Genomic DNA, 72,089 nt, shown 5'->3' on the forward strand with positions numbered 1-72,089 from the left:
CCCCTCTTCTGTCTACCCCTTCCACTGACCACCCTAAAACTACCTTCCCCTAAATAAACAGCCAGCACCGGGACAAGGGGCAGCACCGGGACAAGGGGTAGCACCGGGACAAGGGGCAGCACCGGAACAAGGGGCAGCACCAGGATAAGGACCAGCACCGGAATAAGGGGCAGCACCGGGACAAGGGGCAGCACCGGGACAAGGGGCAGCACCGGGACAAGGGGCAGCACCGGGACAAGGGGCAGCACCGGGACAAGGGGCAGCACCGGGACAAGGGGCAGCACCGGGACAAGGGGCAGCACCGGGACAAGGGGCAGCACCGGGACAAGGGGCAGATCCCGGCTGAAGGACTCTGGCAGGTCCTGGCTGAGGAACCCTGGCAGGTCCTGTTTGGACGGCTCTGGCAGGTCCTGGCTGGACGGCTCTGGCAGGTCCTGGCTGGACGGCTCTGGCAGGTCCTGGCTGGACGGCTCTGGCAGGTCCTGGCTGGACGGCTCTGGCAGGTCCTGGCTGGACGGCTCTGGCAGGTCCTGGCTGGACGGCTCTGGCAGGTCCTGGCTGGACGGCTCTGGCAGGTCCTGGCTGGACGGCTCTGGCAGGTCCTGGCTGGACGGCTCTGGCTCAGGCAGATCCTGTCTGGTTGGCGGCTCTGGCAGATCCTGTCTAGTTGGCGGCTCTGGCAGATCCTGTCTAGTTGGCGGCTCTGGCAGATCCTGTCTGGTTGGCGGCTCTGGCAGATCCTGTCTGGCGGGCGGCTCTAGCGGCTCCTGTCTGGCGGGCGGCTCTAGCGGCTCCTGTCTGGCGGACGGCTCTGTAGGCTCATGGCAGACGGGCGGCTTTGCAGGCTCATGACAGACGGGCGGCTTTGCAGGCTCATGGCAGACGGATGGCTCAGACGGCGCTGGGGAGACGGATGGCTCAGACGGCGCTGGGGAGACGGATGGCTCAGATGGCGCTGGGGAGACGGATGGCTCAGATGGCGCTGGGGAGACGGATGGCTCTGTAGGAAGGAGAAGGAGAGACAGCCTGGTGCGTGGTCTAGGCACTGGCTGCGCTGGAGAGGAGGAAACAGCAGGAGAGAGAACCCGGAGAGACAGCCTGGTACGGGGGGCTGCCACCGGAGGACTGGTACATGGAGGTGGCACCGGGTCTACCGGACCGTGAAGGAGGACACGTGCTCTTGAGCACCGAGCCTCCCCAACCCTACCAGGTTGAATGATCCCCGTAGCCCTGCCAGTGCAGCGAGGTGGAATAGCCCGCACTGGCCTATGCAGGCGAACCGGGGACACCACCTGTAAGGCTGGTGCCATGTACGCCGGCCCGAGGAGACGTACTGGAGGCCAGATACGTTGGGCCGGCTTCATGACATCCGGCTCGATGCCCAACCTAGCCCTCCCAGTGCGGCAAGGTGGAATAGCCCGCACTGGGCTAAGCACGCGTACTGGGGACACCGTGCGCTTTACCGCATAACACGGTGTCTTACCAGTACGACGCCTTCTACCTCCACGGTAAGCACGGGGAGTTGGCTCGGGTATCCTACCCGGCTTTGCCACACTCCTCGTGTGCCCCCCCCCCAAGAAATTTTTTGGTCTGACTCACGGGCTCCCAACCGCGTCGTCGCGCTGCCTCCTCATACCAGCGCCTCTCAGCCTTCGCTGCTTCCAACTCCTCCTTTGGACGGCGATATTCCCCTGGTTGAGCCCAAGGTCCTCTACCGTCCAGGATCTCCTCCCAAGTCCAGAAGTCCTTGTTGCTCCGTAGAGCATTCCCATACCGCTTGGTCTTAGCGTGGTGGGTGATTCTGTAAAGGCTGTCGCTCTCCTCATCCTCGGACGAGGTGAGGAGAGAAGGATCTTCAGACCAAAACGCAGCTTGTGGGAAATAAGCCATCTTTTTATTTATAAACGAAAAACTGAAGATGATGGCAACACGAAAACAAACACTTTACCAAACTTTCTAAAAACAAGAAAACGACGTAGAACGAAACCTGAACATAAACTTACATAACTGAAACGTAAACTCACGAACAGGAAACAGACGACATCGAAACGAAACGAACAGCCAAACAGTCCCGTATGTGAATATACATCGACAACACGAAAACATCACAGGAGACAATCACCCACCAACAAACAGTGAGAACGCCCTACCTAAATATGACTCTTAATTAGAGGAAAACGCAAACCACCTGCCTCTAATCAAGAGCCATACCAGGTAACCCAAAACCAACATAGAAACAGATAACATAGACTGCCCACCCAAAACACATGCCCTGACCATAAACACATAAAAAACAACATAAAACAGGTCAGGACTGTTACAAGTGGTCTGTGGTCACCACCTGCAGAATCACTCCTTTTTTGGGGGTGTCTTGCTAATTGCCTATAATTTCCACCTTTTGTCTATTCCATTTGCACAACAGCATGTGAAATTTATTGTCAATCAGTGTTGCTTCCTAAGTGGACAGTTTGGTTTCACAGAAGTGTGATTGACTTGGAGTTACATTGTGTTGTTTAAGTGTTCCCTTTATTTTTTTGAGCAGTCTATATTGTAGGAGAAAATGTGCCTATTGGTTTGAGCTTGTATAGTCAGTTGATTATGCTTGGGTACAGTGGTTAGGTTAATGTAGGGTGCAGGGCCCAGGGTGATTTGATGTAGAAGCGAGAGAGAGAGAGAGAGAGAGCGAGAGAGTGTGAAGTGTGAGTTGTTTCTGTGCCACACGCCATCTCACGACAGCTGGCACCGGTTGTCCTGGTTATGAGACACAACAATGAAAACAACAACTCTAAACAAGAAGAACCTCTTCAGTTGTTGACACCATTGTTTTATACATCTGTATTCTTCTTACTATGGATGTCACAATGTGTGTGACATGAAGAGAAAAATACCCTTTCAAACTAAATGTACTAGGCTCGTATTGAACCCTTCAGTGATAAGAACTATGATGAGCACTATTTAGGGGCCATAGAAAGAGCATTTAGGCTCTGGACATGTCCATACGATCCAAACACTCTCTGTAGGTTTTGTTTTCTTCAAAAGGTCAGAAGTGACTGAGTTGACTCTCCTCCAAAAGCAGTAGAACTGGCCCATTTTACTATGTGTTCCAGTGACTAACATGTTAGTCATGTAAAAGTGTTTAAATTGGTGCATCTTAGTTTTGAAAATGGTGTGCAGAAAAGTGTTGTTTTTTTTGTGCATATTTTTTTCTTCACGCTATCCCTAACCAAGCTGTTTAGTGATGTGTCAATGTACTGTTGGTTCTCTCTCTCACACACCGTCGTGAATCACTGAGGTTGATGATGTGCGTGTGCAGCCATCAGTGAAGAGGATGTGGTTGTACTGGCATGTGGTGCAGATGCAGCCTGTAGGTCTATGTTTGAATCACAGGTTTCAGAGGTATCCCTAAAAGAATACTTCACTCTTATTTTACTACTCTAAACCCAGTGACTTACAATATATTATTTTATGAGGGAAACATTCTGGTTAACTTGTTTTTTTTTGTAGGAGAGAGAGAGAGATTAGTTGGGACACAAGTATTTTGCTACACTCGCATTAACATCTGCTAACCATGTGTATGTGACAAATAAAATTTGATTTGATTTGAGAGAGAGAGAACTCTTTCTATGACTTAGACAAACCAGGTAAATCGAGGTGAAAGCTATGATCCCTCATTGATGTCACTTAAATCCACTTCAATCAGTGTAGATGAAGGGTAGGAGATAGATTAAAGAAGGTTTTTTAAGCCTTGAGACAATTAAGACATGGATTGTGTATGTGTGCCATTCAGAGGGTGAATGGGTAAGACAAAAGATTGAAGTGCCTTTGAACGGGGTATGGTAATAGGTGTCAGGCGCACCGGTTTGAAGTGTGTCAAGAACTGCAAAGCTGCTGAGTTTTTCAAGCTCAACAGTTTCCCGTGTGTATCAAGAATGGTCCACCACCCAAAGGACATCCAGCCAACTTGACACAAGTGTGAGAAGAATTGGAGTCAACATGGGCCAGCATCCATGTCGAACGCTTTTGACACTTTGTAGATCCCATGCCCGACGAATTGAGATATACACAGTGTATATCTGACAGCTAAGAGTACGACCAAGCGCCTGCCTGTCTGAAAATGTTATCAAAGCCTTGACACAATGGAGGCTCTTACAATGTCCCCACAACGCCCTTACAAAACTCTCCCACTGTCTGGGACAGGGACTCAATGGAAACGTAGGATGGTAGAGGTCCTTATCTCTCCCCCAGTTCACCAGTCTCCTAGCTACAGCCCTCTGGTCTTTAAACAACACTCCTGGTCAAACTGACCATCATAAGGAAAAGGTCCTCTGTGAGCACCGTGGCAACAGATGCTGTGACGTCATAAAGGGTTCCTGTTTGCTATGCCTGAGAGTGTGTTATTGGTCTTGGTAGAGATGTCACAAATACATTGGGTGTCTGTCTGCTAGAGGAGTGAACTGAAGTGTGTGTGTGTGTGCTCCTGGGTCGGCCATGTTTTGAGATATTATGTCGTCACATGTTGACCTACTGCGGAGTCTTCCCGGCTTTTGTGTCGTTTGTGTTGACTACAACACACTTAGTGCCTTCTTTCATTGTCTACTTGTTCATGTCTTATTCCACTTGTTTCATACCAACATCTTGCATGGTTGGTAATAATAGATTGCTATCAATATCTATGTGTATAGCAGATGCATATTTTATGATGTAGTTGAACCTTGTTGTCATTCAGTCATGGAAATGGACTGTTTTGTTTTTCTTCATTGAAACAATCACATTTGCATACTTACCCAGTTATCATTCTATCAAACATCCATAAAAACATATTACTATTTTGCAGCATTTCTTAAGTCACATCGTCTGGTCCATGTTTTACTTCAGAGGGGGTTTCTATCAGACTAACTGTAAATTGCTGCTGATCAGATCTTTAAGAAAGGAACAGTTGGTTTTCAGAAATAACATCTAAATTGAACAGTAAGGCCTTCAGCTCCTTGGGTCGTTGGGATCTTCAGAGGCCTTTTTGAGAGGAAAGTCTTCAAGTTGACCTCCGCGGGGCGAAAATGGGTTGAATAAGCATTGTTTCCATTTCATTTCAATCAAAAAAGTAAATGTGATGAGGTTGAATCAACTGTGGAAAACTGATTAGTTGAAAAAAGTAATCAGCGTAAGGGAATTTCATATTTTTTTCCCCACTCAACTTTTAACCTAAATCCAATGACACGGTGACATTTTTTTGGTTGATTTCATGTTGAATTCACGTTAGTTGACAACTCAACCAAATGTACAATAAATCCAAACTAGACGTTGAACTGACGTCTGTGCCCAGTGGGAGGGCACTGAAACCAAACACTTGTACTGGCATTGACCAACTGCTTTCCCATAGCATGTGTTTCAGTTTAACATTGTTTTGTATGAGTTTGCTTCTCCTGTGAGTTGTATACCTTCATTCACAAGTATATAACACTTCAATGTAGTTCTAACCAGCACAAGGCACATATATTCCACATTACTCACTTCTAGTGTGGACATATGGAATCTTAGAGTGTGTAAACATCTCTTTACGGTGAGAGAGGGAGTGTCAGTGGGTGTGAACTGGTAACATACCTTTGGGCTTTAGTAATGGTTGCTGAGTTTTGTTTAATGAACTGAACTGGTTATTGTGTGGAGAATTTTCCAAATGTCCCAGCTAATGTGTTAGGCTACTTCTAGTCTGCAGGCCTTTAGACAGTCAAACACAGCCTAAACACTACACCAGTGTGGTAGGCCTGCCTAATTACAAACAACGACAAGACAGCCTGCAGGGAGGAGGGGAGGGGCCATGGCAGAGTGGTGCATCGAAAGGCCCGAAAGTGGAGAGGGTGAAAAGCCTTGGCGTGCACATCACTGACAAGCTGAAATGGTCCATCCACACAGACAGTGTGGCGAAGAAGGCGCAGCAGCATCTCTTTAACCTCAGGAGGCTGAAGAAATGTGTCTTGGCCCCTAAGACCCCCACAAACGTCTACAGATACCAAGAAGATTATCAAGGACCTCAGCCACCGAGCGCGGCCTGTTCACCCCGCTACCATCTAGAAGACGGAGACAATGCTGAACTTTAGTCACTGTTACTAGCCGGCTACCACCTGGTACTCTACCCTGCACCTTAGAGACCAACCTGGTATAATAGACTAGACGTAACATAGTAAATGTAAATCCGGGACACTTAAATTAGTATGATATATTACGTTTGGTATGTTTACATAAGACATTGTTACTTACGGCAAAAATGAAAGTAGGGTGGATGGTGTGCATAAAACATGAACGTCTAGCAACCCAATGGTTGCGAGTTTGAATCTCATCACGGACAACTTTAACATTTTAGCTAAATAGCAACTTTTCATCTACTTAATACTTTTTAGCTACTTTGCAAGTACTTAGCATGTTAGCTAACCCTAACCCTTTTATCTATCCCTTCCCCTAACCCTTTAACCTAACTCGTAAACTTAACCCTAACCCCTAACTCCTAGCCTAGCTAATGTTAGACACCTAGCTATAATTTGTAACATCATATGTTTTGCAAATTCACAACATATAGTACATTTTGTAATTCCTAACATATCATACGAAATGGGGGATGGACATCTACAAATGAATGCATACCATACGAAATGTAACATATCATACTAAATTGTGTATCTCAGATTTATGTACAGAATAATACAAAATGCTCTGATACCAGGTTGCAGCAACTGCTGCCCTATGTACATAGTCATTGAACACTGGTCACTTTAATATTTACATACTGTTCTACCCACTAAACATGTATATACTGTATTCTAGTCCAGGCTCATCGTATATACTGTAGCTACTGCTGTACACTGTATAAAGTCAGAAAATCTGCTATCTCAGCCACTGCCTGTCACCAGGAGAGTACCCCAAGGCTTGATCCTAGGCCCCACACTCTTCTCAATTTACATCAACAACATAGCTCAGGCAGTAGAAAACTCTCATCTATTTATATGCAGATGATACAGTCTTATACTCAGCTGGCCCTTCCGCGGATTTTTTGATAAATGCTATACAACAAAGATTTCTTAGTGTCCAACAACCTTTCTCTACCCTTAACCTTGTTCTGAACACCTCCAAAACAAAGGTCATGTGGTTTGGTAAGAAGAATGCCCCTCTCCCCACAGGTGTTATTACTACCTCTGATGGTTTAGGACTTGAGCTAGTCACCTCATACAAGTACTGGATAGTATGGCTAGACGGTACACTGTCCTTCTCACAGCACATATCAAAGTTGCAGGCTAAAGTTAAATCTAGACTTGGTTTTCTATATCATAATCACTCCTCTTTCACCCCAGGTGCCAAACTAACCCTGATTCAGATGACCATCCTACCCATGCTAGATTATGGAGACATAATTTATAGATCGGCAGGTAAGGGTGCTCTCAAGCGGCTAGATGTTCTTTACCATTCGGCCATCAGATTTACCACCAATGCTCCTTATAGGACACATCACTGCACTCTATACTCCTCTGTAAACTGGTCTTTCTGTATACCCGTTGCAAGACCCACTGCTTATTTATAAAACTCTCTTAGGCCTCACTCCCCCCTATCTGAGATATCTACTGCAGCCCTCATCCTCCACATACAACACCTGTTTTGCCACATTCTGTTAAAGGTCCCCAAAGCACACACATCCCTGGGTCGCTCCTCTTTTCAGGTCGCTGCAGCTAGCGACTGGAACGAGCTGCAATTAACACTCAAACTGGACAGCTTGATCTCAATCTCTTCATTCAAAGACTCAATCATGGACACTCTTACTGACGGTTGTGGCTGCTTTGTGTGATGTAGTGTTGTCTCTACCTTCTTGCCCTTTGTGCAGTTGTCTCTGCCCAATAATGTTTGTAAAAATGACGCTACACCGGCGATAACATTCGCAAAATATGTGTAAGCAACCAATACAATTGTATTATATTTGACCAGGAGCAGGAGGTAGCGCATGACATCATGAATACTTCTATTCTCTCAAAATAAGAATGTTTAGCTTGTAGTGATGTTTCAGCTGGCCGTAACCACAGAGCAGCAAGTCACTCAAGTCAAAATGTTACAGAATGAGACTTGCTTATTCATTTCTGACCTTACTTGACCATTTATCGATGGAAATGATTGGCTGCAGCCTCTGTGTGTGTGTGTGTGTGCCTGCCTGCGTGCGTGCGTGGGTGTGCAAGAAAGTAAGTAGACTATGAATCCTACAGGACATGAACACAGCCTACTGTAGGCTACTGTATGCACTGCCTTATTATGTTACATTACGGTCGAACCTAAGAGACCAATTTGTCTATAGTCATTGATGTACAGTTTTCTACAACCTCTCCGTCAGCAAAACAAAGGAGCTGGTCGTGGACTACAGGAAACGGCCCTCATTCACATCGACGGGGCTGTAGTGGAACGGGTCGAGAGCGTCAAGTTCCTTGGTGTCCACATCATTAAGGATCTATCATGGTCCAAACACCATAGCACAGTCGTGAAGAGGACAAGTCAACGCCCCTTCCCCGTCAGGAGGCTGAAAAAAATTGTCATGGGCTCTCAGATCCTCAAAAAGTTATGCGGCTGCACCATTGAGAGCATCTTGACTGGCTGCATCACCGCTTGGTATGGCAACTAACTGCTTGTCATCCGACCACACGGCGCTACAGAGGGTAGTGCGAATGGCCCAGTACATCACTGGGGCTGAAATCCCTGCCATCCACAACCTCTACACTGTACGTGTCAGAGGAAGGCCCTAAAAATGATCAAAGACTTCAGTCACCCAAATCATAGACTGTTCTCTCTGCTACCACACGACAAGTGGTACCGATGCACCAAGTCTGGAACCAACAGCACCCTGAACAGCTTCTCCCCCCCCCACAAGCCTTAATAAGACCGCTAAACAGTTAGTTCAGGTAGCGATTTGGTTAAATATTTAAGTATCTGCTTTGACACCTTTTTTCTCCAACTTTTTTGACTCATCAAATATGCTGCTACTACACTACTATCTCAAATCAAATCAAATGTATTTATATAGCCCTTCTTACATCAGCTGATATCTCAAAGTGCTGTACAGAAACCCAGCCTAAAACCCCAAACAGCAAGCAATGCAGGTGTTGAAGTATCTGTCCCTTTATTCTTACTTATATGCACGTCTACCTCATACTCCTGCACATCGAATCGGTACTGGTACCGCGTGTATATAGCCAAGTTATGGTCACTCATTGTGTATCTATTATTACTTTGTTTATTATGTTTTTCTTTTCTATTATTTACTTTCTCTCTGCGATGTTGGGAACGGCCCTTAAGTAAGCGTTTCACTGTTAGTCCACGCCTGTTGTTTACGAAGCATGTGACGAATTACCTTTCATTCGATTTTCTATACAGCTCTTTTTTTCATGGCTTTGATTGTCGACCAATCAATGCGTTGCTTCAATGCCAACCCCATAAGGGCTGAACACTCCACAAGCAATGAACAGGCGTTTTAAGAAGTTGTATTCGCGTCCACATCTGTTTCTGCGCACTTAGCACCCATTCTCTCATTTTCCATTACACATCTGTCAAACCGTGAGTTTCTTTTTGATATTAATTAATTTTGTATTATAATTTGGTACACTTTGATTCTTTGTTGCAATGTATTTTATTACAAAGTTGCGAGACTTGTTTGAACCTCCAATGGTCTCTATGGAAACTTTATTACGCCTAAACTTTTATCGAGCTTTGTCTAAATTATCGTGCGCAATCGTAGACACTGTTGAAGTTTGGATTTAATTATTCCAAAATTTGCGCAAAGTTCCAAATGATTTCATATCCAGATGTGTATGACCGACTGTAAATTCGGTCTATTCCTGTTTAAAATTTGAACAGAGCTCGACTGAAATATTATCTCTTCAACTCTTTACGCAGTTGACTAATAGCCAAACAAATGCCTTTATTTTACCAGCTTTATCAATGAATTGTAAATAGGCCTATCATATTGAGAGTTGTGCATGGGATAATTTATACTACTCGGCTTGATAACATTTCCCAGCACAGCCAGCCCATTTGGGGGCACAGGCTAGCCTATTCTGTTATGTTCCCTGCGAAAATGGAAAAATGTCACCATTGAGTTCCAAGTGCATCAGACTCGTTATTATATGCATCAGATTATGCCAATGATTTATTTTATAGACCTATACTAGTACACTAGATGAGTTATAGAGTATATATATATATATGGGGCACTGTTTTGAAGCCTCCCGCCTTCATTTTGGCACTCCCCCACCGTTGTAAAAATGTACTGACACCTTATTACAGACACCTTATTAATGCATACTTTTAAGTTATATTATGTGAGGTAAACATCAATATAAAACATGAAAAGAAATATAAAAAACATTTTCCTTATAGTATAATTTTTTTTCACTAGAACAACAAAAATACTTAAAGATGCACTATGCAGAAATCACTTTGACATTTCCTGGTTGCTAAAAATTATAACAGTTTGCTTAATTTCAGTTTATGTGACAAAACAAGCAAGTGTAGTGTAGAGAATCATTGTACCATCTAAACCGTTGTGAATTATATTTTCCATAACATAAAATATTGTCTTTGCAGGTTTTGAAGCTGGTGTACAAAACCTGAAAGTAAAAAATGCAAAAAACGAAATTTAAGAATAGGAAGCATAGAAATAGCACAAATAGAACAGAGCTACTGCTTCTTAGACTTGCTTTCAATGAGAATGGCAGATCTATAAAACACATTTCTATGTGAGTCTGGTTGGGGTTGCCCAAAAAGTTACATCTTGCAGCTTCAAATACAGAATTTCATTAATTCCTATGCTCCTTCTGGGGAGTGTCAATATGGCCAACTGGTGTCTGAAACATATCTCATTGGCCAATACATATAGCATCAACAATCCAGCTTTTATACAGTGCAAAAATGTCTAAAAACCTGTTTTTGCTTTGTCATTATGGGGTATTGTATGTAGATTGAATAGGGTGAAAAAACAATTTAATCCAAGGCTGTAACGTAACAAAAGGTGGAAAAAGTCAAGGGAGTCTGAATACTTTCCGAATGCACTGTACATTATTGGATTATCCCCATGTGGAAATGAAAAGACAAGCGTGTGTGTTTGTCTGTGTGAGAGAGAAAGGTATTTTAATATTTGGTCATGAATTTGTTTATCTTTTATTGAGGAGGATAGGAGTTGTGGTCGGATTTACCAAATGGAGGGCGGGGTAGAGCTTTGTGTACGCGTCTCTGTGTGTGGAGTACAGGTGAACTAGAATTTTTTTTCCCTCTGGTTGCACATTTAACATGTTGATAGAAATTTGGTAGAACTGATTTCAGTTTCCCTGCATTAAAGTCTCCGGTCACTAGGAGTGCCGCCTCTGGGTGAGTGGTTTCCTGTTTGCTTATTTCCTTATACAGCTGACTGATTGCGGTCTTAGTGCCAGCATCTGTCTGTGGTGGTAAATAAACAGCCATGAAAAGTATAGCTGAAACCTCTCTCGGCAATATACTCTACTTCAGGCGAGCAAAATCTAGAGACTTCCTTAGATTTCGTGCACCAGCTGTTGTTTACAAATATGCACAGACTGCCCCCCCCCCCCCCCACCCCCCCCCCCCCCCCCCCCCCCCCCCCCCGTCTTCCCGGAGTGTGCTGTTCTATCTTGCCGGTGCAGCGTATATCCCACTAGCTGAATATCCATGTCGTCATTCAGCCATGATTCCGTGAAACATCGTTTTTTTTAACCCCCCTTTTTCTCCCCAATTTCATGGTATCCAATTGTTAGTAGTTACTGTCTTGTCTCATCGCTACAACCCCCGTACGGGCTCGGGAGAGACGAAGGTCGAGAGCCATGCGTCCTCCGAAACACAACCCAACCGCACTGCTTCTTAACACAGCGTGCATCCAACCCGGAAGCCAGCCGCACCAGGAAAAACCGTACACCTAGCGACCTGGTCAGCGTGCACTGTGCCCGGCCCGCCACAGGAGTCGCTAGTGCGCAATGAGACAAGGATATCCCTACCGGCCAAACCCTCCCTAACCCGGACGACGCTAGGCCAATTGTGCGTTGCCCCATGGACCTCCCGGTCGCGGCCGGCTGCGACAGAGCCTGGGCTTGAACCAAGAGTCTCTGGTGGCACAGCTAGCGCCTTAGACCACTGCCCCACCCGGGAGGCCAGGATATTACAGTTTTTGATGTCCCGTTGGTAGGATATTCGTGATCGTACCTCGTCTAATTTATTGTCCAATGATTGCACGTTGGCGAGTAGTATTGACGGTAACGGCAGCTTGCCCACTCGCCTTCTCCTCGTCCTGACATGGCATCCGGCTCTTTGTCCTCTGTACCTGCATCGCTTCCATTGTATCATCTTGCACACAGTGTCTGAGTCAAGAGAATGGACAGAAATGAGACAATGCTATCAATTGGTTCTGCGTTTGTTTATTTAAAGCTGCAATATGGCACTTTTTGGAGTGACCAAATTCACTTAGAAATTTGGGTTCTAGATCTGTCAGTCTCATTGAAAGCAAGTCTAAGAAGCGTTAGATCTGTTCTATGTGCGCTATTTCTATGCTTCTCGTTCTTAAATTTATTTTTTTGCGTCTTTTACTTTAGTTTTTTTAAACAAGCTTCAAACAGCTGAAAATACAATATTTTGGGTTAGGGAAAATATATTTCACAGCGGTTAGTACAATGATTTGCTACACTATACTTGCTTGTTTTGTTACATAAACTGAAAGTAGGTGAATTATTAGAATTTTAGCAACCAGGAAATGGAGAGATTTCTGCATATTGAACCATTAAGAAGAGAAGTTGTAAAAGAATAGATGTTTATGACTTTTATGGTATGTCTGCCTCTTGAAGCTCCAGCTCTCTCTCTCTCAGAGCTGTCATGGTGTCACACAAGGAGTTTGTGACTGCAGGGAAGGAGAAAGGGCTTCAGGTGTGGCGTATTGAGAACATGGACCTGAAGCCTGTCCCCAAGGCCCTGCACGGCAACTTCTACACAGGAGATGCCTATCTGCTCCTCTACACAACTGCAGCTCCCTCCTACTACATACACATGTGGATGGGTAAGATTTGCGTGCACACACACACACACACACACACACACACACAGTACACACCTACAGACAAACAGACTACACTAGAGTCCTATAAGTAACCACTGATTGGACATGGACTGGATCTGAGAGATCTATGTAGTAGATTTCTTGCTTTCGTCCAGTCATCTTAGATCAATGTTTACTTTGAGAAAGAGAGGGAGAGAAGAGCTACTTTTAAAGTGTTGGAACAGGTTCAGGGAACAGAACAGAAAACCGGAAAATAATAAACATTTTCAAGGGAAAGAATCAGAACCAGGAACTAAAGTGGACTATACTGTTCCAGAACAGAACCATTATTTTAAAAGCATGGAAACCGGTTAATAACGTTATTTTACATCAAGGCAACAAAGCGCCTATGCAAAGCCCTCCCTTTGTCAATCAGAAACTTCTACCAGCTTCTGCCTGTCAGCTGAGAATCTGCCTGCCAGCTTAACATCTGCCTGCCGCCCCCTCCCGAAGCTTAGCTGTAGCCTACTGACGTTATAAACGTGATTCAGAAGATAGGGAGAGAGATTTTTAATTAGAGAAGAATGTATAAACTTTTTCAATGCTAGTTAGGGATACTATAGTTATCACATTTCACACTGGATTTATTAACTACTGAAAGGTAAGATGTGTGTTTTAATTCTGGTGCCGCTCTGCACACACAAGCTTGTTAGCTAGCTTTTCTGGTCCAACGTTAAGCCAACTCTGAAGTTCAAAGACATTCAAAGTTCCTCCCTAGAAACCGCTCCTCCGTAGTTATAATAATGTAGGCCTAATTCAGATACTACATGTCATTACAAGATGCTGAGCGTTTCAAGTCAAGCCTCGTCCTCTATCCTCTCTCGCTCTCTCCCAACCCGCAAAATTTCAGTTGCATCTCACGCCTGACACTTAACTTTTCATCTCGCCTGTAAACAACTCATTGAGCTGTAGCTTGCCTGCTCCATAGCAAGATGCTCTATTCGTACTGCATGATTGGTTACGTTTTTTAACATCGAACTAAATGTAAAACAATTACGATTTCAGAGATTTTAAAAGAACAGAAAGGAACGATATAAACCGGTACTTTTTGGGGGCTTTGATCCGGCTCAGAAATGTATTTTGCTGGTTGGAACAGTGGAATAGGACAAACCAAATAATACTTGCTATTTTGTTACACGGTTTCTACCACGAAAGGTCGTGTGAATTTGCATGGTATAAATAATGTAGAAATACCTGTGGTAGCTGTGGTTAATCTACACATAGAAAACATTACTTTTGTCAGTGCGGATCTGTATAAATACCAGTGGCGTGCTGTGGGCCTGGGACTTCAGTGAGGTACTACACAGTCCCACCCGAATTAATCCACCTCTTATTACTATCATTATGATGCCATGGCTCTAGACCCTATACATTTAGACAGAAACGCAGTATAACCAGGCGTTGCGTCACCTTGAAATTGACAAATTGACATTTTTGGGTAAACAGTGTTTACCCAAAAACATGACACAATCAATGAGTCTTTTCAATATTTCCCTTCTCCTTTTCATTGTGCAGCTCCGTTGCCCTGCGCGCTTATTCTTTGAGCTGTAGATCCACTCCGGTGTCCCCAAAAGTTTTCAAAAGCACCATTGTTTGTTAGTGCCCAGCCGTACTTTGGTGTCTCGTTGCTGCCTTGGTTAGACAACTCAAGTTTGCAAAGCCAGTGTGGCTCCAAACACCAAATCGATCACTTGCAAATAATAGGCATTCCCAGCAGTACAGTTTGCAGTGCTTCTCGGAGCCAAGGAGCCTGTGAGCCATTGACAGCGCTCGTAGTTGAAACTTTGAAAGTGGCGAGCGAACAAAGCCCTTTCCCGCCTGTGACAGGCTTTGTGGCGTCGGGCGACCTCTACATTCAATGTCTAAATTTTCATGAAAAGTTCGTCTTGAGAATGGCGTTATAATTATATTTTCGACCAAATCGATATCTTCTCCTCCTTCCGCTATTGTGGGTTGAAAAAACAGCTTAGTAGTACGCGAATTAATTTGTTTATCAAATTCAGTTTCCTAGATCTCCATAGGACCTGCCTCTCAATATTGGTAATCCAATCAAAAGACGTGCACGCGCTACGCCTGCTAGCTGGCTCCTGTGTAACACTGGAGCCAGCCAGCAGGCGTACAATAGCCAACTCTAAAGCTGATTGGATGACACTAAATTTTCATTTCCATTCACTATAAGCTACAAGCGCCCGCACTGTTGATTCTGAAGGCCTGAGAGCAGATTTTAGACCCCTGGCAACACATGATGGCTGAATATGATTGGATAAAAGATCTAACATAAAGACCAGCCCTCCAAATCTCAACCTGGGGCTGGAAGCAGTGCAACCAAGAGGAAAGCTATGAAATGAAGAGTATAACTGTCACGATCGTGTGGCGGATTGACGGACCAAAACGCAGCAGTTGGAAAATAAGCCATCTTCTTTTATTAACACCACGAAGATGAACACGACACAAAACTCTATACAAAATAACAAAACGACCGTGAAGCTACAAACGTTGTGCACATACATACAGGCTACAAACGTTCTACATAGACAATTACCCACAACCAATGAGAGCCTATGGCTACCCTAAATAAGGCTCCCAATCAGAGACAACCGAAATCAGCTGTCTCTAATTGGGAACTCATTCAGGTAACCATAGACTCTCCTAGACCACTAAACATACATAGACAACACTAGACACATTTACTCCACACAAACCCATATACTATACAACAACCCCTATACCATAAAAAACACCCAAAACCAACAAAACACAAAACATTCCCCATGTCACACCCTGACCTAACTAAAATAATAAAGAAAACAAAGAATACTAAGGCCAGGGCGTGACATAACCCCCCCCTTGAGGCGCGAACTCCGGGCGCACCATACACAGTCTAGGGGAGGGTCTGGGTGGGCTTCCTTCCACGGTGGCGGCTCCGGCTCTGGTTGTGGTCCCCACGTCACCACAGTACCTAACCACCTCCTAGGCTTCCTCCAAACGACCCCCCTCCACATTAACCCCATTGCATGAAGGGGCAGTTCCGGACTAAGGGGCAGTACCAGGGTAAGGGGCAGTACCAGGGTCAGGGGCAGTACCAGGGTCAGAGGCAGTACCAGGGTAAGGGGCAGCACCAGGGTAAGGGGCAGCACCAGGGTAAGGGGCAGCACCAGGGTAAGGGGCAGCACCAGGATAAGGGGCAGCACCAGGATAAGGGGCAGCTCCGGACTGAGGAATGGCAGCTCCGGACTGAGGAATGGCAGCTCCGGACTGAGGAATGGCAGCTCTGGACTGAGGAATGGCAGCTCCGGACTGAGGGACTGCAGCTCCGGACTGAGGGACTGCAGCTCCGGACTGAGGGACTGCAGCTCCGGACTGAGGGACGGCCCATGGCTGGCTGACAGATCTGGCTGCTCATGGCTGGCTAACGGATCTGGCTGCTCATGGCTGGCTGACGGATCTGGCTGCTCATGGCTGGCTGACGGATCTGGCTGCTCATGGCTGGCTGACGGATCTGGCTGCTCATGGCTGGCTGACGGATCTGGCTGCTCATGGCTAGCTGACGGATCTGGCTGCTCATGGCTAGCTGACGGATCTGGCTGCTCATGGCTAGCTGACGGATCTGGCTGCTCATGGCTAGCTGACGGATCTGGCTGCTCATGGCTAGCTGACGGATCTGGCTGCTCATGGCTAGCTGACGGATCTGGCTGCTCATGGCTAGCTGACGGATCTGGCTGCTCATGGCTAGCTGACGGATCTGGCTGCTCATGGCTAGCTGACGGATCTGGCTGCTCATGGCTAGCTGACGGATCTGGCTGCTCATGGCTAGCTGACGGATCTGGCTGCTCATGGCTGGCTGACGGATCTGGCTGCTCATGGCTGGCTGACGGATCTGGCTGCTCATGGCTGGCTGACTGATCTGGCTGCTCCTGTCTGGTTGGCGGCTCTGGCAGATCCTGTCTGGTTGGCGGCTCTGGCAGCTCCTGTCTGGTTGGCGGCTCTGGCAGATCCTGTCTGACGGACGGCTCTAGCGGCTCCTGTCTGGCTGGCGGCTCTAGCGGCTCCTGTCTGGCGGACGGCTCAGTGGGCTCATGGCAGACGGGCGGCTTTGCAGGCTCATGGCAGACGGGCGGCTTTGCAGGCTCATTGCAGACGGAAGGCTCAGATGGCGCTGGGGAGACGGATGGCTCAGATGGCGCTGGGGAGACGGATGGCTCAGATGGCGCTGGGGAGACGGATGGCTCAGATGGCGCTTGGCAGACGGGCAGTTCAGTCATCGCTGTGCAGACGGCAGACTCCTGCCGGCTGAGGCGCACTGTAGGCCTGGTGCGTGGTGCCGGGACTGGTGGCACCGGGCTGGGGACACGCATCTCAGGGCTAGTGCGTGGAGCAGCAACAGGACGCACAGGACTCTGGGGACACACAGGAGGCTTGGTGCGTGGTTTAGACACTGGTGGTAAAGGGCTGGAGACACGCACCATATAGCTAGTGCGTGGAGGAGGCACTGGTGGTACTGGATTGGGGCGGGGAGGTGGCGCCGGAAATACCGGACCGTGCAGGCGTACTGGCTCCCTTGAACGCCGAGCCTGCCCAACCTTACCTGGTTGTATGCTCCCCGTCGCCTGACCAGTGCGGGGAGGTGGAATGACCCGCACCGGCCTATGTAGGCGAACCGGGGACACCATGCGTAAGGCTGGTGCCATGTACGCCGGCCCGAGGAGACGCACTGGTGACCAGATGCGTTGGGCCGGCTTCATGACATACGGCTCAACGCTCAGTCTAGCCCGGCCGATACGTGGAGCTGAAATGTACCGAACCGGGCTATGCACGCGTACAGGAGACACCGTGCGCTCTACTGCGTAACACGGTGTCTGCCCGTACTCTCGCTCTCCACGGTAAGTACAAGGAGTAGGCGCAGGTTTCCTACCTGACTTCGCCACACTCCCTTTAAGGCCCCCCCCAAGAAATTTTTGGGTTGTACTCACGGGTTTCCAGCCTTGTCTCCGTGCTGCCTCCTCATAACGCCTCCTCTCGGCTTTCGCTGCCTCCAGCTCTTCACGAGGGAGGCGATATTCTCCAGGTTGAGCCCAAGGTCCCTTTCCTTCCAATTCGTCCTCCCATCTCCAGAAATCCTGTGTAGGTTGGTCCTGTTGCCGCCTTCCATGCCGCTTGGTCCTAGGGTGAGTAATTCTGTCACGATCGTGTACTGGAGAGAATGAGGACCAAGGCGCAGCTGGATATGAATACATCTTCTCTTTTTTTTATTTAAAAGACGAAGATGAACATGACACGAAACACTTTAACAAAACTATACAAAACAACAAACGACCGTGAAGCTAAATAACGTTGTGCACTTACACACACAGGCTACAAACGTTCTGACATAGACAATTACCCACCACCAATGAGAGCCTATGGCTACCCTAAATAAGGCTCCCAATCAGAGACAACCGAAATCAGCTGTCTCTAATTGGGAACTCATTCAGGTAACCATAGACTCTCCTAGACCACTAAACATACATAGACAACACTAGACACATTTACTCCACACAAACCCATATACTATACAACAACCCCTATACCATAAAAAACACCCAAAACCAACAAAACACAAAACATTCCCCATGTCACACCCTGACCTAACTAAAATAATAAAGAAAACAAAGAATACTAAGGCCAGGGCGTGACAATAACTCTTACTCTGGGGAATAATTGAATACATATTTGTGGGAAAATATATTTAAAAAAATATATATATTCTGATGATGTTTAGGCCAGCAGAGAAGGCCTTGCAGGCCCTGACGGCCCACCACTGATAAATACCCTATAGCTATGGTCAAATATACACGTATTGTAGACACTGAATCTGCATATAACAAATATTACTTAGCAGGAAATGTTCCTCTTTCTCAACACACATGTGAGAAAGCATTTCCACCCTGACACTGTATCTAAGTGTTGAGATAACAAGAGTGTTGAAACTTGTGTGAAATGAATTTGTGTAATTCTATTTCCCCTCTTGTTTTCCTGTCTTGTCTATTAGCTTGATTCAATTGGCAAAAAGCTCTGGGCATGGCACATGCAAGTGCACATCTTCAAAGAAAGCCCACAAGTAATTACACTACACTCCCTCATCTCCTTCTTTCTGTCTCTGTCTCTTTTTCCTTTCCTCACTAGCTCTCTTTCCTTTATTCTCTTTCTCTGTCTTTCTATCCTCTTCCCTCCAACTCTCCTCTGTCTAGTTTGTCAGTTCGACTTTGCACTGAGACAAACCAGAGTGAACACAGTGTGCATGCTGCCGGCTCTCACACATAGCATACCAGTGCCTGTTAGTCATTACCCAGCCACATTAGAGAGGCCTGGGTCTGGACGGGTTTATGTGGTGCCTAGCTCTCCCTCTGATCGAGGCTTCAGTTCTTTGCTGTGGTGGCGGCCTTACTGATCTAACATTCTCTATCATTCCCGTTTGAGATCTGAGAGGGATCCACGCACAGTTGCAAACAACTCCACCCCATTGTTTCAGTTTTTCAGCCACATGTTGGAGCCCCAGGGCAAAACTCAAACCATATTTAGCTGTAGTAAAGATAACTTTCTGGCTCTTGGTGGAGTTCTTGTTGAATCTGATCAAACCAGTTCTAAAATAAGCATTTATGTACATACAGTACCCAGTGAAAGTCTACACACTCCTTGAACAGTCGTCACATTTTTTTTATATAAAATAGGATTGTTTTTTTCCTACCGTTTTACAATACCTACAACATTATCAAAGTGAAACATTTTTCAATTATTTTTTACAAAAACATGTCTTGATTGTATGTCTTCACACCCCAGAGTTAATACTTGGTGAAAGTCTTCACACCCCAGAGTTAATACTTGGTGAAAGTCTTCACACCCCAGAGTTAATACTTGGTGAAAGTCTTCACACCCCAGAGTTAATGCTTGGTGAAAGTCTTCACACCCCAGAGTTAATACTTGGTGAAAGTCTTCACACCCCAGAGTTAATACTTGGTGAAAGTCTTCACACCCCAGAGTTAATACTTGGTGAAAGTCTTCACACCCCAGAGTTAATACTTGGTGAAAGTCTTCACACCCCAGAGTTAATACTTGGTGAAAGTCTTCACACCCCAGAGTTAATACTTGGTGAAAGTCTTCACACCCCAGAGTTAATACTTGGTGAAAGTCTTCACACCCCAGAGTTAATACTTGGTGAAAGTCTTCACACCCCAGAGTTAATACTTGGTGAAAGTCTTCACACCCCAGAGTTAATACTTGGTGAAAGTCTTCACACCCCAGAGTTAATACTTGGTGAAAGTATCTATTTTTTTTTTTTACAGCCATAAATCAAAGATTCTACCAACTTTTCACAACATATCCATTGTTTATGTAAACATTTCTCAGGCTCAGTAAATTTGTCAAGGAATTATTGGACAGCAATATTCAAACCTTATATCTTGTTTTCAAATGGATTTAAGTCAGGACTGAGACCGTCTCCTTCTGGAACACTCAACACCTATAGAAAAGCCATTCTAGTCTGTCTTTGGCATAAACATTTGTGTAATTGTTCCGCTGAAAAGCAAACTATCCCAGGGTTAGATATTCAGAAGACTGACGCATGGTTTCTTTTAACCTAGGCTCCTTTGTTTTTTTATTCTGACAAACTCCCTAGTCCCTGCCGGTGACAAGCATACTCATAACAGGATGCTGCGACCGCAATACTTAAAAATAGAGGATAACATTGTTTTCACTCCACATTAATGGCCTGAATGACAGAAAAAGAAAGCCTGTGTTTAAAAATCCCATCAAAATCATCCATTCTGTTTGCAACAAGGCCGTTAAGTCATACTGGAAGACAACACGGCAAAGATATATTTTTGGCCTAAATTAAAAATGACAGGCTTGGGTCAAATCCAATACAACACAGAGTGAAACCCTTGAAAATACAAAGTATTGTGGTGGCAGCATCATGTTATGGGTATGCTGCGATGTGTGGGGTTGGACCCAGGTGCAGAGAATGGACCAGACGCGGAATCAATGGTTTATTATAAAATTAAATACTTTACTGAAAATAAGGATCACAGTAATATTGAAAAAAACACTAGGACTAGAAAACTTACTCAGGCAACAAACAGAGGCAACCAAAATCAAGCTTCTGCAAACAAGGACAGAAAACATTTTTTTAAAGGAAAAATCATAAATTAAGTGATAATCAACACCTGAGTAACAAAGAAAGTCTTTAGGACGGCATCTGCTGCCTGGAGGAACCATGACAGTACACCCCCAGGAGCGTCTCCAGCTGCGGAGCCCTGACGACCACCACGTAATCGGTTGAAGTCTCTTACCAGACCCGGATTCAGGATGTACCGGGACGGCACCCACGCCCCCTCCTCGGGTCCGTAGCTCTCCCAGTCCACCAGGTACTACAGGGTCCCTCAGACCCGGCAAGCCTCCAACAGACGTCAGACAGTGTAGGCCAGGTTGGCCATCCACAAGTCGAGGGGGCGGAAGAGCAGGTGGGGGGGAGAGAAGGGACTGGCTTGAGACCAGAGACATGGAAGGACAGACAGAACTTCATGGACCTGGGAAGCTGGAGACGATAGGTATCCAGGTTGATGCAACTCAGGATCTTGAAGGGTCCTATGTAGCGAGGAGCGAGCTCCCACAAATTCACCTTTAAGGGAAGATCATGGGTGAACAGCCACACCCATTGACCCGGTCGGAGGAGCCAAATAGGTCTTCGGTGCCGGTTTGCCTGATGTTGATGTCGGGCAGGTGACGGTGACAGTCCAGTGGATGAGTTCGGCAGTGTGTTCTGAGCATATTCCGCCCAGACGAGGTATCTGCTCCAGTTTCTGGCCTGAGTGTAGACGAAGCAGCAGAGTAACTTCCCTAGCTCCTGGTTGGCACGCTCCATTTGCCCATTCAACTGTGGGTGGAACCCCAAGTAGAGACTTACCGATGCCCCCAACAGAGCAGAAGGTCTTCCAATAGCGTGCCACGAACTGGGGGCCCCGATATGAGACAATGTCCTGGGGAAGTCTGTGTAGTCAAAAGACTTGACTAAATACTCATAGTGGCCACTAGGGGTGTTAAAGGCAGTTTTCCACTAATCTCCTTCCCTGATTCTCACCAGATTGTAAGCGTTGGTGAAGAATTTGGCCCAGTGGGCCAACTCTAAGACAGCGGACTATCTTGATCATAATCCGGTTCAGCCCTCTAAATCGATGCACGGATGCAGGCCTCCATCCTTACCCACAAAGAAGAAGCCTGCATCAGCTGGGGATGTAGATGGTCGAATGAATCCATCCTCCAGCGACTCCTGGATGTAATTGTCCAGGACTGGTGCTTCAAGGGTCAAGAGAGAGTACAGATGGCCCCGGAGAGGTGTGGAGCCAGGTAGGAGTTATGGCACAGTCGTATGGATGATGAGGGAGAAGGGTGGCCTCTAACTGAAGGCCTCCCAGAGGTCGAAGTATTCGGGAGGGAGAGAGGAGAAGTCTTGGTCTTCAATGGATGCAGGAGGACATGGCTAGGCCCTTGGCGGGGGTCATAGACATTTAGTCTGGCAGTCCTTACCCCAATCTAGTAGGTGTCCCGTGGACCAGGAGAATCGTGGGTTATGTAGCACTAGCCAGTGGGTTCTCTGGAGCAGTGATCAAAAGAAAACTAAGAGTCTGAGTGGTTCAGCCCAACCTGCAGTAGAATGGGCTTGGTCTGATATTCCACATGGCCATAGCCAATGAGGCGTCCATCGAGGGCTTGAATCTGCAGAGGGATGGGACATTTCACACAGGGAATCAATGACATCTGCGGCCCCAGAGTCCACGAAGAGTTGAATCTGGTTTTGACGGTTTTCCCAGTGGAGGGTTGTGGGTAGTAACTGACAGTGACTGGGTAGCCAGGAGGTAACTGCACAGCTCATCAGGGTCTCCCCTTGTCCTGGCAAGCCCTGGTGTTTCCCATCAGCTCTGGACATGTAGCACGGGGATGACCGCAACCTCCGCAGTAGAGGCAGCAGCCTTCACACATGTGCCTGTCACGCTCCTGTGGGCTCAGACGTGTGTCCAAGCTGCATTGGCTCCTCAATGCTGGGTTCAGGTGGGGTGCTTAGAAAGCCGGGATACTGGGGTGGTGTCAAAAAAATGCTGTCTCACCTGTTCTCGGATGCAGTTGTAAGGCCTGATTTCCAGCATTATCAGGGACTCAAGGTCCTCTCCCAGTTCCCAGGCAGCCAGTTCATCCTTGATAGAATTAGACAGACCCTGGTGGAAAGCGGTAACCAGTGCCTCAGTATTCCACCTACTCTCGGTGCCGAGGGTACGGAACTCAATGGTGAAGTCAGCCACTGGTCTGGCCCCCTGGCGGAGTCTCAACAGTCAGCTTGCTGCTTCCCGTCCACCGACTGGGTGGTCAAAGACTCGACACAGCTCGGCAGCGAAGGCTAATATGGAGCTGCAGGATGGTGGCTGCTGTTCCCACACGGCCGTTGCCCACACCAGGGCCCTGCCCGAGAGCAGAGAGATGATGTAGGCGATCAAGGCCTGATCTGTGTGAAACAAGGAGGACTGTAACTCGAACACCAGAGAGCACTGAGTGAGAAAACCCTTATATCCTTCTGGGTGGCCGTCATACTCCTCAGGGGCTGGGATCTTGGGTTCCTGGAGGAACTACGGCAACGCCTGTAGCACTGGGTGATGAGACTTGGGCATTGGCTCCTCCTGGGTTGGAGGTGTGCTGTGGACGGAAGGAATTGGTGATTGCCCGGAGGGTCTCTGAGATCTGGGAGAGTTGTTCTTGCTGTCTTCCCAACAGTGCTCCTCTGTGGGTTATGACCTCTTTCATCTGGTTGATCTCTGCTGGGTCCATGTTGCGGCAGAAGCTTGCTGTGACGTGGTGGGGTTGGACCCAGGTGCAGAGACCGGACCAGACGAGGAATCAATGGTTTAGGATAACCGTAAATACTTGACTGAAAATAAGGTAAAAGAAGGATAACAGTAACACTGACAACCAACAAACACTAGACCTCTTACTCAGGCAACAAACACACAGGGCAACCAAAATCAAGCTTCTGCAAACAAGGACAGAAAATACACCTATTTTAAAAGGAAAATAATAATGAAATGATAAGCAACACCTGAGTAGCAAAGATAGTCTCTAGGGCGGTCTACCGCCCTGTGGTGCCCGGAGGAACCATGACATATGCTTGTCACTGGCAGGGACTGGGGAGTTTGTTAGGATCAACATACATATGAATGGAGGAAAGCCCAAGTAAAAGCAAAACCCGCCTCGGTCTTCTGAAAACCTAACCCTGGGATGGAGTTACAACTAGGCACAGACTGTTTGAATCACGTTATTTCAATGAAATTTCAACAACATTTTGTTGTGTTACAGCCTGATGTAAGGGCTGTCTCTCTCCTCATCCTCGGACGAGGAGAGGAGAGAAGGATCATCAGACCAAAATGCAGCAGTAGGGAAATAGGCCATCTCTTTATTTGAAAAAAACTATGATGGCAACACGAAAAAACAAAACACTTTCAAAAATACAAAACAAGAAAACGACGTTGACGAAACCTGAACATAAACTTACATAACTAAACGTAAACTCACGGACAGGAAACAGACGACATCAAAATAAACGAACAGCCAAACAGTCCCGTATGGTACATACATTCGACGACACAGGAGACAATCACCCACAAACAAACAGTGAGAACACCCTACCTAAATATGACTCTTAATTAGAGGAGAACACAAAACACCTGCCTCTAATTAAGAGCCATACCAGGCAACCAAAACCAACATAGAAACAGATAACATAGACTGCCCACCCAAAACACATGCCCTGACCTAAACACATACAAAAAACAACATAAAACAGGTCAGGACCGTTAAACCTGAATTCAAAAGAGATTATATTGATATGTTTTTGCCCCCATCTACACACAATAGCCCATAATGAAAAAGTGAAAATATGTTTTTAGAAATTTAAGCAAATTGATTGAAAATGAAATACAGAAATATCTCATTTACATAAGTATTCACACTACTGAGTCAATACATGTTAGAATCACCTTTGGCAGTGATTACACCTGTGAGTCTTTCTGGGTAAGTCTCTAAGAGCTTTGCACAACTGGATTGTAGAATATTTGCACTTTAAAAAAAAAAAAAAAATTCTTCAAGTTGGTTGTTGATCATTGGTAGACAGCCATTTTCAAGTATTGCCATTACTAGGCCACTCAGGAACATTCAAAGTTGTTGGTAAGCAATTTCATTGTATATGTGACCGACCACCTAGATCTGGTCTTATGTTGAAAAATTAGAAAGTGTTTTTTACATTGGATAAAAGTACATTTTTACATTTTACATTTTAGTCATTTAGCAGACGCTCTTATCCAGAGTGACTTACAGTAGAGTGCATACATTTTATTACATTTTTACATTTCATTACATTTTTTTTACATACTGAGACAAGGATATCCCTACCGGCCAAACCCTCCCTAACCCGGACGACGCTATGCCAATTGTGCGTCGCCCCACGGACCTCCCGGTTGCGGCCGGCTGCGACAGAGCCTGGGCGCGAACGCAGCCCAGCCTGGGCGCGAACCCAGAGACTCTGGTGGCGCAGCTAGCACTGCGATGCAGTGCCCTAGACCACTGCGCCACCCGGGAGGCTGGGAGTAGAGACTCAGAGCTACAAAATCATACACTGCAGTTGAGGAACAATGGGGAAATAATTCTGCTTTGAAAGTTTCTAAACTTGTAACCCCACTTTTGAGAATGTCCCTTGAATATACCTATTCAGCATCGTTCACATGCTCTTAAGCCTTAGCCACACCCATCTCTTTAAGGATTCACATGTGAGACCAGGTGCTAAACAGAGTGAGTAAGGTAGTGTAGTAAACAACAAAAGATTTCAAGACTAAAAGTCAGGAAAATAGTAACCTATAATAAGGGAAAAACTCCAGGTAAAAATACACTTGGTCTAGTCCTTGGCCTATATCCTAGTCTGACTTTGGTGCAGGTCATGTTGCTCTTCACATTACCATCTCTGGTAAACACACACTATATCAAATAAAAGCAAAGTTTATTTGTCACATGCACAGGATACAAAAGGTGTAAACGGTACAGTGAAATGGTTTCTTGAATAGTAGCAATTAAAAAATAGAAAGTGTTTAAATTATTAGATGATGCTTACCCAGACACACATGTGTAAATTGATGGGTCATGTGAAAGAAATGTTATAACCACACCCCAGCCACGTCTAGCTAAGTGGATGGATCACTATTGTCTAGACATGTACACATGTTCATGAATACAATAGAAAGCCGTAATCACCCACAGACACACCTGCCTAACCTGCCACACCTGCCACACCTGCCTTGATGGGTCATGTAATCATCTGGCGAAGTGGAGTATCTTGTTTAGACATGAAGCTGGCTGGCTAAAATATGAACCATAATCCCAACCCATACAGTACAAACGGATTGTCATAGCTAGCCACCATGCATGAAATGCATTAATATGAATCTGCAGGTAGCTAAAGCTAACCAACTAGGTTCAATGTTATCTAGCTAACTAACATTAGGCTATAATTAGCATGGTAAATGGCTTTCTGAGATTATATATATTATATATTACACAGACTACAGAGATCATACAAGTAACGTTATCTAGCGAGCCAGCGAGCTAACGTTCGCTAGCTAGCTAACAGTACTCTTTAACTTGCAATGAAAACGATTTTCTGACTAAATTAGATAGGCATAATATCTGAAAATGTAGCTAGACTCTTACTGTAACTGACATCACATTGAACTACTGAACTGACAACACTCGCCAATCTATTGAAAGTGTTTAGGAAGAGCACAACCTCCTGTTTCTTTCAAGACTTTTTACTTTTTGTTTGACTTAATGTTTTAGTGTAACCATGTAATACATGGATGAACGCTTCACGGCAGACTAGAACCACAGGTTCCTGTCTTTTTCCGTGGCTAAACCAACTAGGCTTGTAATTTAACAATTGTATTCGTATTTACAGATGGCAGTTTGTTATTGGGGCACTTGAATGTTTACGTTTAAGAAGGCATTTCTGCAACAACTACAAAAAACGCAAAAGAATGAACAAAACGTTCAAATGCCTCTCCTGACCTCTGAATGATCGGCTATGAAAAGTCAACTGACATTTACTCCTGAGGTGCTGACCTGTTTCCCCCTCTACAACCACTGTGATTATTATTTGACCCTGCTGGTCATCTGTGAACATTTGAATATCATCAAGAATGATCTGGCCTAAATGGCCACGTAATCTCCACCCAGCACAGCCAGAAGAGGCCACCCCTCAGAGCCTGGTTCCTCTTTAGGTTTCTTTCTAGTATCCTGCCTAGGGAGTTTTTCCTAGCCACTGTGCGTGCTTCTACATCTGCATTGCTTGCTCTTTGGGGTTTTAGGCTGGGTTTCTGTATAAGCACTTTGTGACATCTGCTGATGTAAAAAGGACTTTATAAATACATTTGATTTGATTCCTGTGTAGTGACGTGCGACATACGCCTAGCTTCCTGAAATGGGTTACATATTTGGCCTTACGTTTTAGGTTATTGTCCTGCTGAAAGGAGAATTTGTCTCTTAGTGTCTGTTGGATAGCAGACTGAACCAGGATTTTCTCTAGAATTTTGCCTGCACTTAGCTCTATTAGTTTATTTTTATCCTAAATAACTCCATAGTTCTTGCCAATGAAAAGCATACCCATAACATGATGCAGCCACCACCATGCTTGAAAATATGAACAGTGGTACTCAGTGATGTATTGGATTTGGCCCAAACATAACTCTTTCTATTCAGGACTTTTTCAGGGCAGTTTTACTTTAGTGCCTTATTGCAAACAGAATGCATGTTTTGGAATACTTTTATTCTGTACAGGCTTCCTTTTCACTCTGTCATTTAGGTTAGTATTGTTGATTAACTACAAGGTTGTTGATTCATCCTGTTTTCTTTTATCACAGCCATCAAACTCTGTAACTGTTTTAAAGTCACCATTGGCCTCATGGTGAAATCCCTGAGCGGTTTCCTTCCTCTCCGGCAACTGATGCTTCTATCTTTGTAGTGACTGGGTGTATTGACACACCATTGTATGTGTGGGGTACATAGATGAGGTAGTCATTCAAAAATCATGTTCAACACTATTAATGCACACAGAGTGTGTCCCTGCAACTTCCTATGTGACTTGCTAAGCATATTTCTACTCCTGAACTTATTTAGGCTTGCCATAACAAAGGGGTTGAATACTTATTGAGTTAAGACATTTCAGCTTTTCATTTGTAATTAATTTATAAACATTTCTAAAAACCTTATTCCACTTTCACATGATTCCGTATTGTGTGTAGGCCAGTGACACAACATCTACATTTAATACATTTTAAGTTCAGGCTGTAACACGTCAAAATGTGGAAAAAATCAAGGGGCGTGAATACTTTCTGAAGGCACAGTATGTTACCCTGAGAGTTGTGCAAAGTTGGTTGAATCTGATTCAAAAGGATTCACAGCTGTAATGGCTGCCGAAGGTGCTTCCCCCAAGTTTTTACTCTGGGGTGTGAAGACATATGCAATCAAGACATGTTCGTTTTTAATTTTTTGCTTTCACTTTGAAAATGTGGAGTAGGTAGTGAAGATAAGTATGAAATAAGTCAAATTTAGTCGCTTTTTTCCCCATTTAATTTTAAGGCAAGAAAATGTGAAGACTGTGCAAGCGGTGTGTAGACTTTCACTAGTTAGCTTGGTGTACTGCAATTACAAAAGAAATTGGCTATAACCAAAACAGGCAGTTAACCTATACCATACTCAACAGTTTGAATAAAGGCTTGGAAAGGCAATACTTGACCGTTATTGGTCAAAACAAGTTTTAGAAATTTCTCTGTGGATGATTTCTAACTTTCTCTGCTCTCTTTCCTCCAGGGGATGAGTGTTCTCAGGATGAGAGAGGAGCGGCGGCCATCTTTTCCACCCAGCTGGATGACTTCCTGGGCGGAGGGCCGGTCCAGTTCAGAGAGGTCCAGAACAATGAGTCCATCACCTTCTTGGGCTACTTTAAGTCTGGCATCAAGTACAAGGTCAGCTTCTTCTGCTAACAGCTGAAAGATGTGGAGTGGGAAGTGATTCGTTTTTTCTTCCAATTAAGCATCCACTAATGACACTTTGAACAAGAGCAGTGGGTTAGTTCAGGGTTTCCCAAACTCGGTCCTGGGGCACCCTCTGGGTGCACATTTTGTTTTTTACCCTAGCACTACACAGCTGATTCAAATAACCAACTCATCATCAAGCTGTCATTATTTCAATCAGCTGTGTAGTGCTAGGGCACAAATCTAAACGTGCACCTAGGGGGCAGGACCGAGTTTGGGAAACCCTGGGTTAGTTGATGGTCAGGAAGTGGTTTATTGTGCATTAGAAATGTAAGGGTTTGTGTTGCACAAGAAAGGTAACAGTTAGGGCAAGAGGGGTTGGTCGTAGCGATCTGCAACATCTCTGTTACAATCGTTCCTGTTTGTGGCAATGCGTTAGGCAATAGGAAGGAATACTCTTTGGACATCCATTGACGCACTCTGTCAGTATAAGGTCAGAAGGATTAAGTCATTATTACTGATCCAAAAATAAGATATAGAAAATATTGAAAAACTGGATAAAACTGGATAGAAAAACTGGATACGGTTTGGACATCACTGGGATGTCACTAATGATTAAAGCATTGGTTTAAAGCACTGGTTTAATCATTAGCGACATCCCATAAACTTTGCAATGAAGTGAATGAGTCGGAAGTTCATAGACATTAATGGACATTCCCCTTAGCCTTTGTCATGTTTACATCCAAAGGTGTGACAGGCACTATAGTCACTGCAAGCAGCATGTCAACGGCAGCCATTTTGAAATCCTTATAAATACAACAACTGTGGGGTTTGAGAGTTTTTCCCTTTGCTGTTTCTCTCACCATCTGTTTTACGTTTCCAGAAAAGCCTCAGACCTTGGTTTAGATAGCACTAATTAATGGTAAACAGCTCTGTTTACCATTTTGAAATGTTCGGTTTGTAGAAACTGTCTTCCTTTTATTTTAGAGTTACACACAGTGTCCTTGAGAGAGAAAAATAGAGAGAGGGAGGGAGCGAGAGGGAGAAAGAAAGTGATGTGGATTATGAGGGAGCAGAACGAAGAGGGGAAAAGGGTAAGATGAGAGAGAGACTTTTGTCTTACTTTAATGAGATATCATCATTACACTAAAACACCACATTTACCCCCTCCCCACCCCCACCTCAAAACACACACGCTGATAAAAAAGCATCTGGACATTGAGAGAGAGGGAAGAGAGAGAGAGTAAGAGGGAGGGTAAGAGAGAGAAAGAGGGAGGGGTGAGAAAAGAGGAAGAGGGCAACAAGGTAACAAGCTAGGGCTCATTATCTGAAACCTTCATTACCCTGTAGACATAAAACATTCTTTCCATAAAAAGAAACATAGCTGCTTCTCTGCCATGGAAAGTTATCCGTCTTTCTCAGCAGAACTCTCTCCCTCAGAGTAGATCTGTTTCTCATTTGGGGAATTTTCATAATCACATAACATGGGAACACACTTTGTATGCCCTTGAGAGGAAAAGTAGAACCAGGATTTGCCAACGTTTTTTCCCCAAACCAATGGACAAATTGTTTGAGTTAAAGTGAAGTTTGGACAGTGATATCTATGGTTTGCAAACCAAAATCTGGTTTTGAATTCAGATCGGGCAATGTTGCCACTATCACCGTTTTTGATTTTTTATCATGATTCAATATTTTCCTCTCACATCCATATGCATGTTTTTGTGTGGCGTCTTACCAGGAAGGCTCAGCTGACAGCACATTAAGGTATAAATCTGTAGTGTAGAACAGAAATTATTCTCGGTCTTGTCGAATAGGGAATAATGCAAGTTTTATGTAATACATTTCAAGCTGCAAGGTTTCAAACATTGCGCACCACCGAACAAGCGTCTGAGCTCATCTTTACTCTTTGACCCCTCCTATCACAGCAAGGGGGCGTGGCTTCAGGCTTCCAGCACGTCGTGACCAATGACATGAGCGTGAAGCGTCTGTTGCACATCAAGGGGAGGCGGACCATCCGGGCAACAGAGGTGGTACTGTCCTGGGCCAGCTTCAATCAGGGAGACTGCTTCATCGTGGACCTGGGCAAGGTAAAACTCTACACTAGAGTACAGGTGAAATGTAGATCTGGCCTGTGTATATGTAGGCTACAGTATTGGAAAACTGTAAGCTGGAATCAGGGCTACGAGCTAAGTAACATGAACACTTATAGGTGCAGTATCTCACATCTTAGTCATGTATTGACGCCAATGGAATATTTGAATAAAATGTCAAGCTATGCATCTTAAGTTAGTCAAAAGCCCTTCAGGCTTGTAGGGCAAAATCCTAAGTAACATGAAAAGTAAAAATGATTTACACCAGAAATCACCTGGAATGGAATATCAATACACGCATAGAGCCCGTAGTCACCGAACGGACAGTAATATCTGTACGTACATGGTACCACTGGAAACCTAAACCCTTTATTTCTTGTATTTCTTTTCCACCTCTTCTTCAGGATATCTACCAGTGGTGTGGCAGTGAGAGTAACCGCTTTGAGAGGCTGAAGGCCTCCCAGGTGGCCATTGACATCAGGGACAATGAGAGGAACGGCAGGGCCAAGCTCCACATGGTGGAGGATGGTGCTGAGCCACAGGAACTCACTGAGGTGAGGGATACACACAAACATGCTTGCACCAACGCACACACACACACACACACACACACACACACACACACACACACACATACACACAGAGAAGCAAAATCTAACCTTAACCCTAAACTCCCTAGAAATAGCATTTGACCCCAGTTGTTCAAATTTTTGTTTGTTTACAAGTATAGTTGAACACGTTCACACGTTCACGCGCTGACAGAGACGGTCACCTCGCTTCAAGTCCTTAGGAAACTATGCAGTATTTTTTATATATTTTTTTACCGCCTTTTCTCCCCAATTTCGTGGTATCCAATTGTTAGTAATTACTATCTTATCTCATCGCTACAACTCCCGTACGGGCTCGGGAGAGACGAATGTCAAAAGCCATGCGTCCTCCGAAACACAACCCAACCAAGCCGCACTGCTTCTTAACACAGCGCGCCTCTAACCCGGAAGCCAGCCGCACCAATGTGTCGGAGGAAACACCATGCACCTGGCCACCTTGGCTAGAGCGCACTGCGCCCGGCCCCCCACAGGAGTCGCTGGTGCACGATGAGACAAGGATATCTCTCCCTAACTGCGACAGAGCCTGGGCGCGCAGTGCCCTAGACCACTGCACCACCCGGGAGGCCGTATTTTTTTTATTTTTATGTATTATTTCTTACAGTGTTACCCCAGGAAATCTTAAGTCTTATTACATACAGCCGGGAAGAACTATTGGATATAAGAGCGACACACACACACGCAAGCAAATCACTTACTTACACACCTACTGTATCTAAATAACATTCAAATATTATATCAGAAAATGGTGCTACCATATCAGAAAACGGTGCTATACATTGATGAGGAGTTCCCTGGACATTGAAATACCTCTCACTGTGGGAATATATATGGGCACAAATGCTTTGTGCTATGTGTCCTTTCTGTGCCAGCTCTGTGCCATAGCCTTTTGCAACTGGGCCCATCAAACAAGTGTGTGGCAATGGCTCTAAAAACAATGTAATGAGAGAAAGAAAGAAAGAGAGTGAGAGAAAGTGAAAGAGGATAAGAGAGAAAAATAAAAAGGGAGAGACTGGCATTGCTCAGTCTCTGTATGAAGCTAATCCTCCATTTTGGATCTGTCCTAGGCTCTGGGGCCCAAACCCAGTATCCCCCCTGGCACACCTGATGATGAGAAGGTGGACACCTCCAACAGGAAGAAGGGTGCCCTCTACATGGTAACTGATGTTACTGCACCTTTGTTGTTCAACTTCAGTATAATGATTTGTAATTGTTGTTCCTATCTCATTGTTCTCTTGATAATGGTGTTGTCCATGTCAGTGCTCACACGTTGTTGATCTCTCAAGCTCATTCACATGCATTGTGAATCTAGGACGTTATGTGTTTAGTTGTTCATAACATTTACTATATATTATTTAAGGATCCATTTGAGAAGAACAAATGATTTTTCAAGGGAGTACTGTGAATATATGTACAGTATAAATGTATGTATTTATTGATATTTCGGTGTATTTTGTAGATCTCCGATGCGTCTGGCTCTATGAAGTCGTCGGTGGTGGCCTCGTCCAGCCCCTTCAAACAGGCCATGCTGACCGCTGAAGAGTGCTACATCCTGGACAACGGAGTGGACAAGAACGTCTTCGTATGGAAAGGTAGACTAGTCCTCCTCACTGTTTTTAAACACTTGCCAGGATATCAAACGTTAGCTATGCAACACATTTCTTACCGAGAATGCAGTTCAAAGTGATTCATATATGAAAAATGTTAAAAATATTTTCTACTTCTACTGTGTAGGATAGTGCAAGATACAGAATGAGAAGTCAAGTAAATGTTCACTAAATCCCTGTGCACAGCTGTGAGTTTTTAGAGTATTGTTGAGATGTGTTGATGATTAATCAACTTTATCTTACCTCCATCACAGGACCCAAGGCCAATGCAGCCGAGCGCAAAGCAGCAATGTCAGCAGCCCAGCAGTTCATCAAAGAGAAGGGCTACTCCGATAAGACACAGGTACGCTGATGGAATAATGTAAAGTAACATTTTTAAGCATGGATGAAAACATTTCGACCGTTGCTAGGTCTTGCTCAGTCACTACTAGGCTATGTTCAAAATGTTGTTAGCTATGTCCACTTTTTTTTAGAGTCACTTAAAATGTTGAACAATAATGAATTGAAAAAAAATATTGATAGTGAACTAGTCTCACATAACCATACAACTAAGTTTACATGATCAATTGGCTATTGGAATGCATGTGAGAGGAAATCGAGGTTCATGGTGAACAACTGACTCTTACTTTTTCTTCGACCTTGCAGATCCAGGTACTACCAGCAGGAGGCGAGACCACTCTGTTCAAGCAGTTCTTCAGTGACTGGAAGGACAAGGACCAGACTACGGGCCCCAGTAAGGCCTACAGCATCGGCCGCATCGCCAAGGTGGAGCAAGTGCCCTTCGACGCCTCCACCCTCCACTCCAACAACAACATGGCCGCCCAGCACAACATGGTGGACGACGGCAAGGGCAAAGTCCAGGTAAAACACACAACACTGGACTACAATGGAAATAACTAAGTGAGGGTTCTCATAGTAATTTTGCCCAGAGTCTGTCTGTTTATGTTTACAAAGACAACCACGTGCCGCACTAAATTGGCTAGGGGACCAGATGTAGCTCACTGCCCGTATGTTTCAGACCGCTGAACTAAGTCTGTATAAAGTGACGCGGGAGGGCTAAAAAGAATCTAACGACGCAGTTCGCTGTTCTAAGAGTGGTCTGAGGCAGGCGTTAGATTTGAAGTGCAATGTTAATAATGCTGGTTTTGGGAAACAGCTAGGAGATTTAACAGTTCTCCTACTAAGGTTCTAACAATGAACTTAGCCTTAAATGTCCCATGCAGACATTTTTTTGTGTAACAATGAAGTACCTTACAGTGATTGTTTTCAATTAAAATAGATTCTTAGCAAAGAGCAATTTCTCAAGCAAGAAATTAGCTAGGACCTTCTGGGAATGGTCTGAGTGGGGAGGGGAAAACTGAAAACTAGCTTTTATTGGCAGAGAGGTTTGGAACTCTCTTTCTTATAAGTCACCAGGCAGGCCAAAACTCCATCCCACCAAAACAGGCATACATTTCAGGCAGTCTTTTGAAACAGCTTTTACACTTAAAGGGCATTATTATTATCATAATTCTCACAATTTCACACTATTACTCCAACTTCATAGTGTGGAAATATATATATAAAACACAGGAAAATCACGTTTTTGACTGCACTGGGCCTTTAAGATGCTTTTGGGAAAACTAGCCCTGGTAAATACAAGGTTTTGAAGCAAGGGTCAATCAGGGTGCTGGGCACTTTTTCAAACAGATCAGGGCAGCAACATACACGTGGAAAATTATACTATTGGTTTCAGATCTGGCGTGTTGAGGTTGGTGATAAGGTGCCTGTGGATCCCTCCTCTTACGGCCAGTTCTACGGAGGAGACTGTTACCTCATCCTTTACAGCTACAGGCTGGGAGGCAGGGAGCAGCACATCATTTACACCTGGTCAGTACATATGACGTCATCCACAAATATGCTATAAACATGACAGAATTTATTTACACCTAAACAGTTAAAATGACATCATCTACTTTACACCTGACATCATCCACAACTATGCTGTAAACATGACATCTTTATTTACATCTAGACAGTTCAAATGACATCCTCTACAAAGAAAGGGGATACCTAGTCAGTGATACAACTGAAATGTATATTCTGCATTTAACTCAAACCCTCTGAATCAGAGAGGTGCGGGGGCTGCCATAATTTACATCCCTGTCTTCGGCAACCGGGGAACAACTGCCTTACTCAGGGACAGAAAGACAGATTTTTACCTTGTCAGCTTGGGGATTCGATCCAGAAACCTTGCGGTTACTGGGCCAATGCTCTAACCATGAGGCTACCACACCATATCATCTACTGTGCATCTGCCACCTGGTCAGTGCAAATTATATCGAAACCCAGTGTGTGTACGTGACATCATTAATAACAAATCACACCAACGGGGTATTTTACCTTAACCCAACCTGTTCTGGAATATTCTGAAACCCTTAGATGTGTTCTCCTAGTCTTAGTTCATAAAGAAGGATGTATCTGAAATAATCATGGCAAAACTGACTCAGTACTTGTAGTAGTGCATGTTCGATACCCGTAGAAAGGTCTCAATAAGGTGAGCTTGACGTGTGTGTTTGTGTTTATTAATCTGTATCTGTGTGTGTGTCAGGCAGGGGCTGAAGTGCACCCAGGATGAGCTGGCAGCCTCTGCCTTCCTCACTGTGAAGCTGGATGACTCTATGGGAGGTGCCCCTGTTCAGGTGGGTCTCTATCCTCTCCATCTCATCCCCATGTCCCCAACACTCACAGTCCAAAAGCACCTGAGCAATAGGTACGACGGTGTGAAATTTAGATTCGTAAGGTCACTGGACTAAGCACTATAAGTTAATAGGCCAAAGCTGTTGCATTTTTCGTGCTTCATAAAGCCGATGGCGTGATGTATGATCTTTTGGCAAGGGCAGCTGCTGCATTGGTGTCCAGTCATTTAAGTCTCTCACAAGTGAGGTCATATTATTGAACCACGTGTGGATTTTGTCTTTATAGACTAAATAGTTGTGTGGAAAGTTTTTTATACTGTCCAGCAGAGGGCAGTCACACTTTGTTTTACTTCCAGTGTGTGTACAATGTTAATGGTTACCATATTGACACATAATGTTCCATCATGACAGTATATTATATTATAATAAGGAAAGCAATCTTTGCTAAACATTTTCTTAAATCACCAGAATTACCTGTCACTTTAGAATGGGTTTTCTTCTACGTAGTTATCATTAAGTGTCCATTTCCCCCTCCAGGTGCGTGTGACCCAGGGTCAGGAACCCCCCCACCTGATGAGCCTGTTCCAGGGCAAGCCCATGATGGTCCATAATGGAGGGACGTCCCGTAAAGGAGGACAGTCGGGTACTGGCAGCACCCGCCTCTTCCACATTCGTCAATCCTCCACCCGCGCTACACGAGCTGTAGAGGTGAGTTCTCAGTGTGTGTGTATATGTATGTCAAAATGGGACCACACTTTGTACCTGTGTGTGTGATTGCTTGAGGAAGATTAAGTGTCTAACAATTCTTAGCCTAAACCATCAAAATGACTGAACAACTTCTGAGCACCTCTTTGTCTCCTCTCTCTCTCAGGTAGAGCCCTCTGCCTCCTTCCTGAACACCAACGACGTGTTTGTGCTCAAATCTCCCACCGCCATGTTTGTGTGGAGAGGGGTGGGTGCCAGCGAGGAGGAAATGGCCGCCGCCAAGCACGTTGTGGGTTTCCTGGGTGGCAGTGGCAGTAATGTGTCTGAGGGCAAGGAGCCAGGTAAGGATTCCATCTAGTGTTACAGGTTTATTGTATTAAGTGGGGTGCATCTTAATATTATTAATTTGGCTGGATCTCAATAGTATGACATGGGGTGCATCTCAATAGTCAAATGTGGCTTCCTCTTCTTGTCTTATCCTTCATCTACAGCCTGAAATCACAGGATATGGGAAAGCAACTTGGTGGTCGCGTACTTTAATGTATTTGATTGCCTATCTACTTTTTTTCAGATGAATGTTGATGAAGGAAATGTTACATGGAGAGGAAACAACTTTAGACAATTGAAATGTACCCCTAAATAAGACAGAAAAGAGAGAACATCACACATCCTGACAAATCACAACAAAACACTATATAGTGACAAACAACCAACGAGACTAATCCATGCTGGTCTTTTCTGTCCTAGCTGGGTTCTGGTCTGCCCTGGGAGGGAAGAAGGAGTACCAGACCTCCAAGAGTCTGCAGAACATGGTCAAACCTCCACGCCTGTTTGGCTGCTCCAACAAGACCGGATGCCTCAGCGTAAGTGATGGATCGTTGTTGAGTGTGTCTAACGTAACTAACTCTCTTGGATAGCTATATTCTCAATTCATCCCCGATGGGAAATTCAGTGTCACTCAGGAGGAGAGAAAAAGGCATAGGTAATACAAAGTACAATGCAAAAGTCAAATCTGCCCATGTTCCAAAGTGCTGTAACATATTGTAATCCTGCAATCATCAGGTGGAAGAGGTTCCTGGAGACTTCCAACAAACTGACCTGGCCACTGATGATGTCATGTTGCTGGACACCTGGGACCAGGTGGGTGAAGCTCCCCCATCCATATCATAATTCACAAGCGTGTTCATCTTCTGCTCTAAAAAACAATGCAGAGTGAATCTGAAAGTCAATAAGCTAACAGCATTTCTGGACTCCCGCCAGATCTTCCTCTGGATCGGCAATGACGCAAATGCAGAAGAGAGAACTGGAGCACCCAAAATAGGTAGGACAAACACGCAGGCCAAGAGTGTGCAAAGCTGTTATCAAGGCAAAGGGTGGCTACTTTGAAGAATCTCAAATATAAAATATATTTTGATTTGTTTAACACTTTTTTGGTTACTGCTTGATTCCATATGTGTCATTTCATAGTTTTGATGTCTTCACCATTATTCTACAATGTAGAAAATAGTAAAAATAAAGTAAAACCCTTGAATGAGTAGGTGTGTCATATATATATATATATATATATATATATATATATATATATATATATATATATATATATATATATATATATATATATATATATATATATACACAAACTACCGTTCAAAAGTTTGGGGTCACTTAGAAATGTCCTTGTTTTTGAAAGAAAAGCACATTTTTTTTGTCCATTAAAATAACATCAAATTGATCAGAAATACAGTGTAGACATTGTTAATGTTAATGTCTCCCTCCCTCTCTAGCTAAGGACTATGTGGACTCAGACCCCTCTGGACGCAGAGGGCTGTCCATCACCACCATCAAACAGGGGGCTGAACCCCCAACCTTCACTGGCTGGTTCCAGGCGTGGGACCCCAAAATGTGGGAAACAGACCCTCTGAAGATAATCCATGCCCGCTTCTAAATGCCAAACTCCACCCCCTTATCTATCTGGCACTTACACATAGGCATGTCATTCCCCCGCCCCACTCTTTGGATCAGAGTATCAGTATAACACCCTGGACTGCTATTTCACTTTTACTTTTTTTTTATGGCATAATGTTGTCGCTTTTAGATTCATACGAAACATTTACCTAGCATGCCTTTTTTATCTGCTGTTGGAGCAAAGAAAAACCTTATCTTTGGGAGCCTGTTTATTCCAGTAGTCTATTGAATCCAACTGGTATTTTGTTTTACTTTGTGAAGTCATGATATGTGATTACCATTGAGACTTAGGTCTCATTTGAAGCATGCTGCATTTTAACAGGATATCCCTGCTGGAGAAATATGTCTGCTCTTTTTTTTACATTACTTTCGATGATTCTGAAATGGTATTATGGATGGCTTTTTCAATAAATTCCTATTATTTCTAGAGAAACTCTAGAAATGAGAACACGTTGGTAGCCTACATTTTCTATGTTGACAGGTGGATAGGAACGACAGCAGACCAAGGGATCATACTTTTAACATCAGCACAACCTCTTCCATGTAACATTTATCTTTCTTCTGAAGTTAGTCAAATAGTGGAAAAAACTGAGAACAGAAAGCCATAGTACTTCAACAACGGAAGAATCCCTCAAGAGGATGTTATCTTTTTACACACCACCTGGCTCGGCAGAGTTGTCTTCCTTCTCCCAACCTTTAGATATACAGTGGCAGTTAATGACTAATATAAACCCTGGATTGCTAATGCTATGTATTGTTTTTTATTTAACCCTTATTTTAACAGGTAAGTTGACTGAGAACACATTCTCATTTACAGCAACAACCTGGGGAATAGTTACAGGGGAGAAATGAGCCAATTGTAAGCTGAGGATGATTAGGTGGCCGTGATGGTATGAAGGCCAGATTGGGAATTTAGCCAGAACACCAGGGTTAACACCCCTACAATAATTGCCTTGGGATCTTTAGTGACCACAGAGAATCATGACACCCATTTAACGTCCCATCCGAAAGACGACACCCTACACAGGACAATGCCCCCAATCACTGCCCTGCGGCATTGGGATTTCTTTTTTTTTGACCAGAAGAAAAGGTGAACCCTACTGGCCCTACAACACCACTTCCAGCAGCATCTGGTCTCCCATCCAGGGACCAACCAGGACCAACCCTGCTTAGCTTCAGAAGAAAGCCAGCAGTGGAATGCAGGGTAGTATGCTCCTGGCTTTGAAGCCACCATATTGGCCATATTGGTACTCCCCAGAAGAAGCAGTCCTCCATAGGAATGAATGGAATTCTACAGTATTTCAATTACATTTTCCAAGGCAAAAATTACATGTAAACAAAAAAATATGGGGGACAGTAACAAAATTATATTTATTTTTAGCTCAGAAAATATAATTGAATGGCATGCATTAAAATGTCTATAATAGAATAAATGTGGCAAAAACAAATTTAGACATGAATAAATGCATTTTTATAGCTTACAAAATATATTATTCCAAAAATGGGGGAGTGCCAAGATGGACGTGCGGTAGCTTCAAAACAGCGCCCTCTGTTGGTCATCTAGTGTATATATAAATCATTGATAGCAGTGCGCATGGTGTGATTGACATGTGCCCTTCATCAAACAGCTCATCAGACAGTCTTGTGGGAGCGTTGGTGGACAGCTCTTTCCCGCCACCAGGGGAATAGGCACGGGTGGGCACGGTGGGACCACCAAAATAGTTTTTTTTATGCTCTACTTGTCAGTGTTCCAAATGGGACATTATTTGTATTTTTACCTAAGCACAGGGCTTAACTTGGGCAGGAGTTCACTGGAACTGAGTATCGGCACCTCATATGTTATTCTGCTTGAGTTCCTGCACCTCATATAGATTATTACCACAAAAGTATTAAAGAGTTCCTGCACCTAAATATAAACGGTACCGGCAACCAAAATGAGTACCGGCACCTATTTCAGTCCAAGTCAAGCACTGGTCTAAACATGCATACACCATCAGATAGAATTTATATAAAGCAGTAGGGAGGGGATGGGAAAATGAAAGGGATACACACAGTTTATTAGGTCGGACCCCTCTTTCCCTCCAGAACAATCAGAATTATTTGGGGCATGGATTCTACAAGTCGGAAAACGTTGTTGGATGTTGGTCCATGCTGATGTAATGGTATCATGCAGTTTCTGCAGATTGGACAGCGGTACACCACCAGCCTGTACTGATGAAACCAGGCAGGATGGGGCCATGGACTAATGTAAAATCCTGACTCTGCCATCAGCAACTGGGATTTGTTGGACCAGGCGATGTTTGTCCACTCTTCAATTGTCCAGTGTTACTGATCACTTGCACTGATTCTTCTTAACTGATAGGAGTGTAAGTCATCTGCTGCAACAGCCCATTGATGACAAGGACAAACAAGTTGTGCTTTCTGACATGCACACCACTATGTTTCTTTGCCTCTGTAAATTACAGTACATTTTAGTATTTTAGCAAACACTCTTACACACAGCAACTTACCGTAGTGAGTGCATACATTTTTCATACTGGTCCCCTTTGGGAATCGAATCCACAACCCTGGCATTGCAAGTGTCATGCTCTACCAACTGAGCCACACGGGACAATCTGCACTGTTCATTAGATTCCTCATATACAATTTCACAACTGATAATATTCTTACTAATCAGACTATTGTCAATGTAATCTTGTCTTTAGGCTAATATATGTGTGAAATTAGTTTTGATATAGTTTAGGTGTTGTTTAGATGGGCCATTAGCTGCACAGGACTGACGAAGAGAAAAAAAACTGTTTATAACACATTCTGTTTGTGATATTAAGATTCTAACAATGATAGTGTGTTAGACTTATTTATGAAAAGTCAAGAACAGGGGGACATAACTTTTAAAATGGCAGAGTAATTTAAAAAGTACATGTGTTTTAACTCAATATGACGCTCTTGTCTCTCCTATGGTTACATTTGTGGCCGTCTAGCCTACTATCTCCTGGTCACTGAGCCTAGCCTACTATCTCCTGGTCACTGAGCCTAGCCTATTATCTCCTGGTCACTGAGCCTAGCCTACTATCTCCTGGTCACTGAGCCTAGCCTACTATCTCCTGGTCGATGAGCCTAGCCTACTATCTCCTGGTCACTGAGCCTAGCCTACTATCTCCTGGTCGCTGAGCCTAGCCTATTATCTCCTGATCACTGAGCCTAGCCTACTATCTCCTGGTCGCTGAGCCTAGCTTACTATCCGCTGGTCGTTGAGCCTAGCCTATTATCTCCTGATCACTGAGCCTAGCCTACTATCTCCAGGTCGCTGAGCCTAGCCTACTATCTCCTGGTCACTGAGCCTAGCCTACTATCTCCTGGTCGTTGAGCCTAGCCTATTATCTCCTGGTCACTGAGCCTAGCCTTCTATCTCCTGATCACTGAGCCTAGCCTACTATCTCCTGGTCGTTGAGCCTAGCCTATTATCTCCTGGTCACTGAGCCTAGCCTTCTATCTCCTGATCACTGAGCCTAGCCTACTATCTCCTGGTCGCTGAGCCTAGCCTACTATCTCCTGGTCACTGAGCCTAGCCTACTATCTCCTGGTCGCTGGGCCTAGCCTACTATCTCCTGGTCGTTGAGCCTAGCCTACTATCTCCTGGTCGTTGAGCCTAGCCTATTATCTCCTGATCACTGAGCCTAGCCTACTATCTCCTGGTCGTTGAGCCAAACCTACTATCTCCTGGTCACTGAGCCTAGCCTACTATCTCCTGGTCGCTGAGCCTAGCCTACTATATCCTGGTCGTTGAGCCTAGCCTATTATCTCCTGATCACTGAGCCTAGCCTACTATCTCTTGGTCACTGAGCCTAGCCCTCTATCTCCTGGTCGTTGAGCCTAACCTACTATCTCCTGGTCACTGAGCCTAGCCTACTATCTCCTGGTCACTGAGCCTAGCCTACTATCTCCTGGTCGTTGGGCCTAACCTACCATCTCCTGGTCACTGAGCCTAGCCTACTATCTCCTGGCCACTGAGCCTAGCCTACTATCTCCTGGTCACTGAGCCTAGCCTACTATCTCCAGGTCGTTGAGCCTAACCTATTATCTCCTGGTCACTGAGCCTAGCCTACTATCTCCTGGTCACTGAGCCAGTGAGAGGTTGCCAAGCCTATTGTGATTATTACTGTTATATCAGGGCATTATATTCTAGTCTCATAGTCTATTAATTACAGGCCTATGGTTTATTATATGTAAGTCTATGTGAGTTGCATGTTAAATGTAAGAGTCATGGATTTACCTAGGCCTACAAGACTATTTGGTTTGTAATGTGAAATCATATGTTAGATGATTTGTTGTGTGCAATAAATTACAGTAGGGCATAGGGTAGGCTATGCTTATATGATAATTTTATGATGATTTGAGTGCAAAATTTTGGCCCACCTAATTGCTTGCTGGCCCTGCCGTCAGCGAATTTCTGACTGCCAATCTTCGGGGGTTAAACTGGGTGGTTTTTGCATCTTGGCTAAAAAAAAAATGACATGACAGCTTCTTAGGCTATACATTAGCTTTCACAGATGGACAGGCCCGCAGGGACATTAACAGAAACTGAGAAAGGTTTTTATAGAGAAACAAGAGATGAAAGCTTTCTGTATTTCTGCAGGAGATTACTAGGCCTATAGGCCCTATGTGAGTGATTGACCCATCGCAGGCCCACGTAGACAAGACATTCAGGAGGGCCTTTAAATAGGCTGAAAGCTTCTGGTTAGGCCACCTACACCAAAGTATGTGTTATTGTAGGCTTTTAATCTTAGGTACGTCCAGTGCTTGATTTGTAAATCGGGAGGTGCCGGAACAAAAAGTGAGCCGTGAGAGGAGGTGACCTGCAGGTGACCTGGGGAGTTCAGGGGTTTTGAGGTCCAGGAACGCATGAGAAAAAAGTGGCATAGAGCCATAGAGTAGAGGCACTTACAGAAGTTGTACACATGGGGAATATTTTTAGTATCCTAAGGTCCCCAAAAAATGTAGCTTTTTTATAAATACATTTCATGCAATTATACATAATTTTACATGATTTGAGGCTGGCAGAAACTTTTTTAATATCGCACAAATAAATGATCGAAATGGCAGGCTGCTTTGACACTGAGTTCAATAAAAACGACCTTGTCTTGAATCCATCAATAGCCTAGGTCTATGTGTGTGGAGACAATTATATTGTAGGCTACAATATGAGGAGGAAATTATTGTCCTAAAAAAGCTTTCCAGTTTCGCTGACTCACCCAATGATACTCAGCTCACTCTCTGGTGATGGCTGATGGGCTCATGCCGAAAGCTTATCTCTATTTTTGGAAGTTGATCAAATATTTTGGTAGCCTACAGCATAGAATCTTCTCGTTTCAGCAGGAGCCATTTGCTTTCCAACCTGTGTTTTCCTTCGATTGTATTTGAAATATTGCTAAAGGCCTGTTTTGTCTGCATGCTCTTTTTTCACTGACAGATTTGCCTCGTGTTCCCAGACTGTAGGCTATTCCTTGTTATTGGGCTACAATCTGCAGCTAGCCTATTTGTAAAAATAAGCCATTTATCCTCTGTGGCTAAATTATAGGCCTTATGGTGTTGTAGGCTATTCTGAATGATTTAATTTATTTCTGAACAGACAGCAGTAATTATATACATTTTGCAAATGTATTTAAATGTATCTGTGGTGCTGCAGTTCCTTCAGAACCCTTCGCACGATTCTAGAAGGAAATAAATGATGAAGTGCAACGCTGGAGAGATGAGCGTTGCAGGCTCACGTCTATTAGAGCAGAGAGGGAGAGAGATCATATAAAGTTAATCTCATTCTAGTTATGTGAGAGATACTGGCACGCTTCTCACTCAGCCATGGCCACATGTTGGTTTCTAACATAGGTTACAATGTTTTGTAAATCATGAACCCGGGCTGGCCTAACCCTGAATCAAAACTTTGTGAAAAAGTAGATTTTCAGCATGGGCCTAAAGAGGTGATTAAGCCCACGCTGAAAATCAACTTTTTCACAATGTTTTTTTGTGTAGGCAGAATAATTAACAAACGAAGAGGCAAATCTAATAAACTTTGATCGCTTTTGTTAGAATTTTTACATAGCAAAATGTAAAAATATTTTTTTAGGCCTGGAGAGGTACCAGATCCGGCCAAATAGGTGCCGGAACAAAACAGTCCAAAATGGAGAGGTGCCAGTCCTGTTCTGGCAGGATAAAATTAAGCCCTGGGTACGTCACCATAATATATTAGAACGACATGTATCCCAGGTTTCCTACTACAGTAGCTAGGAATCTTTCTGACCTCACAAAATCCATAGGTGTAAAGTTGGCACACACCAACAAAAAACACCCAGGAGCACCCAGGAGTATCTGGGATTTATGTACAGAATAATACGATATGCTCTGAGACCAGGTTGTGCACCCTTGTCACTGTGAACGGGGCTCCCACTGTAGCCTATATCTTTATTTGACTAGGCTTCTCTTTTCACCAAGTAAAGTGGCATGGGGACACTAAATTATTCTGCCTTACCAACTGCGCCCGTGCCAGATACACCCACTCATTGCGCGCGCGCTGTATCTCGCCTCTCTCCAGTACTGTATAAAAAAATGCATAGATTGTCTTAGGCACAGCATACAGAGATGGGATCACACTACAAAACTGTATAGTGTGCATAGACTTTAATATTTGCATAAAGGGCTTGAGTCCATACTTTGCATTCAATTAATTTGCATAAAATATCTTCATCCTATATTCATTTCATTTAGGAAACATTTTGTATAAGCTTATCCATTAAACGTCACACATTAAGGCTATGAACATTTATGAACTAATATAGTTTTTAACATTTCCAAAGAAGGGAAGAATCAAGTTAAGATCAGAACACTTTTCGAGCTTCACTGAAAACATTCCTTTGCATGGCCCTGACACAATGGGGGCTATTATTATTCGGGCATTTAGTGACTCGGTAACCTGCATTATGAACCTCTATTGCAATGCGGCGGCGCTCCACAGATCCTTCAGTGTAGTGTTCGGCAGCGATAGGCAGGGGTGCTATTCCGTCATGTGATTCTGCTTTAGTCCTTCGAAGTTGAAAGGCAAGCGAGTCAGTGCGTGGCTAGCCTTCCTCAATCTTGGTTGCTGGAGTACTACCTAGATGCGGTGACTTTCTTCTCGATTTCTTACTCGTTGTGATTTTTCTTCAACTTTTTAAGATGGCCGGGGCAATTATTGAAAACATGAGCACCAAAAAGTTGGTGATCGTAGGAGTGATTCTGCTTTTATTCCAAGCGTTTTCTTTTATGGTCGGAGGCTTGATTGGTAAGCATGGTTTTTCCCAGTTGTATTCCTTTATGTTGCAACCTTTGGCTTTGTTATGCGGTTGAATAACCACGATTTATAGATCGAATATTTTATGTATCAAATAATGAAAACAACTTAGTTCTTTGGACAATATCATTTTAAAGATGATGGTAATTTAAAAAAATCACTGCTATGTTTTGTTATAAAATGGAACAGTATGGCGACTGTAGGGCTTGCCTTTAAGTTTTGCCTATGTAACTTTAACAATGTAGCCTTTAACGAAGTTTTGAACTCTTCAAAGTTTTAAGAAACACAAAGTATTCGCCTCCAACTCAATCGTTTCCTCTGTATTGACGTTGCAAGGTTTAATGTGCTCTTGAAACTTTAACATTTGCCATTAATACACACACAACTTTCCTATTTCAGATAACTTATTATAAAGTATCGAGTTAATTCACTTTTAATTGGCGTATGAGTTTGTTTTTCCAATAAGAATAAACTCTATTACTGTAAAAGAGCATAGGAATTGGTGTGTATCTTTAACTGCACTGTGATTCAATACAGAATGTTTGCTCTCCTCCTTTCCCTCATTTAAGTCTGCCTCCGTGGCCCCAGGCAGGCACCATCTCTTTCTTTCCCCCCTTGCATCCCCTTCAAATCCCAAACCCCTCTTAGCATTGCATATTTCCTCTTCTCCTGCTGGTTCCCTTTGCATGGCTCTACTCCCCACTGACACACACAGCTGTCAAAATTGTGTTCTGCCTCAAGTACTACATCAGAGTTGCTGTCAGCTTTTTCCCCATGTGCCTACACACTCACACAGATACTCCTACACAAACTCAAAGTCACAATAGTTGAGTCCTATGAGGCCTGTTACAGATTCCTATCTCTAGTTAGTTTGGGGGGAAACTTTCTCCACTCAGTCAGTCTCTTCTCCAGAGCTGGATGGCTACTGATAAAAAATGAGCTTGTTTGGGACACTCCTGCCTTAGATAGTTTTAATGAAGCCTGATGCTTTTGTATTTGCTCGGTGGCCGGGGCCAGCCAGGGTAATTGAGTAGAAAGGCGTTCGTCTCCCCGTTATTGGACAACTCCGACACGGCATCAGGTCACTGGGCAGAGAGGCGGACACACTAGGGTAGAAACTGGAGGAGCGGTGTGTGCCCGGAATCTTAGGGTCCCAGGATAATTGAACTCTGAGGGGTTCCGTAGAGCTGGTTTAATTCAATTTGGTGTGTCTGTGTGCTTGTTCCTGAGTAGTCCTTTGTGAGGTGACACTGGCACACCTAGTTAAGAAGACACACACACACACACACACACACACACACACACACACACACACACACACACACACACACACACACACACACACACACACACACACACACACACAGAAATAGTTGATGGCCTGATTAGTTTTATGAAGCGGGTGCCAAAGGCTTAGCCTCAAGGGTGCTTTTATGCTGTGGTATGTTTTTTCAGTTACTCTATTGAGAGTAAATAAATTGGCTCAACATCAGCTGGTAATGGAGACCATCTGCACAGACCAGGGCCTCGCAATCGGAAATGCTTCCTTGTTTTAACTGTTTTCGTATGTGGATAAATCGTTAAAGGTGTATGATATTTGAGCACGTAAGTAACTAATGTGAAACATTGGATTGTTGTAGGTGTCTCAAATGACTTCCCTTTGAGCTAATCATTGATTATAGTGGCATGATGTATTCCTAGCAGGGATTTGTTAATTATCCCTGAATTTAGGGGGATATATTGATGAAGGGAGAAGTCACTCATGCTTTTTTGGCCGTGGCTGACGTCTTTCTCTAGCCCTGAGGGCATGGACCTCATTCTTACCTATTACCAATACATTACAGTATTGTGTGCTGGGGCATTTCCCGACAGCTAGCTTCAAAAGGATTGGGCCTTGCTACAGGGTGTTCTGTCAACATGTTTGGAAATAATTGCCACTTTGTTAAAGCAGGATTTGGCTAGATTTGATCTAAAACGCAACTTCATTTTTTGGGGTGATATTCTATTTGACTGTTTTTGACAATAAACAAAAACCATAGAAAAATGTCTTCATGTATGTTTACTTTGTTGAGCTTGATAGCTGTATGACACATCTTAAACTCCAGAACAAAGCTTTGATTATGAGTTTGGAAATTGGTTGTTTTCAACTTTACCATTAGCCTAACTATGAATTCACTGGAAATATACACACTTTGCTACACGTTATAGATTTTTTTAATTTAACCTTTATTTCACTAGGCAAGCCAGTTAAGAACAAATTATTATTTACAATGACGGACGACGCTGGGCCAATTGTGCGCCGCCCTATGGGTCTCCCAACCATGGCCGGATGTGATAGTCTGGATTCAAACCAGGGACTGTATTGACGCCCCTTGCATTGAGATGCAGTGCCTTAGACCGCTGCGCCACTCGGGAACCAATAGACTTATAAATTCCACATGATTGCACTTTTCAGCATAATAATAAAAGGTTACACATAGAGCATTGAAATAAGAACCACAATAAGATTGTGGAACGATGTGGTCAGCAACCAAAAATTACCATTTAAATCCCCCAAATACAATTTACTGCTAATTTCATCAAATATAGATTTTTTTTTTCTACACAAAAGGTGACAGATGAATAGGACTACTTATGTATCTAGGGTAGCTACCAATGTAACTGGGCAGTAACCTAGCAAGCAATTACCCAGTCTAATGTCTGTTTTCCTCTCCCTATAGCTCCCAGCCCCACCACAGCAGTCCACTACCTGGCTACCAAATGTGTGGACACGGTCAAACACCATCAGAGCACCAAATGGTTCATGCCCTGGGGCCCTAATCAGTGCGACAAGATCCGGGACTTTGACGAGGCCATGGCCAAGAAGATCGAGGCAAACAACATTGTATTTGCCGTCCATATCCCCCTGCCCAACAAAGAGATGAGCCCCTGGTTCCAGTTTATGCTGGTCATCCTACAGTTTGACATTGCCTTCAAGATGTACAACCAGATAGGTGAGCGACACTTCTTGTTAGATTTCAATATGGCTGCCGTTCGTTGTGTGTCGATTGTGTTATTTCAGGAGTCTGACATTTTTACCTTGTTGATCTTTGTCTTTTTTTGTGTGCTGTCGTGTCTCCATCTTGTGTTTTTGTTGTCAGTCTGTCTGTTGTCTTTGGATACTGTCTATCTTTCCGCCTGGTTTGTCTGTCTGTGTTGTATCATGACTCATGAGGACTCACCAGTCCAAGCAGCTCTATGACCACTGAAGTATGTGTCCTTTGTCTTCTACACTCTTTGTGGATCCAATTCTAAACTATTCATGTGTCAATAGATGCTGTTGATATTAGTCTCCCTCTACGTCACCTCAGGCTGTTGGCTGCTTTTGTCCTGCCTATTGTGTTGACCGCGTGAGGCCCCTGAGGAATGTTTCTCTCCTCTCAGTGGATTGGATGTATCTCACGCTGAGAGGAAGGCCTGACAATGACTGATGTGCTGCTGGTTCTCCCTAGTGATACAAGCCTCAGGGATCCATGTCAGAGGCTTATAGTCTCTATAGAACAGCTAGTTAGGGAAACTCAAACTGTGGGGGGCTGTCTCAATTTGGAAGCTGATAGCTTTGCAATTCCCTAATATGAAGTGGAATAACACTCAGCTGGGCAAATTTGTCCCATTTTCTCCTGGCTATCCCCAAGACGATTTGTAACATGGTACATGGTTCGTCCCTCAGTGAGAGTTGGGGATGAGTGTCTCACTCTCCATTGTAGAGGTCAATGTAAAATTAGAAAACAAACACACAAGCCCTGAAATATTGAGTCATTTTCAGCAGCAGGTGTTAGATTTTTTTATTTAACTAGTCAACAAATTATTATTTTACGGTGACGGCCTACTCCGGCCAAACCCTCCCCTAACGACGCTGGGACAATTGTGCGCCTCCCTGATCTGATGAAGGCTAGTTTTTCCCCCATCCCTATGCTCATCATAGCAGACATACTGCACCTCCCTGTATCCTCTTAACATTTCTTTACGTTCAGACCACATCCTTATCCGAACATGGTATCAGTCAGATCTGTTCCCAATTCCAACTGGAACCCAATGCACTTCCTGTATACCTATTACAATATGATACTATATACATGGGAAAAGGTCACCATTGTTCTTACATCAATCCAGTCTGTTCTCACAGATCTACCTGGACATCCTAGGTGTAGGGATGAGGGTTTGATTTAGAGGTGTGCATAGTTCTCACATTCAGAAAAGGATTCAGACACGGCAACCCTCTTCTGGCCTGGGATTAAGGGAAAGGTAATATGGATTCGGGCTTGCTTCTCCCTTCTTTGACTTGTTAACACTGTAGCGAGTGAAATATCTCTTAGTATGTGGTTGGAAAGGAGGGGGCGACACTGACTGGGCAGATCGGCGCTTGGCGCTGCGCCAGGTCTGGGGCTGTGAAAGAAGGGATTAGAGGGATAACAAAGAGAACTAATGAAGGGGGATCGGTGGGCCGGGCCGGCCTGGGAAAGTGATCAGAACACAGACTCTTTTAAGCTCCAGGAGCCCTTGGGATGGAGGGAGGCAGAGCTCAGCTTCTTATGTTGTGTAACAGATTTCTATCTGCCCCAGCAGTGGTTGTGCATCAACTACATTCAGCCGCGGGCCGTTTAATTTTTCTTCTTGCGTGGGGGGTTAGGGGGCTGGAACATAATTATAAATAATTTGTAGACTGCAAATTGACTGCAAGAAGTCCAAACAGATATAATATTTGACTAAAACATAATAATTTCAAACCTTGCATACATTTGTATACGATCACAAATAGCTCTTATGCGTGCGAATACTTTGGAACAGATTTTCAAAATTAAAATCTACAGAGCTGATTTGCTGGTGTTATGTCCAACAATGAAAAATAGTTATTTTTTGTTGTTCAGAGAACACGGGGATGCCAAATAAAATCCCCCGTGGTTGGGGGACCCTGTTGTACAGCAGGGCATGAGGCACTCTGTAACATCTTCCTCTCACCAAAGATATGTTGTGAAAGTACGCTTGATTTTATTTTATTTAACCTTTATTTAACTAGGCAAGTCAGTTAAGAACATTCTTATTTATAATGACGGCCTACCAAAAGGCCTCCTGGGGGGACGGGGGCTGGGATTTAAAATATATATATATATATATAGGACAAAACACACATCACAACAAGAGACACCACAACACTACATAAAGAGAGACCTAAGAAAACAACAGCATGGTAGCAACACATGACAACAGCAACATGGCACCAACACAACATGGTAGCAGCACAAAACATGGTACAAACATTATTGGGCACAGACAACAGCAAGAAGGTGGAGACAACACTACATCACGCAAAGCAGCCACAACCGTCAGTAAGAGTGACCATGATTGAGTCTTTGAATGAAGAGATGGAGATGAAACTGTTCAGTTTGAGTGTTTTTGCAGCTCGTTTCAGTCGCTAGCTGCAGCGAACTGAAAAGACGTGCGACCCAGGGATGTGTGTGCTTTGGGGACCTTTAACAGAATGTGACTGGCAGAACGGGCGTTGTATGTGGAGGATGAGGGCTGCAGTAGATATCTCAGATAGGGAGATTAGTGAAGCTGCATTTTACGACAATGAAACTTAAATTCTGAGTGAGGTTTATACTGTTTTTTTCCAATATAAACTATAGTCATGTTTCAGTGTGTACTCATCAATATGTCGTCATAAAACAAAGTGAATGTCCCAAGCATGAAATGATTGTTGTTTACAGCTTGCGCTGCCAGATCAGTCTGCTTCACCACCCCGTCCCACAATTCCACCCAACCAGATGTTGTGGAATGGGACTGTTATCCACCCCATTCTGAGTCACTGGGGCCGGGCAGACTACCTCTGATCATCTGCCAGCAGTGTTAATGTGCTGGCCCCGGGCCCTGAGGCAAGGGCCTAATGATCACCCTGATGTCAACAGCCATCTATGACCGAGCCGCGGAGGAGAGCTAGACAACCGGCACGGAAATGTCAAGCAGCTGCATATCAAACGACGTATTCAACTTCAGTGCTGAAACGTGTAGCTGTAGTGTCACTGATCGCAAATCCAATCCAGGTTGTCTTTGCAACTCAAGATCATATTAGCTCGCTGAGCTCTAGGTCTCTTTTTGGTCTAAACAAAGGTCAGATAGTCTCAGGCAGGAATGCTCTTCATGCAAGGCTAGCTCTGCAAACAACCTCTGTTACATTAATAAGGTGCGGAGTGCTAATTTGATCAAGGAAAATGAGTTCCAGCAGTCTATTGACAGAGCTCTAGGTTATTACTTTCTCATGGCATCTAAATCTCTCTGGCTGACTGGTAAGCAAAGAAGCAGAGCTCTGTCTGACAATATGGCCTCTATAACTCAACCAGAACCACTTTCTTTAGACAGTACCACGCCAAAGGTAAGGGGATTCTACTCCTCAGTCATATGACTATTGCGAAATGCGTAAGGAAGCCCCCCAACAGCACCTTGCCCACTTGGTGTTATAAAGCTGGTCCCTGAGATGAATTGGCCCCCTTTCTTCCCACCCCACTCTACCCGGCAACAATCACCCCTGGCAGGGGTCCAGCAATAACACAGCTGTTGAGAAGGCTTAGTCACTGTGGCGATGGCTGCTGGACTGGGGTGGAATGTTTGTGTGCGGTAAGCTGACATTCAGAATCTTTGGCAGTGTTTGCTTGAGATGGGAGGGATAGAGGGGTTCGAGGAGAGAGAGGACTGCCAATACCCCCCCCCTTTTCCTCTCTTCTCCCAGTCAGGCCACCGGGTTTTTTTTCGGTGCTCTCCAGCTTGTTTCATAACCGCACAAGAGTCTGTTTGGAAGGAGGAAGGACAGAACACTTTGCCTTTGCAATGTGATCTAAAGCCTGTCTTGGCATTTTGACTGCTATTTCGTTTCTCAAAGCACTTAAAACCAGGTTTAGCTCTGAAAGGTTTCACCTTCAAGTCAGCGCTATAGTATCATTGCCTACTGTGTAGTAGACTGAACTTGAGGCCTTACGTACATAGCTTTAAACCCCTCAACAGGGAAATGTTTCAGATCAGGAATCATCCCTGGACTGTTTTTGGATCAACAGCACGCCGATGTGAGCTGTTGGTGCATCTGTTCTGATAGTGTTTTTGATGACATGGTTTCTTTCCTGCATACTTTGAAGGTTGATGGAACAGTTCACCCCAACTTGAAAGTTTCTCCGTTTTCATACTTCAAATGATCAAATGAGTAACTTTAAGGGCATAAAATGGAGTGGCTATGGATATGGAGTTTCTGTATCCCAATTTTTTTTGCCTTGGGAAATATGGATATTTCTGCGCATGTGCAGGATAAAACATTTTTACGTAGCCGAGTGCCCACTCTGCTGTCTACGTAGCTGCTGTGCCGAGTGCCCACTCTGCTGTCTACGTAGCTGCTGTGCCGAGTGCCCACTCTGCTGTCTACGTAGCTGCTGTGCCGAGTGCCCACTCTGCTGTCTACGTAGCTGCTGTGCCGAGTGCCCACTCTGCTGTCTACGTAGCCGCTGTGCCGAGTGCCCACTCTGCTGTCTACGTAGCCGCTGTGGGTCGAGTGCCCACTCTGCTGTCTACGTAGCCGCTGTGGGTCGAGTGCCCACTCTGCTGTCTACGTAGCCGCTGTGGGTCGAGTGCCCACTCTGCTGTCTACGTAGCCGCTGTGGGTCGAGTGCCCACTCTGCTGTCTACGTAGCCGCTGTGGGTCGAGTGCCCACTCTGCTGTCTACGTAGCCGCTGTGGGTCGAGTGCCCACTCTGCTGTCTACGTAGCCGCTGTGGGTCGAGTGCCCACTCTGCTGTCTACGTAGCCGCTGTGGGTCGAGTGCCCACTCTGCTGTCTACGTAGCCGCTGTGGGTCGAGTGCCCACTCTGCTGTCTACGTAGCCGCTGTGGGTCGAGTGCCCACTCTGCTGTCTACGTAGCCGCTGTGGGTCGAGTGCCCACTCTGCTGTCTACGTAGCCGCTGTGGGTCGAGTGCCCACTCTGCTGTCTACGTAGCCGCTGTGGGTCGAGTGCCCACTCTGCTGTCTACGTAGCCGCTGTGGGTCGAGTGCCCACTCTGCTGTCTACGTAGCCGCTGTGGGTCGAGTGCCCACTCTGCTGTCTACGTAGCCGCTGTGGGTCGAGTGCCCACTCTGCTGTCTACGTAGCCGCTGTGGGTCGAGTGCCCACTCTGCTGTCTACGTAGCCGCTGTGGGTCGAGTGCCCACTCTGCTGTCTACGTAGCCGCTGTGGGTCGAGTGCCCACTCTGCTGTCTACGTAGCCGCTGTGGGTCGAGTGCCCACTCTGCTGTCTACGTAGCCGCTGTGGGTCGAGTGCCCACTCTGCTGTCTACGTAGCCGCTGTGGGTCGAGTGCCCACTCTGCTGTCTACGTAGCCGCTGTGGGTCGAGTGCCCACTCTGCTGTCTACGTAGCCGCTGTGGGTCGAGTGCCCACTCTGCTGTCTACGTAGCCGCTGTGGGTCGAGTGCCCACTCTGCTGTCTACGTAGCCGCTGTGGGTCGAGTGCCCACTCTGCTGTCTACGTAGCCGCTGTGGGTCGAGTGCCCACTCTGCTGTCTACGTAGCCGCTGTGGGTCGAGTGCCCACTCTGCTGTCTACGTAGCCGCTGTGCCGAGTGCCCACTCTGCTGTCTAGAGTAGCCGCTGTGCCGAGTGCCCACTCTGCTGTCTAGAGTAGCCGCTGTGCCGAGTGCCCACTCTGCTGTCTAGAGTAGCCGCTGTGCCGAGTGCCCACTCTGCTGTCTAGAGTAGCCGCTGTGCCGAGTGCCCACTCTGCTGTCTAGAGTAGCCGCTGTGCCGAGTGCCCACTCTGCTGTCTAGAGTAGCCGCTGTGCCGAGTGCCCACTCTGCTGTCTAGAGTAGCCGCTGTGCCGAGTGCCCACTCTGCTGTCTAGAGTAGCCGCTGTGCCGAGTGCCCACTCTGCTGTCTAGAGTAGCCGCTGTGCCGAGTGCCCACTCTGCTGTCTAGAGTAGCCGCTGTGGGTCGAGTGCCCACTCTGCTGTCTACGTAGCCGCTGTGGGTCGAGTGCCCACTCTGCTGTCTACGTAGCCGCTGTGGGTCGAGTGCCCACTCTGCTGTCTAGAGTAGCCGCTGTGCCGAGTGCCCACTCTGCTGTCTAGAGTAGCCGCTGTGCCGAGTGCCCACTCTGCTGTCTACGTAGCCGCTGTGCCGAGTGCCCACTCTGCTGTCTAGAGTAGCCGCTGTGCCGAGTGCCCACTCTGCTGTCTAGAGTAGCCGCTGTGCCGAGTGCCCACTCTGCTGTCTAGAGTAGCCGCTGTGCCGAGTGCCCACTCTGCTGTCTAGAGTAGCCGCTGTGCCGAGTGCCCACTCTGCTGTCTAGAGTAGCCGCTGTGCCGAGTGCCCACTCTGCTGTCTAGAGTAGCCGCTGTGCCGAGTGCCCACTGTGCTGTCTAGAGTAGCCGCTGTGCCCACTCTGCTGTCTAGAGTAGCCGCTGTGCCCACTCTGCTGTCTAGAGTAGCCGAGTGCCCACTCTGCTGTCTAGAGTAGCCGAGTGCCCACTCTGCTGTCTAGAGTAGCCGCTGTGCCGAGTGCCCACTCTGCTGTCTAGAGTAGCCGCTGTGCCGAGTGCCCACTCTGCTGTCTAGAGTAGCCGCTGTGCCGAGTGCCCACTCTGCTGTCTAGAGTAGCCGCTGTGCCGAGTGCCCACTCTGCTGTCTAGAGTAGCCGCTGTGCCGAGTGCCCACTCTGCTGTCTAGAGTAGCCGCTGTGCCGAGTGCCCACTCTGCTGTCTAGAGTAGCCGCTGTGCCGAGTGCCCACTCTGCTGTCTAGAGTAGCCGCTGTGCCGAGTGCCCACTGTGCTGTCTAGAGTAGCCGCTGTGCCCACTCTGCTGTCTAGAGTAGCCGCTGTGCCCACTCTGCTGTCTAGAGTAGCCGAGTGCCCACTCTGCTGTCTAGAGTAGCCGAGTGCCCACTCTGCTGTCTAGAGTAGCCGAGTGCCCACTCTGCTGTCTAGAGTAGCCGAGTGCCCACTCTGCTGTCTAGAGTAGCCGAGTGCCCACTCTGCTGTCTAGAGTAGCCGAGTGCCCACTCTGCTGTCTAGAGTAGCCGCTGTGCCGAGTGCCCACTCTGCTGTCTAGAGTAGCCGCTGTGCCGAGTGCTCCGCTGCCCCTCCTTGATCTCCTTTGGTCACTGGTGTAGCCTACTAATGTAATGTTGTACTCGACACTGTTCTAACAATTGCATTCCATGCCCTGGTAAGCATCAGTGTGATTTCATGTCCTTTTTTCAGGAGCGGAGTAGGCTACATCCAGCTATTTACATGTTTTACACAATATGCATTATCAACTTGATCGTACAAACTTTGTCAGTATTTGAAACATAAGCAAGACACAAACAGGTAGTCTAGCCGATTTCATGTTATTCCTCTCTCCACGATATCAGTATACCCTCGTAAAACTGACTATCCTACCTATCTTTGACTTCGCCGATGTAAATTACAAAATAGCCTCCAACACTTTACTCAGCAAACTGGATGTAGTCTATCACAGTGCCATCTGTTTTGTCACCAAAGCCCCATAAACTACCCACCACTGCGACCTATATGCTCTCGTTGGTTGGCCCTCACTACATATTCGTCGCCAAACCCACTGGCTCCAGGTCATCTATAAGTCTTTACTAGGTAAAGCCCCGCCTTATCTCGGCTCACTGGTCACCATAGCAACACCCACCCGTCTGTAAATTGCACACCCAACTACCTCATCCCCATAATATTACTTACCATCTTGCTCTTTTGCACCGCTGTATCTTTACTTGCACATCTATCAGTGTTAAAGCTAAATTGTGATTATTTTGCCTCTATGGCCTATTTATTGCCTACCTCTTCTACATTTGCACACACTGTACATAGATTTTTCATTTTTTTCCCTATTGTGTTATTGACTGTACGTTTGTTTATGTGTAACTCTGTTGTTCTTGTCCCACAGCTTTGCTTTATCTTGGCCAGGTCGCTGTTGTAAATGAGAACTTGTTCTCAACTGGCCTACCTGGTGAAAGTAAAAAATTTCACCGGGCGACGCAAAACGAACTTTCCCATTGTCAGATTCTTTTTTTATCGATCTGGATACATGCCCGGCTGCCTAGAACTTTCGGCTGCAGAGTTGGAACGCAGCAAGACAATTAGCGATTGAATGTTATTTTTTCATCATCATTGCAAACATTGGCTAAACTGCGCAGGAGGCAGACAGGCAGTCAAGTGGTGTTATTTTTCAGCAACTGCAATATACATGAGAACAGACAGACCGAGAAGGTTGTAGCCTTCATAATATATATGTTTTGGAATGTTCGTTCAAATCGCCTCAGGGTTTTTATTTCAGCTGTTCAGAAATATAATGCCGAGACAGGCTACATCATGATTCAGAAGAGGTTGCATGGTCAATCCGATGTCTGCATTTATTGTGATACGGCCTCTGCAGAATTAAGGGAATTCATACTTCTTGCGCTTCACATTGAAGAGCTGTTGTGAAGGAAGTTGTGCGTTTGTTTTTACAGGACCTCCCACCCCCACCTACTGTCAACCAATCATGCCAGTGCGGAGCTGTACGGAGCTCTCCGTATTGTTAGAACACTTGAGGGGCACGGCGATGCGGTACAGAGCTCGCCCTTTGGCGGTAACGCAATTGCCTCACACCCTCTGTACGGAGCCTCCAGTTCACATCGGCCGAGCAAGCAGAAGTTGGCTTTAAAGAGCTAAACGTGAAGGGAGGCGGAGTGTGAACAGCAGCTACGTTAAAAAAAAACTGTGCGTAAAATAACACATGAGTTGAACTATCCCTTTCATCAGCCCAATGAGCCCATTGTCACATTTGTAGCCTTTGGAGTAGTTTAGACTTGCACTCATTGTCTTTAATGGTTGTTGATGCATACACCTTGGGAAATTATAACATTTCATTCACACTAAGTGAAAGTGAATGATGTGTCAACTGATTTGACAGCCTTAAAATTACCCCGTGTTGCTATTATCAGATCTTATGTTTAGCAGAGATGTGTGTCCTTTTCATAGCTCCAGAAGTTGCTCCTCCTCTGGCCTCTCCCTACCCCTTATCATGACTCCAGTTCCATTGGGTCATTCCACATAGCTATATGCTGCCTTAGGCAAATGCTCGACGCTGTCCGACTCTAACCAAAGACTCTTTCGCAATTGCAAATATGCCTTGCAACGCTATACGGTTTTTGAAACATTTTTAATTTTCCTATATGCGAGAAAAAATAGTTGAATACAAAATATGCACTTACTGTACCCAGTTTAGTAAAGTTGCATCCGGCTGTATTTTGAGAAACTCATGCTATCCAGCCGGAAATGTGGAGTGGAATGGTTCATTGGAAATGCAAGCATAAGGTTAGAGGATGTGTCCTACCTCGGCTGGAGGCCTTGTGTGAAAACAGTCAGATGCAACTTTGCCGAACTCCGTACAGTAAGTGTATCGTTTGTATTTGAAAAATTATTTCTCACTGGTATGAAAGCTCAAATCCAAATAGTTTCCAAAACCGTATCACAAGCAAGGATTCTTAACTTTTTAAACTTTAAAACAGTGTCTCGGTTGTAGTTCACATGGAGCCAGCTGCAATCCATATGTTCAGTTAAGCCAGGACGTGGACCGCTGTAAACCTCCTTGGATAATTGAGAGCTAGCCTCTTACCAAAATGCCATGACTGTCTGTCACCAGAGACTTATTTCATCCCAGTCATCGCTGGTTTACACAGATGTATTGATGTCAAAGCTACAAATTTAAATTGAGCAGGTGTAAATAGAGAATTTGATTAACTAGTAGAAAGATGAGGAAGGGAAGTGCTACTAAGGTACACAATAGTACATGTTGGTAGACAGAAGGTGCTCTTTGGTAAAAGGGTTAAATTGGTCATCAAAAAGAAAGGAGGACCAAGGCACTCTTCATATAATTAATTAAAATGCCTTTATTTGTATGGCATGTTCAATAGAAAAAGTTGTAAAAATCCGGTGTGTTTTGGCTGCGTCGGATTTGATTCATTGCAAATTCCCCCTTCAATGCTGTTCTTGCTTGTTAAGACCTGCATAGATCAAAAACCGGATAGATTTGTAATGAAGTCTCCATAACTGGTATCTATGTGAAGTTTGGTAGTTGGTATATTTGTGAACCTTTGAACATTCAGATCGCCCTAAAGTGTGATATGTTGACGTTTTCCCCCTACAGAGGATGGAGCACTGGCCACCATCGATGTGGGTTTGGCCTACAGAGATGACACGCTCAGTGAGTGGACAGAGATGGCCCACTCCATAGAACAGAGGAAGCTCAGCTGCAACTTCACCACCAGCAAGGTAAACAATTCCAGTCCTCAATATCTGTTGTGCTTCTGGCTTTTGCTTAATTTTGCCACCTGATTGCTCACACTTGATTTTTCAGGTCTTAATCAGTCTCTCAAAGTCTCATTGTTTCAGCTCATCAGATTTATTTTTGTGTAAAAGAAAAAATTCATGTAAGTTGAGTTGTTGTCCAATCGGATATCTCTTAACATTTGTCTTGGGTCCTGCAGACGTATGAGAACGAGGGGCGCTACTATGAGTGTGACCTGCTGCCCTTCATGGAGCTGGGCAACGTGGCCCACAAGTACTACCTCCTCAACATCCGCCTGCCTGTCAGCGAACGCAAGAAGATCAACATGGGCATCGGCGAGATCAAGGACATCCGTCTGGTGGTGAGCATTCTCTACTACACATCTCTTCCAGATCGCCCCGTCTCCTCTCGGTTGGGAGATACTATAATATATCCTTGATTATCAAATATTCTTTACTATGGAGTCTTCATACGGCCGAAGTGTGAAAATACTTTGGTTAGTTTTTCAATTTTGTCCAAACTGATGGTCAAAATGGGCAAACGAGATGTTGAAATGAACTGTGTGAGAGACTGTGAGACTGACGGTTTAATTTCCCATCCTATCAGGGTATCCATCAGAACGGCGGTTTCACCAAGGTGTGGTTCGCCATGAAGACATTCCTCACACCCAGCATCCTCATCATCATGGTGTGGTACTGGAGACGCATCACCCTGATGACACGACCCCCTGTGCTGTTGGAAAAGTAAGGCCGGCCATATTGTTTATTGGACTGTAAATGGGATGTTTCTTTGTTGTTTATTCAAATTTGGCGTCAAAATAGAGTTCAGTTGTCCATTGGTTGCTTTGTGGGCTTGCACACAGTGTGTGTGTGAATTGATCTCAAATCTAAAATGCATGGATGTCTTTGTCCTAGCGATACACAAGTCAAACCTTCAGCCAGGGTCAAACACAGTAACCCCAGTGGATACCAGTTAGGCCTAGTGCTTATGGTAACATTAGTACAGGAGGAGACATGTCATTAGATTAACTATGGATGAACTGTGCATCTAGGTCAGATCTCAGTGTGCAGTGTCCTGGGTACATATTCACAAAGCATCTCAGAGCAGGATTGCTGATCTAGGATCAGCTCCCCCTTGTGCATGCATTCGTAATGATCTAAAAGGCTAAACTGATCCTAGAGCTGCAGTTGGGCAGCTACACTATTAAATAAAAATGAGTACCAAATATAGCTTTTTCAAGCAAAAATGCTAACACCAGATTGAAATGATTTACCAGTGTAATGTAGAACGATACCCTATGCAGAGAGCTAAACGGTCAGTTTAGTTTACCCCCTGCAGTGAGGGGAGAGCGTATGTCGCTGCGTTCAAAACCACAGGAACATTCGTCGAGGCGTAAAGCGTGTAACAGGCTTTTAGCACTCAACTAACACTTCCACCTCAACGTTTCCTCGCTCTCTCCATCTTGTCCTTGGTCTTCGGCTCAGAGCCCTCCTTCCCAAATGACTGCAGAGTTCTCAGGAAATGGCCCTCGAACTCTATTTGTGGAGAGGAGATTATTTATTTCATGCTGTAAAAGCTTTGGTGAAGCCGTCATGCTATTCCTTAGAGGTGTCGAGATGGAAATCTTTTTATTTCTAAAGCTAACAAGAGAGATGTAATGGGGAAATGCCTCTCATAGGTACTTAGGCTTCCTGCTGTCGCTCTGATGATGGGATTCGTGGGAACTGGGCCAAGGTTACGTTATTGTCTATGTAAGAAAAGTCAGTTGACTGAATGCGCAAGGCGGTTGACACCGGATTTGTTTAAAGCACTTGACTGTTTGTGGTGGATTATTAGGTTTTATTAGAACTTTTAAAAACAGAACAACTCAATGACCACCATGCCCCAGGATATGGTTCTCTTTTCAAACCGAAAGTACATTAATGCCATTGTCAGTAGTTAACTGTTATTTGCTTGTGAACTACTTGGCAAGGTTTCCTGGAAGAATATAAAACACTGGAGGAATAAGTGTATCAATGGCAGCAGCACACACAGACTAAGTCTATTCCTGAAGTTTGTTTCCACTAAGTTAGTACTTTTATTTCCCCAGGATGTACTGGAGGTTGATGCCTCTTATCTGGCTCTCTTAACAGGATGTACTGGAGGTTGATGCCTCTTATCTGGCTCTCTGCAGCTTGTTTAGTTGAAGTGCTCTTTATACACACCTCTCTCCTGACTGTATATTCGCAGAGTGCAGGACATTCCCTGCATACCAGCCCAATGTGGTCTCACACTGTTCACTCGGTAGAACATGCCGGAACGGTTCTCGCTGCAGACTCTTCTGAAATGTGATTAATGTTTTTACAGTCAATTGCAAACCGTCATCCACACATACAATACACCCACCTCTCAGCCCGCACTGCACCCCTCATTCTCCCTGCAATATACCCACCTCTCTATCCCTCACCCGCACCCCTCCCTTCCCCCCGTCCTCTTTGCAATTATCCTTTCATCTTTCCCAGCATGCAGAGACTTGCAGCAATTGAACAGAGAAGCCTTATTAGGTTGATATTTATTTATTTTTTCAGCAGTGACTTATCAAAGTGGCTGGGGAGGTGGACTATGGAGTCTCCCCAGTGGCTGGGGAGGTGGACTATGGAGTCTCCCCAGTGGCTGGGGAGGTGGACTATGGAGTCTCCCCAGTGGCTGGGGAGGTGGACTATGGAGTCTCCCCAGTGGCTGGGGAGGTGGACTATGGAGTCTCCCCAGGGGCTGGGGAGGTGGACTATGGAGTCTCCCCAGGGGCTGGGGAGGTGGACTATGGAGTCTCCCCAGGGGCTGGGGAGGTGGACTATGGAGTCTCCCCAGTGGCTGGGGAGGTGGACTATGGAGTCTCCCCAGTGGCTGGGGAGGTGGACTATGGAGTCTCCCCATGTTATGATTCCAAGAACACAGGATGAGAGGTTACTATCCTTTGTGCAAGCACTTCCAAGAGTTTATGAACAGTGAGACTGGTGAAATTTGGGGAGCGCATCGTCAGTAGTGTACCTTTGGTTCCTAGGGTGTTTCGGCCTTTCACACTATACACCCTCCCCAAAGGCGGTCAGCGACAGGGTGATCAATCCTACGCTTGCGTCCCATTCCCAATTAGTCATAGAAGTTGCCTTGTTGTTGATAGCCAACATCCCATGGGACTATGCATGGCAGGGGCGTCTTCTTCCCTGAGTCAAGCATTGTTGACCGCATACCTCCTGGCCCTCTCACTTCGGGGCCCAGCTGGGGTCTTTCCTCTTCATCCAGAGCCATTGACTGCTGCCTTCTGCCGCCTCTGATACAGCTTTGATTGCCGAACGCTGGCTCTGGCCCTTAATTCCCAGGTCTCTAAGCAGTCTGGTTGTAGATGTTGCCACAAAACCTCTGCAGCCCACCTCCACTGGTCGGTGGCTGGGGAGGTGGACTATGGAGTCTCCCCAGTGGCTGGGGAGGTGGACTATGGAGTCTCCCCAGTGGCTGGGGAGGTGGACTATGGAGTCTCCCCAGTGGCTGGGGAGGTGGACTATGGAGTCTCCCCAGTGGCTGGGGAGGTGGACTATGGAGTCTCCCCAGTGGCTGGGGAGGTGGACTATGGAGTCTCCCCAGTGGCTGGGGAGGTGGACTATGGAGTCTCCCCAGTGGCTGGGGAGGTGGACTATGGAGTCTCCCCAGTGGCTGGGGAGGTGGACTATGGAGTCTCCCCAGTGGCTGGGGAGGTGGCCTATGGAGTCTCCCCAGTGGCTGGGGAGGTGGCCTATGGAGTCTCCCCAGTGGCTGGGGAGGTGGACTATGGAGTCTCCCCAGTGGCTGGGGAGGTGGACTATGGAGTCTCCCCAGTGGCTGGGGAGGTGGACTATGGAGTCTCCCCAGTGGCTGGGGAGGTGGACTATGGAGTCTCCCCATGTTATGAGTTCTCCGGTTACATTTCCGTGCTATGTTGAGTTGAAATAACGTGTTAAATTATCTGAAAACCAACCATTTAACAATTCTGCTGAATTATAAGAAAGTAATGTCCATAGTCATTTATATTGATTGTGAGCATTATGTTAATGCAGTATGCTATTAATGACGATGATTGCTATTTCTATTTATGTTGATGATCATGATGGTGGGGATGATTAATGATTTTGATAATGATCCAGTTGATGGTGTGTCCTCCAGGGTGATCTTTGCCCTGGGCTTGTGCATGACCTTCATCAACATCCCGGTGGAGTGGTTCTCTGTGGGCTTCAACTGGACCTGGATGCTGCTGTTCGGGGACATCCGGCAGGGCATCTTCTACGCCATGCTGCTCTCCTTCTGGATCATCTTCTGTGGAGAGCACCTCATGGTCTGTCTCTTCACCTTTTCACTGACTTGGTATCCATTGAGCCAGTGACTTGGTATCCATTGAGCCAGTGACTTGGTATCCATTGAGCCAGTGACTTGGTATCCATTGAGCCAGTGACTTGGTATCCATTGAGCCAGTGACTTGGTATCCATTGAGCCAGTGACTTGGTATCCATTGAGCCAGTGACTTGGTATCCATTGAGCCAGTGACTTGGTATCCATTGACCAAAATCTGTAGCGCGGAAGCTCTCCGTTGTAGCGTGGTTGACATTAAAAGGTAATTTCCAATTGAGCTGACATATGTAGCGTTAACTGTGAAAGTCTACGCGAAAGTGGTAACATTGCCTTTCAAATTAAATCAAATGTATTTATAAAACCCGTTTTTTTCATCAGCAGATGTCAAAGTGCTTATACAGAAACCCAGCCTAAAACCCCAAACAGCAAGCAATGCTGATGTAGAAGCACGCACTGTGTCTAGGAAAAACTCCCTAGAAAGGCAGGAACCTAGGAAGAAACCTAGAGCGGACCAGGCTCTGAGAGGTGGCCAGTCCTCTTCTGGCTGTGCTGTTAGAGATTACAGTATAAGAGTACATGGCCATTAAGGCCAGATCGTTCTTCAAGATGTTCAAATGGTCATAGATGACCATCAGGGTCAAATACACTGAACAATAATATAAAGTAAAGTGCTGGTTTCATGAGCTGAAATAAAAGATCCCAGAAATGTTCCATACGCACAAAAAGCTTTTTTCTCTCAAATGTTGTGCAGAAATTTGTTTACATCCCTGTTAGTGAGCCTTTCTACTTTTAGACAATCCATTCACCTGACAGGTGTGGCATATCAAGAAGCTGATAAACTGCATGATCATTACACAGGTGTGCCTTGTGCTGGGGGCAATAAAAGTCCACTCCTAAAATGTGCAGTTTTGTCACTAAAGACAATGCCACAGGTGTCAAGTTTTGAGGGAGTGTGCAATTGGCATGCTGACTGCAGGAATGTCCACCAGAGCTGTTGCAAGATAATTTAATATTAATTTCTCTACCATAATTAATCAATCAAACTGATTTATAAAGCCCTTTTTATATCAGAAAGCCGCCTCCAATGTCGTTTTTAGAGAATTTGGCACTACGTCCAACCGGCCTCACAACCGCAGACCATGTGCATGGCAACGTGTGGGCGAGCGGTTTGAATTAGTATCCATGGACTTAGGATGACTTTGTATCCATAGTCCTAAAACCTTTTAATGCTGCTTAATGTCTTGCTATCTGCTATGTTAAATAAAGGTTAGAGAAGGAAAGGTCTGTCATAGTATTGTGCCCTTTGTTGTATACACCAAATAAGAATGGTTAGCTATATGGTCATTGTAGATTTGTTTCATTTACATACATAGTGTCTTCACAAAGTATTCATACCCCTTGACTTATTCAAAAGGTTGTTACAGCCTGAATAAAAATGTTTTGCTAATTTATTGAAATTAAAATACAGATATCTAATTTACAATTTACATAAGTATTCACACCCTTGAGTCAATACTTTGTAGAAGCACCTTTGGCAGTGTTTACAGCTGTGAGTCTTTCTGGGTAAGTCTAAGAGCTTTGCACATCTGGATTCCGCAACATTTGCCCATTATTATTTTCAAAATTCTTCAATCTCTGTCAAGTTGGTTGTTGATCATCGCTAGACTATTTTCAGGTCTTTCCATAGATTTTCAAGTAGATTAAAGTCAAAACTGTAGCTTGGCCACTTAGGAACATCCACTGTCTTCTTGGTAAGTAACTCCAGTGTAGATTTGTCCTTGTGTATTAGGTTATTGTTGTGCTGAAAGGTGAATTAATCTTCCAGTGTCTGTTAGAAAGCAGACTGAACCAGGTTTTCCTACAGAATTTTGCCTGTGCTAAGCTCCATTTCTTTTTATCCATGCAAATTCCCCAGTCCTGAAAGATTACAAGCAATGACAACATGAGTCAGCCACCACTATGCTTGAAATATTGGAAGTGGTACTCAGTAATGTGTTGTACTGGATTTGCGCCAACATTAACACTTTGTATTCAGGACATATAGTGAATTGCTGTGCCACATTTTTTACAGTATTACTTTAGTGCCTTGTTGCAAACAGGATGCATGTTTTGGAATATTTATATTTTTTGCAGGCTTCCTTCTTTTAACTCTGTCAATCAGGTTAGTATTGTGGCGTAACTACTATGTTGTTGATCCAGCCTCTGTTTTCTCCTGTCACAGCCATTCAACTATGTAACTGTAAAGTTACCATTGGCCTCATGGTGGAATCCCTGAGCAGGTTCCTTCCTCTCCGGCAACTGAGTTAGGAAGGAGGTCGATCTTTGTAGTGACTAGGTGTATTGATAAACCATCCAAAGTGTAATTAATAACTTCACTATGCTCAAAGGGATATTCAATGTCTACATTTGTTTTGCCTCATCTACCAGTAGGTGCCATTATTTGTGAGACATTGGAAAATCTCCCTGGTCTTTGTGGTTGAATCTGTGTTTGAATTTCACTGCTCAACTGAGGGACCTTATAGATATTTGTGTGTGTGTGTGGTACAGAGATGAGGTAGTTATTCAAAAATCATGTTCAATGCTGTTATTGCACACTTATTATGTGACTTGTTAAGCCATAACAAAGGTGTTGAATACTTATAGACTCAAGTTATTTCGGCTTTACATTTTTCATTAATTTGTAAAAAATTCTAAAACCATAATTCCACTTTGACATTATGGGGTATTGTGTGTGTGTGTGTAGGCCGGTGACAAAATCTAAAAGCAATGTCATTTTTAAATTCAGGCTGTAACACAACAAAATGTGTAAAAAGTCCAGGGGTGTGAATCCTTTTTGAAGGCGCTGTAGATACATGGTTTGGTTTAGAGCAGGATACTGCTGTTTTCTAACTCTTTTATTATTTCATCCCTCCTCTCTTGTATTTCTGTTCTGTGTCCCACCTTTATCATTACCCTCAGGACCAGATGGAGAGGAACCATTTCTCAATCTACTGGAAGCAGGTGGGACCCATTGTCTTCGGCTCCTTCTGCCTGTTTATCTTCGACATGTGTGAGAGGTGAGGCTGAAACACACACACTTCCTTCGTCACACTGTCAAAATAAAACTTGTTTCGAGGTTACCACCACAATTCTGCAGGGACCATTTCTGAAATATTTTTTTCCCACCAGGGGAGTCCAATTGAAGAACCCGTTCTACAGTATTTGGGCTTCCGACGTGGGGACTGAGTTGGCTGTATCCTTTACGTTACTATGATTACTCCTTACCTTAGAAAGTTGACGTATCAAGGGAGACTAAACTAGGGATGAAGTCTTGTAAATCTGAAAGTAATGTGTCCATGTTATTGTACTGTATATTCCAATTTAAGCTCCCAGTTTATCCTAGTATTAGTATTTCTCTGATCTCTCTCTCTTATTTCATTGCAACATAGGGCCAGATTGTATATCAATATTTGACAGAGACATGCTAACATTAATCAGAGCACTTCTCCTCCATCAGTCACAGGCTGTCCCTGAGGTCCTCTCCACTGTTCTGTGCTGCAGTGAGGAATAATTCAGTGTTGCTGGCAGTGCCTACTCCTGCCTTGGGCCATCTCTCTTCTGGGTCTCCCCTCTGCCTGCTCTCTCTCTCTCTGTGTGGGTGTCGAGGAGAGCTGTAGTGGGGATCCCACAGGCCTAGGTGATGCACGATTCATCAGTATAACCCCCCCCTCCCCTCCCCTATCAAACTAGTGGCACCAAGAGTCTCTTGGTTTGTCTCTCGCTCTCCTTCACTCTTGCTTTCTCCCTCTAGCATTCCCTCTTTCTCTCTCTCTCCTTCTCTTTCTTGCTCACTCTCCAGTCTAGTGGGAGAAAAAAGGCCTGTGAAAAGACAGCAATCTCTATCAAGCCTATAAGTAGACCATGGCATATTCACTAGCTTTTAGAACCTTTCAGCCGAAGAGGTTTCCATTTTTTATATTTAGTGTTCCTAGAAGTAAGCGTGCCATGAGTTTCTATCAGTCTGTTGGAAAATGTACATTGAGCTAAGACTGGGGGTTCATATGTAAAGTAAGGGCAGCGATTCCTAAATGGTGCTTCAGTTACGGTCGGTCCTATTTCTCTGGTACAGTTGAAGTCTAGCCTTTTCAGTTTGTTGAGTAATATTGTAACTATTTATTAAGCTATGCTTTTTTAGCATCACCATGCTAGTTCCCTCCTTGACTGAGGTTGATAACAGATGGCGTTCATCATCGTAGCGGGGATCTGTGCCTGTCTCTACTTCCTCTTCCTGTGCTTCATGGTGTTCCAAGTGTTCCGCAACATCAGTGGGAAGAGGTCCTCCCTGCCCGCCATGTCCAAGGCCAGACGCCTGCACTATGAGGTCTGTGTGTGTTTGAGTATACATTTGTGCACCTAAAATTGTGTTTTCATACAGTACCAGTCAAAAGTTTGGACATCTACTAATTCAATTGTTTTTTTTTATTTTTACTATTTTCTACATTATAGAATAATAGTGAAGACATCAAAACTATGAAGTAACACATGGAATCATGTAGTATGTTTGTTCAACAGTCTTGAAGGAGTTCCCACATGCAGAGTAGTTGTTGGCTGCTTTTCCTTCACTCTGCGGTCCAACTCATCCCAAACCATCTCAATTGGGTTGAGGTCGGGTGATTGTGGAGGCCAGGTCATCTAATACAGCACTACCTTCACTCTCCTTCTTGGTCAAATAGCCCTTACACAGCCTGGAGGTGTGTTGGGTCATTGTCCCGTTGAAAAACAAATGATAGTCCCACTAAGCGCAAACCAGATGGGATGGCGTATCGCTGCAGAATGTGGTAGCCATGCTGGTTAAGTGTGCCTTGAATTCAAAATAAATCACTGATAGTGTCACCAGCAAAACACCATCTCCTCCATGCTTCACGGTGGGAACCATACATGCAGAAATAATCTGTTCACCTACTCTGTGTCTCACAAAGACACCGCGGGTTGGAACCAAAAATCAAAATTTGGACTCCTCAGACCAAAGGACAGATTTCCACCGGTCTAATGGCCATTGCTCGTGTTTCTTGGCCCAAGAAAGTCTCTTCTTATTGGTGTCCTTTTGTTGTGGTTTCTTTGCAATTTGACTATGAAGGCCTGATTCATGCAGTCTCCTGTGGAAACAGTTGATGTTGAAAAGTGTCTGTTACTTGAACCTGAAGCATTTATTTGGGCTGCAATTTCTGAGGCGGGTAACTAATGAACTTATCCTCTGCAGCAGAGGTAACTGTGTCTTCCTTTTCTGTGGCGGTCCTCATGAGAGCCAGTTTCTTCCCCTCTCAGGGGATCATCTTCATGGATAGTAATAGTAACTGTAATCTTCCTCTCAGAGGATCATCTTCATGGATAGTAATAGTAACTGTAATCTTCCTCTCTCAGGGCCTTATCTTCCGGTTCAAGTTCCTCATGTTGGTCACTCTGACCTGTGCTGCAATGACTGTCATCTTCTTCATCATCAGTCAGGTGAGTTATGTCTGTGTGTTTGACTGCAGGGGTATCCCAGAATCGTCTGGTGAGGATTAGGTATTTAAGCATGTTCATTAGGGCACTCTGTAGCTAAATGTTTTGCACTGGAAAAATGAAGTGTTTCTTATTGGACAATGTTTTGTAGTGTTTTTGCTTACATTTCGTACCTATTGAACACAACCCATATTGTCAAGGTGAACGAGGGCCACTGGCACTGGGGAGACTACACGGTGCAGGTGAACAGTGCCTTCTTCACGGGAATCTACGGCATGTGGAACCTCTACGTGTTCGCCATCATGTTCCTGTATGCTCCCTCACACAAACGCTACGGAGACGAGCAGTCCAGCGGTGAGTCTAACTAACAGCTGCTTCTAATGGTCAACTGTGTCAGTAGGTCAAAAAGGAAGTCAAATTTTATTTAAGTGTATCATAATATTCTTTATATACTTTACTGTACAGAAAAAAATAATAACACGCAACAGTGTCTCCTTTTATGACGGTTAAGGTCAAATATCTTGAAAAATATCTTACATTTTTATCTTGCAATGTTATCTTACATTTCAAAGTTCTATTTAAATTTGTCTTGAAATAAGTTGACCAATGACTTTAGATAATTTAGCTTGGTAAGCAAAACATATTGTAACGACCCTGGGTTTATAAGTGCGGAAATCGACTCTGCCGCTCGAGCATGCTTTTGTGGCACAGTCGATAGCACGCCGGACCTCGGGCTAGAAGGTTGAGGTTTCGAGACACTTATCACTCAATGTAAGATATTTAGGCTTGCTTAGATTTCCCTTTTTGCATTGCAGTTTCAGCAGATAAAGTATACTGTCTGGAATCAGAAGGCATGAAATGAAAGGAAAATTGGATCTACAAAAGATGTTCAGGAGAAAAAAGTTAAATGACTGCTGTCTTAAAAAGATAACACATCGGCGGATTCAGACAAAAATATGTCAAAGTTTTGGACTATTTAAAATGCTTTTCAACAGAAATAGTTTTCTTATTGACTTCAGGTTCAGGTAGCCCTTCCCCAGGGCTGGCTCCAGACATAAGCGACATAAATGTTCACTTAGGAGCCCCTGACCCCCAAAAATATGATACAGTGCCTTCAGAAAGTATTCATACCCCTTGACTTATTTCACATTTTGTTGTTAGTCTGATTTCAAAATGGACTAAATAGATTTTTTTTCTCTCACCCGTCTACACCCAATACCCCATAATGACAGTGAAAATGTTAGAAATTTGTGAAAATTTATAAAAAATTAAATACAGGAAGATCTAATTTACATACATATTCACACCCTTTGAGCCAATATATGTTAGAATCACATTTAGCAGCAGTTACACCTGTGAGTCTTTCTGGGTAAGTCTAAGAGCTTTGCACACCAGGATTGTATAATATTTGCCCATTTATTATTTTCAAAATTCTTCAAGCTCTGTCAAGTTGATTATTGATCATTGCTAGACAACCATGTTCAAGTCTTGCCATAGATTTAAGGAGATTAAAGTCAACTGTAACTAGGCCACTCAGGAACATTCACTGTCGTCTTGGTAAGCAACTCCAGTGTAGATTTGGCCTTGTGTTTTAGGTTATTATCCTGCTGAAAGGTGAATTCATCTCCCAATGTCTGGTGGAAAGCAGGAAACCATATTTTCTTCTAGAATTTTGCCTGAGCTTATTTAAAAAAAAAAAAATTCACCTTTTATTTAACCAGGTAAGCCAGTTGAGAACAAGTTCTCATTTACAACTGCGACCTGTCCAAGATATAGCAAAGCAGTGCGACCAAAAACAACACAGAGTTACACATAAATAAACATACAGTCAATAACACAATCAAAAAATCTATGTAAAGTGTGTGCAAATGTAGAAGATTAGGGAGGTAAGGCAATAAATAGGCAGTTATAGGGTTTAGCTCCATTCCATTTCTTTTTTTATACTGAATAACTCCCCAGTCGTTAACGATTAGAAGTATACCCATAACATGATGCAGCTACCACTGCTTGAAAATGTGGAGCGTGGTTCTCCATATTGTGGTGTATTGGATTTTCCCCAAACATAACACTTTGTATTCAGGACAAAAAGTTATTTGCTTTGCCACATTTTTTGCAGTATTACTTTAGTTCCTTTTTGCAAACAGGATGCATGTTTTGGAAAAAGTATTATTCTGTACAGGCTTCCTTATTTTCACTCTTGTCAATTAGGTTAGTATTGTGGAGTAACTACAATGTTGTTGACCCATCCTCAGTTTTCTCCTATTACAGCCATTAAACTCTAACTGTTTAAAAGTCACTATTGGCCTCATGGTGAAATCCCTGAGCGGTTTCCTTCCTCTCCGGCAACTGAGTTAGGAAGGACGACTGTATATTTGTTGTGAATGGGTGTATTGACACACCATCTAAAGTGTAATTAATAACGTTATCATGCTCAAAGGGATATTAAATGTCTGCTTTTTTAAATTTATACCCATCTACCAATAGGTGCCATTCTTTGCGAGGCATCGGAAAACCTCCCTGGTCTTTGTGGTTGAATCTGTGTTTGAAATTCACTGCTCAACTGAGGAACCTTACAATTATCTGTAAGTGTGGGTACAGAGATGAGGTAGTCATTCAAAGATAATGTTAAACACTATTATTGCACACAGTGAGTCCATGCAACTTATTATGTGACTTGTTAAGCACATTTTTACTCCTGAACTTATTTAGACTTGCCATAACAAAGGGATTAAAT

The 72,089-nt window shown here is 44.7% G+C and overlaps 2 protein-coding genes across 4 annotated transcripts in view; both read left to right on the forward strand.

Moving 5' to 3' along the window:
• The first annotated feature begins 9,449 nt into the window (after positions 1-9,449).
• Positions 9,450-39,297, forward strand: LOC129823824 (gelsolin-like). 2 transcript variants are annotated; one of them, XM_055882848.1, is made up of 17 exons: positions 9,450-9,573; positions 12,861-13,069; positions 29,036-29,190; positions 31,125-31,286; positions 31,694-31,843; positions 32,962-33,051; positions 33,354-33,486; positions 33,756-33,844; positions 34,147-34,362; positions 35,237-35,370; positions 36,092-36,182; positions 36,717-36,887; positions 37,051-37,225; positions 37,632-37,747; positions 37,947-38,024; positions 38,145-38,205; positions 38,669-39,297. In XM_055882848.1, exons 2-17 carry the CDS (start codon positions 12,889-12,891, stop codon positions 38,827-38,829), a joined length of 2,163 nt encoding a protein of 720 aa, XP_055738823.1. In that variant the 5' UTR covers positions 9,450-9,573; positions 12,861-12,888; the 3' UTR covers positions 38,830-39,297. The 2 variants fall into 2 exon arrangements, with proteins under 2 accessions (XP_055738823.1, XP_055738824.1); XM_055882849.1 differs by having other exon boundaries at positions 12,882-13,069.
• A 6,577-nt stretch (positions 39,298-45,874) lies between these two features.
• Positions 45,875-72,089, forward strand: part of LOC129823826 (protein wntless homolog) — a 28,203-nt gene continuing 1,988 nt past the window's right edge. The window contains exons 1-12 of one of the 2 annotated variants that reach the window (XM_055882851.1): positions 45,875-46,161; positions 48,891-49,163; positions 59,378-59,502; positions 59,718-59,879; positions 60,125-60,261; positions 63,692-63,860; positions 66,833-66,930; positions 67,043-67,106; positions 68,091-68,234; positions 69,275-69,358; positions 69,556-69,709; positions 71,840-71,937. In XM_055882851.1, the coding sequence (XP_055738826.1) occupies positions 46,056-46,161; positions 48,891-49,163; positions 59,378-59,502; positions 59,718-59,879; positions 60,125-60,261; positions 63,692-63,860; positions 66,833-66,930; positions 67,043-67,106; positions 68,091-68,234; positions 69,275-69,358; positions 69,556-69,709; positions 71,840-71,889 (1,566 nt within the window). In that variant the 5' untranslated portion in view covers positions 45,875-46,055 and the 3' untranslated portion in view covers positions 71,890-71,937. The remainder of the gene's footprint in view (positions 46,162-48,890; positions 49,164-59,377; positions 59,503-59,717; positions 59,880-60,124; positions 60,262-63,691; positions 63,861-66,832; positions 66,931-67,042; positions 67,107-68,090; positions 68,235-69,274; positions 69,359-69,555; positions 69,710-71,839; positions 71,938-72,089) is intronic. The other variant, XM_055882850.1, reaches the window with a different exon arrangement.

Source organism: Salvelinus fontinalis, chromosome 26 (assembly GCF_029448725.1).
Source record: "Salvelinus fontinalis isolate EN_2023a chromosome 26, ASM2944872v1, whole genome shotgun sequence".
NCBI classification, from domain to species: domain Eukaryota; kingdom Metazoa; phylum Chordata; class Actinopteri; order Salmoniformes; family Salmonidae; genus Salvelinus; species Salvelinus fontinalis.

Coding starts and splice junctions, on each gene's coding strand:
- LOC129823824 (XM_055882848.1), top strand. CDS start 12,889: ATGGTGTCACACAAGGAGTTTGTGACTGCAGGGAAGGAGAAAGGGCTT. Junction 31,287..31,693: donor TCATCGTGGACCTGGGCAAG/GTAAAACTCTAC, acceptor CCTCTTCTTCAG/GATATCTACCAGTGGTGTGG. Junction 36,183..36,716: donor TGGGAGGTGCCCCTGTTCAG/GTGGGTCTCTAT, acceptor TTCCCCCTCCAG/GTGCGTGTGACCCAGGGTCA.